The 71,631-nt window shown below is 49.6% G+C and overlaps 1 long non-coding RNA gene across 1 annotated transcript; it reads left to right on the top strand.

Moving 5' to 3' along the window:
- Positions 1–27,816: 27,816 nt before the first annotated feature.
- On the top strand, positions 27,817–44,687 carry LOC117202770 (uncharacterized). Its single transcript, XR_007472982.1, has 2 exons — positions 27,817–28,810; positions 31,747–44,687. It is a non-coding gene; the product is annotated as an uncharacterized LOC117202770 (long non-coding RNA).
- Positions 44,688–71,631: the final 26,944 nt, after the last annotated feature.

The following is a 71,631-nucleotide window of genomic DNA, read 5'->3' as shown; positions in this document are numbered from 1 at the left end:
GTATGATTGTCCCTTAGGCTTTAAAGTTGTCACCGCGTCTTCCTCCAGCTGCTGCTCCGAACCCTGAGGCTGTTCTGATGCTCCATCCTCCGTAAGGGGCTCCTTTTTATCCCCATCCCTAGCGGCGTGTGAAAACGATCTTCTTTTGACCTAAGTATGCTGGCTCCCAGAGTATGGTCCTTTAATTTACAGTATTTGTATGTGGGTGTTTGTCCGTCCCTTCTGTGACGGGTCATCCCAGCCCAAATACTCACGTTCTTCAGTCCTGGAAATTTTCTTTAATTCTCTTATAATTTCTTCCTCTACACTTTCTTCATTTGCTCTTTCTGGAATTGTACTAGTCGCATAGTCTATCTCCTGTACAGATCATTTAATTTTTCTTATTTTGGCTCTACTTTCCATCTTGTTGATTTTTCTAATTTCTGAATCATTTCATACTTTTCTGTTAACTTTTTAATTTTAATCATATTTTAATTCCTAAGAACTCTTAGTTTTTCTTGAGTGTGGCCCAGATCTCCTTGTTATGAGGATGCCATATCTTCTCTTTCCTCTGTGATATTATTATTATTTTTTAAGATTTTTATTTTATTTATTTACTTTTTGGCTGCGTTGGGTCTTTGTTGCTACACGCGGGCCTTCTCTAGTTGAGGTGCGTGGGCTTCTCATTGCGGTGGCTTCTCTTGTTGCGGAGCACGGGCTCTAGGGGCGCGGGCTCAATAGTTGTGGCTCTCGGTCTCTAGAGCGCAGGCTCAGTAGTTGTGGCGCACGGGCTTAGTTGCTCCGCGGTATGTGGGATCTTCCCGGACCAGGGCTTGAACCCATGTCCCCTGCATTGGCAGGCGGATTCTTAACCACTGTGCTGCCAGGGAAGCCCCCTCTGTGATATTATTAGTGATTAGCTGTTTTATTTTTAAGTTTTCTCCGATCCCTGCCAAGTTCCTCTTCACTGTTTGTTCATTTGTTTGTTTTGGCCTCTGTCTTTCTCACATGTCTGGTGACTCGTGGTTCCAGGCATGTTTAAGGAGAGGCAGTAACTAACAGCAGTGCAGAGCTGGCCCAGAATGGCTCAGGAGAACCAGCTGTTAACTTTCAGGAATTTTGTGAGCCCACTGGTATACACAGCCATTATTAAAAATTAAATTATATAAACTCACAATTATAAGTTATGTGAAAAAGCGAAGTAATAAATACTCCAAACATTGCTCTAATCCCAGTTAGTGTATTTTACTATTGTCCATACTCTTGTGGTTACTTACGTCTATTTCATGGTGGACATACCATACGGTGGCGTGTACTGCACTCCCGTTCCCAACTCTGCATTCAGTAACATCACAACGGCAGCCCGAAACCAGCTGAGGTCGTGGTGTTCACACCATGGAAATGGGCCAACCCTGTAAGGCAGGGCTGTCCCGACCCTCCACCCCTGGAGAGCCCGTTGTTACTCACCTACCAGCACACCACCGCAGGAACCCTGGTGTGTGTAGTAGAGCTGGGGCTAACCTACCCAGAAGATACCCATTTGGTTTCCCAATGTGGGCTTGGATTTCCACTGATGGATGCCACGACCCCAGCTTCAGCCCAGGGCTCCAGGACTCACAGACTTCCCTCCTCAGCAGGCAGAAATTCTTTTTCTCCTCAGTCAGTAATACTCGATTTCCTCCAGTGTTAGGTCTGAACAAAGACCAACGTTTGGCTAATAGTCTTTCTAAATTTCACAAAACCATTTTATAAAAATGTTCACATTGCAGTTTTGAAATGACTGCTTTCCAAAGAACAAGGCTGTTCCAATGCAGCTTTCACTTCTCAGTAGGATTTCAATTCCTTTGTATGTTTAAGAAACTGTAGTTTTTGTGGACTATGCATATTTTATTCTTTTATTTGAAAATATTTATAATAGTAATTAACACTATGTTCTGCAAAGAAGTGTTTAATGTTTGCTATGGATGGAGCTGTAGCTGTAAATGCTCATTGCACTGTGGTATTGTGAAGCATGGAAAGTGGAGAGTCCTATAGTTAAGACACAAGACATCTTTGGATTACAGTTTGATTTTCTTAAAAGTTAAAGTAAACATTAAATCATATACATATATCATTTATAACAAAGCTAATATTATCTAAGCTCAATATTTTAGTCTGAAAATGATGACATTGTGAATAGGAAAATATGTAAACAGCTAGAAGAAGACAATCATGAAGAAATGAGATAATAGTCTTCAGATGAAACAATTAAATATGAATTATGACATAATTACAGACCCCCCGATGGGTAAAGAAGAAAGCTACTGATGATATAATAGTGTTTTCTGTAATGTCTACTGCTATTTAGGCTAAAAAGATATTTATTCCATTGCAAATTCTTCTATTTTGTTGTCTTAAACTTTCTCAAATGTTCCTTTAGACCGGGGGTTTACATGCTTCGATTGAATCAAAAGTAATAATATTGAAAAAGTTTAGTCAAAGTCCTAGTGGATTTGTACGTAGAATGCTGTTCCCTAAATGCTCCATTGACAGACATGGAAACATGTAATCCTCCCATAGTAATTAATTTGGCCATCATTTCAAAATATCAATAGTATAAACTTCAAGGAACTCATTTTCTAAGCACTTAGGTATAAAATTTACTTAAGGGACTCCCCTGGTGGCGCAGTCATTAAGAATCCGCCTGCCAGTGCAGGGGACACAGGTTCGAGCCCTGGTCTGGGAAGATCCCACATGCCGCAGAGCAAATAAGCCCGTGAGCCACAACTACTGAGCCTGTGCTCTAGAGCCCTTGAGCCACAACTACTGAGCCCACGTGCCACAACTACTGAAGCCCACGTGCCTAGAGCCCGTGCTCCGCAACAAGAGAAGCCACTGCCGTGAGAAGCCCGCACACTGCGAGAAGAGTAGCCCCCGCTCGCCACTAGAGAAAGCCCACGTGCAGCAACGAAGACCCAGCGCAGCCAAAAATAAATAAATAAATTTATCTAAAAAAAATTTACTTAAAAGTTGAAAATAATTAAATAGACTATATCAAAGTCTACAGGACTAATATAATTATACTGGTCTTAAGGTTTAAAATATTTTTTGTCTTATACGCATTCATTCAATACAGACATTTCATTCAGATGATTGTCGTCATCCAATCAAAGTCCTCACTTTAAAATGAAAGCTTGGTGGGACTTCCCTGGTGGCACAGTGGTTAGGAATCCACCTGCCAATGCAGGGGACACGGGTTCGAGCCCTGGTCCGGGAAGATCCCATATGCCATGGAGCAGCTAAGCCCATGTGCCACAACTACTGAGCCTGCACTGTAGAGCCCGCAAGCCACAACTACTGAGCCCGTGTGCCACAACTACTGAAGCCTGTGCGCCTAGAGCCCGTGCTCTGCCACAAGAGAATCCACTGCAATGAGAAGCCCGCACGCCTCAATGAAGAGTAGCCCCCACTCGCCACAACCAGAGAAAGCCGCAGCAACGAAGACCCAATGCAGCAATAAATAAATAAATAAAGGAAAGCTTGGTTTCTGGAATTATGTAGCTGGAAGCTGAGGGGTGAATTCGTTATGTGTACATACATAAACATACACACACATGCACATTCACATTCATATACGTAAACACACGTGTATAAACAGATACACGTTCATGCACATATGCATATTTGCATATCTATTCAAGAAACATTGGTGTATATATAATCATAAACACAAATATGGTCTATTCATATATGTATTCATGTGCATGCACATATACCTATAAACATACACATAATCATTTACATATACATACATATTCATATACCTACCACATATGCAAATACATGTATAAATATTCACATAAAAAGCCATATGCATACAGACCTATCCATTAACATGTACATATTCATAAACATATGCACATTCATGGACATATTCATGAAAATAGATGATGGTTGGATGGACAAGTTGGTGTGTTTTATGACGTGCTATTAGACTCAGGTTATAGTGTGTTTGGAGAAATCAGATTCCACTGTAGCAGCTATTCAGATTTGTATTTCTTTTACTTTTTTTTTTTTTTTTTTTCTTTTGCGGTACGCGGGCCTCTCACTCTTGTGGCCTTTCCCCTTGCAGAGCACAGGCTCCGGACGCGCAGGCTCAGCGGCCACGGCTCACGGGCCCAGCCGCTCCGCGGCATGTGGGATCCTCCCGGACCAGGGCAGGAACCCACGTCCCCTGCATCGGCAGGCGGACTCTCAACCACTGCGCCACCAGGGAAGCCCTCTTCTACATTTAAGTTAGTGTTAGATTATAGTTATGACTTGCTGACACACCCTGGCACCTGTACCCAATTTGATTTGTCAGTGGCCTGTTAGTAAATTTATCTATGACTGTGTTCTGCTTTCCATTGACTTCAAAAGATCACGGGTAAAAGTAACCCATGATGGCTCATTCTGGAGCTTCCATTTGTAAAATTACATCATCCCTTTTAAAATAAAACTTATTTTCTTATATTTAATGTAATTCATGTTTATTATAAAAAATGTGGAAAATACGGCCGAGTATGGACCAGCAGGAGGTGTTCAGCTGCAACAGTGGTTACTGCAGCTGTAGTGTTCATCCGGAAGAACGGTGTGCTTCTCTTTCCGTGAGTGCTGTTTTACGGTGCTGAGGTCCTCATGTAATATGGTCTTGCATTCTGGCTTTCTTCTAGCTGCATTATAGCATAAGCGTTTTCCGATGTAATTAAAATTCTCTGCTGATACTTTTCAACAATTGTAAAACTTTCTAGATTTAGCTGTCGTCTAACTCACTCTTCCCTGGCTCTACTGTCTGGCATTTAGTCGCTTTCCCTGTTTTGTGGTATTGGGATTATCTCACAGTGAACATCTTTGAATTAAGAATTATTTTCTCAGAACAGACCTTCAGAAGTGAAGTTACTGTGACGAGAGATATGAGCCCATCTCAGGCTCCTGATTTGTTGCCAAATTGCTTTCCCCCCAAAAGGTCTTAATCTGCATGTCCGCTGTTGATGAGTGAGCCCGTGTCTCACGCCCGCTTCTGCTGAACTTGTTCAGTTTGGGGATTTTGTTCATCATTCAGGCTTTGTTCTGATCCATATTGACCCCAATGTGAAACCCAAGCCCTCTGTTGGCTTGCTAAAAACAAGCACACAAGAACCCAGTCCCTTCTTGGGAAGAGGAGACCGGCTGGAAGATCGGAGTGGCTCCAGGTCACAAGGGGCTGCCCTGAAGCCCGGCAAATTCCACTTGGATACGGACACAGCTCAGGGAAGACCACGGGGCCCAGCCCGGCCCTCTTCCCTGGTCCCGCTGCCCTTTCCCCTCCGCCCCTCTCCTGTGAGGCCCTCGACCTCCAAATCCCTCTCACTCTTATGCACCTCCTCCTCTCACCCAGTCCCCAAATGGTCTCAAGGTCAGGCCTTTCTGTCCAAAGTCAAGGTGCTCTACAGGACAAAGGCCCTTCTTCTAAACAAGCTCTACCCTCGAGAAGGGAGTTGAGACTGCACAGTAGTATGCCCCCGGTTACAGTAACGTTTGATGACTAGGACAGTGCCCCTTCTAGCCCGAGGGAGATGATTTTCAGATAATTATAGACAGAGGGCAGTGTTGGGCACTGGCCACTAAATGTTTGTTTTTCCTTCCATCCCTCTCCGTGTAGAATTTAAATCTCCCAGGGTAGCGCCCGCTTCACGGGGCTGTAAAATGTTCTGCTTTTGACTTCGTTGTTTCATAAGTAAATACAAAGTATAAATAAAAATTCTGCACGTGGAGATGGGGACGGAGGACTGAAGCTGCTGAAGGGACACATCCGCTGGCTTTCCTCCCCTCAGTTTGCAGTGAGGGTCACTGCTGAAGACCAGGGTCTTGGAAAAGGTGGAGGGAAGACGCTGCAAAATCATGGGGGATAAAACGAGAGCAGTGAGGAGACCCCACCCTCATGAGACACGAAGCAGGTCGTCCTAGGAGCTGTTTCCACTTTTGTCGGCTGCGGGTTAAAACGGTGGTTCTCACGGGGAACTTGTCAGAAATGTGCTGTGTCAGGCCCCAGGGGCAGGCCCAGGAATCTGAATTTTAACAAAAGTTCCCGGCGCTGCTGCTGACCCCTTGTCAGCACCACGGGGCTAACGGACAGCAGCCCTCCCCCTCCTGAAAGATGGGGCTTTGGGCTTTGCCTGGAGTCTGTGTTGGATCCTGGCTACAATGTGTGGATCGAGTGGGTTCCCCTGTCTTGCTGCCTTCCTGTGGTTTCCATGACGTTAGTTAAGATGTTCAGCGGGGTTAGGGTGCTGGGGACAGTGCACTCCAAGGGCGCGTCACTCATGATGGTTATGATAACAGAGCTGGCACCTTTTTATGTAATTACAGTCCGTACTTACTATTTTCTACTTAGCTAGATCTATACTCCAAGTCAGTGTAGGACATAATTTGGGAATACTGTGTTCGTATAATGCATATGTGTGTGTTCACCCACATTCAGTACCTATGCAGACAATACTTTATCATAATGTGGTGTACCAGATTTTTAATCAAAGCATCCCTTTGTCAGGGTGCAAAACTAATTGCGTTGTTGTGTGTTGGGGGTCAAAGTTGTTGTAATAAAACATCCATCTTGGAGCTTTTTAGAGGAACCTGTTTAAAAAGGTTAAAGTGGGTAATTATCACACCCTAATTTACAACTACTTGGCAATAAGAGTTGCTTTTCAATGAACCATTTATTCATGATCCGCTGCTCCACACTGCAGGATTCTTCTTGACTAGGTTAGGAAATGTAATTAATAAATGATAGGATTATTTATGGTTCATGGTGCCAGATTGGGAAATACAATGATATACAGAATGAGCTAAAAATGATTCTTGCAAGCAGCCAGCACACTTTAATCCATGGATTGAATTGTCATATCACTTGATATAATGAAGTGTATTCTGGATGGAATTCATGGGACGTTTCTGCGTGCTGACCTTCCTCCTTTGGCGGCTGAGGGAAAGCAGTCATGGTCCTTCCAAAACGGAGTTGAAGTACAACATGTCCATCTTGGTCTGGGTATGTCTAGATGGGTTTTGAGGGAGTGCGGTGGTAAGGGACGTTCATATGATTGCCTGTAACAGGAGTTCTCTCTACATGGTGGCTTCCAAACATACAGTAGGACTCAGAATCATCACAAGAAAATAAATCTGATGTCCTCAACAAATGTGACTTCATGTGATCAAATCAAAACACGTTCAGCCTGTGCTACTAGGTTTTTACAAAGGTGACTTGTTTTTGCATAAAGATAGACGTTTGTAATGTTTGTTTTCCAAGCCTGTCATGACTCTGGACAGAGGACGCATTTAGTAAACAGCACGTGCCTTTGAACACGGAGCCCAGGGCGCCCGCCCGTCTCATGCGGGCTCTGGAAGCGGGGTCTGCACACCCGCCAGCGGCCAGGGCCGATGCAGGGCCTGCCCGGGGGGGACCGTGACCACGGCTGTGACCTGACTTTAGGGGCTCTTGTCGGACCCCACGGTGCCCTGTGCTCGAGGATGTGCCGTCCGTGCTCCCCACGACGGGGCCACGGCTGCCCTTCCAGTCCCAGACGAGGACTTCCGGCCCCCAGTTAACGCGGAGTGTCTGGGGCGGCACAGTTTGTGTGGGTCAGACGCCGCCCTGGGATCCAGCTGGGGACACAGCACAACGTGCCTCATCCGGGAGCCGCTTGCAGCGCTAAGCGCTTCCTGCACTTCTGCTGTGCCACCCGCACGCTACCCCAGGGGAGAGGCCTGTGTTGTTTATGTTTATAGTTTGTCAGCAGTCGTAAGGTGGGGGGAAGGGCCGGGACTGCGAAGGAGAAGCAGCCGCAGCGCAAGTGGTGCCCCCGCAGACGCCGCCCGGGCGGGGCCCACGGGAGGGCGCCTTGGCCTGCGGAGGGGCTGATGGGAAGGTGCCCGAGTGCCGACGGGAGGGCGCCGCGGGGGCCGATGGGAAGGCACTGCGGGCCTCGGAGCGGCTGATGGAATGGCGCCTCAGGGACAGGTGGGAAGACGTCGCACCTGCCTTGGGAAGGGCTTCGTGCAGGTGGATGGTTCTCAGCCTTTTTGGACCAGCACTTCCCCGCTCCTTACAAAGGGCTTGGATGGCCCTCCTCCACCTGCATTGGGTAGAATAGTGCCTTCCCCGCACTCATGTCCATCAGGACCCTGTGTGACTGCTTGGAAACAGGCTTTGCACGTGCGGTGAGTTGAGTTGAAGTCATGCTGGTGGCCCTGACCCGATGACAGGTGTCCTTATCAGTAGAGGGACGTTTTCCTGACGTCCCGCCGAGTGTTGGAAAGTCACTCAAGGATGGGGCGGCACTGCCTCGGGCGGGACTCTGAGGATGCCCAGGACAGTCCGCATCCCTGTCTCTATCGCAGAGGCCACGGCAGGCTCACCGTGGCGGTCAGACCAGCGCGCTCGCCTCCCAGCGCTCCCGAGCTTCACCGGCTTCCCTGGGAACCACCGGCCTAGGTACCGTCGACGGCTCCTGGATGCACTCAGGCCCCGTCTGCTTGGGCAGAATGCGCGGGAGGGTGGCGGGCACGCCATGGCTTCCTTTTGTTTCGGGCACAACTTCACATTCCTTTGTCAGGTACAGGTGGTGGTAGGCGACTGTGCAGCCTAAACGTGGGAGCGTTTTCCTGGCTCCGAAAAGGCCTGCTCAGGCCGGGCAAGGGACTGCCCAGAGCGCCAGGCACGGCCTCTCCGTAGACGGGGCTCCTGAGATGCATCCGTGGAACTTGGGGTATTGGCCTGTGTAGGGTTAGGTTACTGCCTGAGTTTTAAATTGATTCTTGCAAAATCCTGTTCTGAGAGGAGAGTCTAGACACGTATACATTTTTCTCCAGTTGGTCTGGGTACGGTCTGGGTAGGAGGCCGAAGAGCAGGCGCATTGAACGGGGAGTCAGCTTCTCAGAGGCACCACCCGCCACGTGCTGAGGCTCCCCAGTGGGACACACGGTGCCTTTATGGGTTTTCTGATCTTTACAGTGAGCTAGAGTATGACTGTCATCTCCTTTTCCCAGTTGAAGCTGAGACACAGAAGTTAAATATTTACCAATTCAAGGCTCAAAATTTCTAAGTATTTAAGACAGTACCTGTGCTTGGCTACCATGCCATTTCCACGGTGCTGCAGAATTTTCTGGCTCCTTTCTTGTGCTTCACAAACAAAGCTATTCTGCTCTGACAGAGTTAAGAAGCACAGGTGCTTTTATGTCAGAAAAAGTTACACTTAATTTCAAATTGTTCAGGTATCAATTGTACAGTTTGTGAATCAGACATAGATTTCATTCCTTCCTGACTTGTCAGTATTTTCCCCAGTTTATTCATTAGCAACTTTACCCAAATAGGAACAGCAGCTGGAGAAATAAAATTAGAGTAGTTAATGACATTATCTTTTAAAGTTCTGGTGAAATGGTTGACGGATGATGAAGCATACATTTGATAAAAATGGATGACTGGGATTTGATTTAGCCGTGCCCTTCCTGTTCTTAGAGAATTGATGGTTTAGATGTCCTAAGTACTATTTTATGTAATGAAATAACTTGCAGCTTTTTTGTGAGAGCAAGATTTCTTTACCCCAAAGTCTATCATGGCGGCTTTTGAGCTTCACTTAATGTTTTGAAGAATGAAATAGAAGGATCTTTGTTTGGCAGCTTGAGAGTGGAACATCACAGAGATGAAAGTGCTGGAGTTAATCAGGCTGAATAGCACTGACGTTTGCAAGGAGCGATTGCCAGTGAATTAGGATAGGAAAGATGTTCATAAAGTTGAACAGATTCTTCTGTGAATTTAAAGGGAGAAAAAAACTTAAAAGCACAATTAAGTTTTCCTGGAAGTATTTTCCTCCATGGAATAGAATTTCTGCATCTGATTCCAAAATTAGTATATTACAACAGCGCTGTGCACAGAGCATCTCAGATGGGAGTGAGCAGAGGGAACCGTTTGGAAGTCTTTCGATACAGATTTTTTTTCACTGAATTCTTTTTTATAGGTGTAGAAGGGTTATTTGAGTTTCATTTCTGACCTGTCCAACATCCAGTTGTTACTTACGTTTAAAAAAATCTCAGAGAGAGGCGTCTGTCTGGTCACCCCCCAGAGAGCTTCAGTGCTGGGGCGGGAGACTCCATTTCCTCCCACGTTGGCCAGTGCTTTGGTGGAGCCTCTGTCTTGATTTTTTTTTTTTTTTTTTTTTGCGGAACGCGGGCCTCTCACTGCTGTGGCCTCTCCCGTTGCGAAGCGCAGGCTCAGCGGCCATGGCTCACGGGCCCAGCTGCCCCGCGGCGCGTGGGATTCTCCCGGACCGGGGCACGAACCCGCGCCCCCCGCATCGGCAGGCGGACCCCCAACCACTGCGCCACCAGGGAAGCCCCTCTGTCTTGATTTGAATGCTTGTTTTCAGGTAGGAGATTCAAATCTGCCAGTTAACGTAGAACACCTGCTTTTTCTCTGATTTTTCAGTAGATTTACATTTTGAAAAGCAAAGCAGGTGCTTGAATTTTGTGGCATTATAATGAAATGGAAAATTGTCAGTGTCACCAAAGTGACTGAAAAATTTCCAAAGCGAAGTTGAATTCATGAAATGTTATGAGGCTATGAGACCAAAGTTCCAAGATGGCTTTAAAGTTGAGATTCAGCCAGGGATCTAGGTGGAAGAATCTGGAGAGACTGAGTCTTATACATTATCACCCTAGGACTTCATGGATTCCCAGAAAGAGTTTGGGGAAAAAAAAGGTGTGTCGGGATGCAATTTTATGTAGTGTGTTTAATACGGCATTTTAAACATACTGTGAATAGCAAGTTGTCAGGAACTCTTAGGAGCGCTATTATATCTGTGCTTTCTGGAGCCAGGAAGAGAGATACATGGGAAATTGCAGCAATTACAGTCCCATCTCATTGATTAACGCCGATTGCAAAATAGTCACGAAAATATTGGCATTGCAGCTTCAGTCTGTTTTACCTAATAACGTTCATGCCAATCAAACCACATTTTTCAAAGGAAAGCATTAAAACCACAGAGGCAGCCCATTCACCATCTCAGCGCATGCACCTTAATGTATGTACGGCAAACACTGGCGCATCTCTCCTGAGCTAAGCTTTTCCCAGTTCCGATATTGAATTTGCAATCACTGTTTCTTAGCTCAATCACAGGACCCAGAGATAGTTAACTTTAAAATGCTGCATGTTTTGATATGTAAAAAGGCTGTCAAATTGGATAGTCCTATTACATGTCACATGGCAAATCACTGGAAAGACAAAACCAGAAACCAGATAATTTCTTCCTCAGAAAGAATTAGTTCAGGAATTACGTTTCTATTTATACGTCTTTTCACCGAAAGGGAGAGGTTGTACTTTGGATGAAGTTCCCGAGCGTATGAAAGTTGTTTACATTTCCCAGTTCCCCGTTTTATTTTTCTCAGTCATTTCTTTCACAGGAGATCGTCGCGTCCGTGTGTCATGTCGGAACGCTGGCTTCATCTCATCATGTTCTTCACCTTGTCCTATGTCTTGTTCCTTATTTGTTCTGTAACTTGTCCATGTCTTTAAGCAGGGACACCTTTCGTCAAAACAAAAACTGTAGATGTCAAATTCAAAGCATTTTGCAAAGGTTTCCTCATTTTTCTTGTTTTTCTGCCCCAGCCCTTGGCCTTGTATTAATGTAAATACAGATTTATGTTGAACGAAGAGTGACGTGTTTGGGAAGATATGAGACCCCTTTCTTCTGGACCTTTAAATGGTAATTGTAGGACCCCATTAGCTCTCTGGAAAGACTCCTCCTGAAGTTGCAAATCTCCTAGATGTGTTTGGTTGGGATGCAGGAAGAATGAACGTTCTTGAAAACATGGTGGTGTCCAGACCTAGAGAAAGCTCATTGAAACCCTCTTATTTACTTTGTTGTTGACTGAAAGCTAAGAAAAGAGTAATTGTGAACAGGATTAAGCCAGTCGTGTAACTGTGAATTCATAACTTGCCAGTGCCCCCCAAAGAGGTTGGATGTGAATGAAATCAGCAGCCTTCATTTCTTTCTCAGCAGTGACAGCACAAGGAATCCATCCACCAAGCTTTGCCACCAGGGGGGCTCGCAGAAATGCAGAAAGTAAACGACTGGGCTCCCTCCACCCTTCAGCCTACCCCTGGCCCCTTTCCAGCTTGGACAGGTGTTCCCTGCAGCACTGTTCAGGTTCACAGGTGCCAGGAACTGGTTCAGGTTCTTTGCACAGGCTAATCCGACGTTCACAGCAGCCCTGGGAGGGAGATGCTCTGATGCTTCTATTAGGGATGAGCACGCTGAGACTAAGAGAGGGTTAATAGCTCTTTAAGGTCCCACAGCAAGTAAGAGGCAGATCTGGGATTCAGAGCAAGGCAGTGTGGATCCAGCATCCACGGTATACAAGTGAACTGTTGACTGCCATATGTGACGTGTTCTAGGCTGTACATGTCGTCGTCAGTAGTGCTGGAGATACACAGCTTATTAGGATTCAGGGCAAAGTGCTTTCATCAGAGATGAAGTCAAGCAAGTTGAGCTGTTCTGAAAGATTTTGCTGGGTTATAATAAGGTTCGTTTGCAGAATGAGTCTGGTCCAGATAATGAAATAATGTATGTTAGCTGTTCTCAGATGTTTTGGTATCAAGATGCTGTTCACTCCTAAAACTTATTGGGGACTGCAAAAAAGCTTTTGTTTCTGTGGGTTCTATCCACTGATATTCACCATATGATAAATTAAAACAAATATTTAAAATATTTATTAAGTTATTTAAAAATTATAACGATAAACCTATTTCATCAAACAAGAAACATCAGTGAGTAGGGTGGCATTGTTTTACATTTTTGCAAATTTCTTTGATGTCTGGTTTAAGGAAGACAGCTGTATTTTCGTACTTCTTCTGCCTCCAATCTGTTACAGTATGTTGTTTTGGTTGAAATAGACGAAAAAAATCCAGCCTCACACAGCTAGGCATTTGGAAAAAGGAGTATTTTAATAGCCTTCTCAGATATTTTCAGATATTCTTCTTTGATACAACAGCAAAACTCAACAAGCTGAAGTGTTGTAAAGGGTAGTTGCATTGTGGAATCCGAAACCACATCATGAACTTTCCGTGCTCTGTTACGCTAACATCCGTTACTCTTTGAATGGAGTACTTTGAATGGAGTACTCTTCTGCTTTACCCAAGCATGATTTTATAACGTCATGCATTGGTCATTTGAAAAACAGTGGTTCCCTCAGTTATGTAGATCTTCCATATGTTCACACATTTCATCATCCAACGTCAAAAGGTCACATTCGTTAAAAGTATCATCAGCCATGTCTTCTGAGACATCTCTAAGTACCGCCGAGGTGGCAGACTCACCAAGGCCAAAACGAATTTTACAAAGTTTGAAGTTTCCTTTGAAAGCTTACATTTTATCCTTGGCAACAGATACCCTCATTGCTTTCCTTGAAGTAACAGGGTTTCTTCTTTGGGCATTTTCGAGACAACATCTGCTGAATACCCAAATCTGAAGAGACACCCTTGGTCTGGGAGTCGTTCCTTCCAGGAAAAAGAGCGGCCGGTGAGCTTACAGTTCCAGCTCTTCCTCAGACACTCCTCACACCTCCGGCGGGGCTGGGAGTGCCAGAAGGACCCGGGCTTCAGGGCTGAGCTCTCATTAGAGTCATACGCTTCACTGCTCAGTACCGTGTGGCTTGAACATGTCCCACCCAAATTCCTACGTTGAAGCCCTAACCCCCAGAACCTCAGAATGTGACCTTCTTTGGAAATAGGATGATTGCAGGTGGAATCAGTTGAGGTCATACTGGGGGAGGGAGGCCCTAATCCAGTGACTGGTGTCCTTATAATAAAGGGAGTTTGGACACAGAAGAGACCCCAGGAGATGCCGTGGGAAGATTGGACTTGTGCTCCCACAAGCCAGGAGCCACCAGAGGCCTCGGGGAGGGGCACCAGGAGGGACAGAGCCTCCCCACCCCTGCAGAGGGGGCGGCCCTGCCCACACCGCCATCCGGGACTCATGCCCCCAGGGTGTGAGAGAATGAAGTTGTGTGTTTAAGCGCTCAGCCTGGGGGTCTTCGTTACGGCAGCCCCAGGGCATTACTGCACATAATGTACTTATTCATATAGTGATACGTAATGTTTGACAATCCTGCAGATAGAGTCAACAAGTCTAATTTTTGGTTTCGCTTGTACACATTTTCACTTCCTTCACAAACTTTTCTTGATGGGATGTGCTTACTGGCATAACATGAAAAGTGCTTACCGAATTCACTAGCGATTCTCAACTTTTCCACCTTTGCCTTCTTTAAGAAGTTTTGTTAAAACTTTAAAAAAAATAAACTTTATCAAACTTTTGTATCTTGTCCTGGAGAGAATAAAGCCATCTGATTCCTGAGGTGACTGCCTTCAGGACACGGATTCTTTGAAGTTTAAGGCGGTTTATGGTCATCGTTGCTGGTACCGTCTTCGGTGCTTCCCAGCTTCTGGTTACATACAACTGTGTGGCTGCGTTCGTTCAGGAACAGAGAGAAAGGGGTTGGACGCAGAGCAGGTCTGGGCCTGTGCCCTTTGCGCTCCGCCAGCCCCTGCGAGGAGGGAGGAAAGGAGGGAGGAGAGGGCTCCGGCTTCCAGACTGGTTCCTTTGAAAGCTGCACGTGTCCCAAATACAGAAACAGAACCATACTCAGTCTGCAAACATCCTGCTAAGCTTTCTAATGACGTCCCACTGCAAACCCAGGAAAGCCAGAAGGGCCAGCGTAGCTTCGTCTTGGCATGTTGTTCAGGGTTTTTGAGTTTTTTTTTCCTGACTCTGCTTTGCTGCCTGGTATCATAGACAGTCTCTTAGAAGGATGAATCCTGAAAGCCGCTGGCTCACCTGCCAGCCTCCAGGTGCAGTTGCCGTTTTGATGCTTCGTCCCTTTCGAGTTGGTGTGGCTGCACTGGCCAGCATTTGGTGGGAGGAGCATTTGGAGGGATCATTAAAGTGATTCGATGCTACTGTACCTTCTGGAGCTACTCAGGGAAACTCTCTGTACAGGAGCTGGAGTGGTTAATTAAAATGTTAATAGGATTTATAGCAGGATTAAAGAGGAAATGCATGCGGGAATTTGGAGTGAAGGGAGAGTAAGAGACTGGGAGCTGTCAGCAGTCCTTGAAGAGGCCGCCCTGAGGAGGGGGACTCGGCCCCTCCCTACGCCCAGGCCTGTGGCTCAGTTTGGCCCACTGAGAAGCGGCTGTAGAAATACCCCGACAGCCTTCCCGCCAGCCCCGTGCACCAGCGGTGCTCCTGTCGGGTCCAGCTGCTAAGCTGCCTGCACGGTCTGCCTCCGTTTCCACCTGAGTTTGAAATGTAAAGCGCTCGCCCTCCATGCCCTGACATTTGTGCGATGCGTGATGTGCTCTCCCAAGAAATAAACATGACGCTCAGCAAACCTGCAGGTGCACGCTCCTGGCTGCAGCTCAAGATGCCTCAGAACTTACGTAAGTTTCTTTTTTTCTGGGAAACACTTGGTGCTGCTTTGACTTCTGGCATAACTGAGACGACATCTTGATGTGCCTCAACTCCAAGGCCATATTAGGTCACGTGGGTGAAAATGTCACTTGGACCTAATTCAACCACTGATTTAAAACAGTGCTCATCAGAAGGCAGGTCCAAAGCTGACGTGAGCCCTAAATGGAAGGGAGTCTGTCCCTGTGCTCTGTCTGGGGCTAAGGCCGGCCCCCACAGGGCTTCCCCCGCTCCCCAGGCACTTGAACGGCTGACCGTAAGGGTACCAACCTGTAGGAACTTGTCCCTCTTCATCAGAGAGCATGGCTCTGACCGTTGAGAATCCAGGATAAGGTGCATCAGAATGTGCTCGTCTGGGAGTTTGAAACGGCTCTTGGGGTTATGTTTGTTGGTGAAGTGAGTCGCCATCCCCCAAAGGCTGTGCTGCTCACCCCGATGGCCCAGGGGCCAGCTCTGAAGGCAGCAGGGAGAGGCGTTAAGTCGGGAGCGCCAGGACGCTCGCCTCTGAGCGACAGAAAAAGTGCAGCGCAGCGTCGGAGCTGGCGTCTGTCCGGTGCGGACACGTTGTAGCCGCGTGCTCCGGGAAGTCTTCTGTCCCAGCTCCCTCATTTTGAATATGGGGGTAACGGCACACGTTCCACCCCCGCCACCTTCACAGGGTCGTCGTACGAACAGTGAAGGATGAGTAGAAAGAGGCTGTGTGTTGTGTGGTTGGGTGGGTTTGGGGAGGTCCACCCTTGGACTTCACCCGCAGTGGGTGTTCATTGATATAGTGATCCGATCCATGCCCCACACACCCACCTCTCCGTGTGACTCCATCTCTCTGCCTGGGTCACCTGACAGCGGTGACGGGAGGCCACAGTCTACTCAAGTTCTCCATGGCTGTGGGACTTCCGTAGATGTTCCCCAGAACCACCACCCTCTTCTGTCCAGACCCACATGTGCAGTTGTCCCCAGCCTGAAATCCCTTTTCTGGTCGGAGAGTCAGGCGACGTCTTTAACGCTGAGAACTCTGTCTTCGTGTTGCTTAGAGATGCATTGGCTCAGTCAGCATGGACCTCCTCGGGCGCGTCACCTGCTTGTAGCCTCTTCCCCAGGGACCCTCCAAGAGAGCCTCCTCCCCGTTCCTTCCCTGCCCTCCCTTCGCTCCTCTGAGGTCTTCAGACTGGCCTTGACCTGGAGCCTCCCTTCTGCACTGGTGCCTTGGCCCCGTGCAGCTCACAGCTCACACGAGTCCATGAAAGAAATGCCATCCCACCAGGTTCCTCCCGAGGCAGTTCCTCCATCACAGTCTCTGCTAGTCAGGGCTCTTGTATTGCAAGTAACAAAACCAAATCCGGCTAGCTTAAGCAGAAAAGGATTTTTATCTTGGACTGAATCAAAGGGAAGAGTCAGGAACTGGCTTCTGGTAGAGACAGAAGCCGTAGCCGCTCTGGGGGCGTGAGAGGGCAGAAGCGGACGCTCCTGCAGCTGCTGCTGGAGGGATCCGTGGCCCCTCCTGGTTGCTGCCTGCTTCCAGTCGCCACACCCTGCCCAGAGCCCGGAGTCCTGCGGGAGAGGACTGGAATGACCCGGCCTTGACAGGTGTCCAACCCTGGCCAGCGGACAGGCGTCACCTTGATTTTCGGTGACTTGGTGACTTTCTGAGCCCATGGCAGGGGGAGGATCTGGAAAAGTCTGAGGTCTCAGTCTTAGATTGCTTTGGGTGTGGAGACGGAGGATGGAGAGAGAGCAGCTGGTGTAGTGGATGGGGCGGGGCGGGGGGACGATGAGAAAGTGTTGAGTTGGGGTGGAACGTCCAGGTGGGAAGACCAGGGAGCAGTCAGCCTGGAGACCGCGAGGGGTTCTGGGCACGTGGGCATCGTGTTCAAGGGTGGCTGACCTAGAGAAAATGGACAGGATTGTACAGGGAAAGGAGACAGGATGAGGTAGAACTCTGGGAGGGCGCTGACACTGCCCTGGACAGAGGAGAAGCAGAGTGGGTGAAGGTCGGAGAGAGTTACTAGGAGGAATGAGTGGTGGCAGCCGACCTACCAGTGCTCCCAGGAGGTCACGCGCACCGCCCTGCCTTGGCCCTTCATCGCCCCTACCCGTCCTCTCCCGCTATCCCATCAGGTTACAGGCATTTCTCAGGTCTTTGGCTGGAACCAGTTTAGGAGTAATTCAGTAGCAGACGTCTTTGATGGAAGCTCGTGGAAATAGCTACCGTTTTTGTAAAAATTAAATACTGACTTTGGAGAAAAGCAAAATTCTCCCCCCTTCCCTAGTGATTTTGGCACAGGTTTTTAGAGCTGCTTCTTGCCACCTTTGCTGTGGCGGAGCACACACATCACATTGTTTCACAAGCCGCGTTGCCTAAAGAAACTGTACAGTCTGTTCCACAGAGGGGAAGGGCTGAAAGGAGACTGATCATGACATACTCAAGGTTATCCTTGCCAGCGCCCCAGGTGCCACAGCCGTGGAAGTATAAAAAAATTGTCACTGATGTGTCTTCCCATCTCTGAAGAAATACGTAACTAACGTGACGAATCGCCTGCACTATCCTTTATCCCTTTTTTCTGTGCGTGATAAAAGGGTAACGATCGTGGCCACTGCACCCCTCGGTGGCTCTGTGCCTCCTCACTGGCTGTTCAGCCGGGTTTCTTCAGTTCTGCCCGTGTGGACCGGGGACTTCTGTGCCTAGTGAGTGAGCATAAAAGCCCTACGGTGCGTTCGGCCATCTTGGCATTGTCGTTTGAGATTTTTTTTAATTAAAAGTCTGCCTCGGAGTATGTCAAGTACTCCTGTATTTTTGCCATTCTTCTTATCTCTATGGCAACGGAAATATCTCAACATTTACATGGACATCATATTCTTTGCTAATGTACTATCTGAACTGTGTGTATGCTGGGAAAGGGGGCTGGCAGAGGCTGCTTCTGCTGGCTGGGATGCTGGAGTTGCCAAGACAACCGGGGGGCCCAAAGATGTCCTCACTGGGAGCATTAAATGGAAGCTTTAAATTAATTCACCCTCGTGTGTTTTTTGTAGCTTACGTTGTTAATTGAAATAATAGGAATGACGTTCCACGTACATTCAAAGCACCTGTCCTATGAAAATTGTCTGTGCTATTTACTTAAGTACACTCATCTTTCAGGTAAATCTAGCGTGAAATAGGGAAATGGAAGACACTTAGCAGCGCACTGCTGCGTATTGACTTGTAGGGGCGGGGGAAGTGGCTTTTCTTATGTCAGGCTTGAAATACTGGCGATAAATTTTTTATTTTAACTTCATTGGTTTCCGCTGTCTCCTCTGCCGGCTCCGAACCCGAGGAGTGCTGCAGGCTGTCCCATCTGGGCGCTTGGTTAAGGAGAGCCGCGTTTGCTGTCCCACTGGAGCGTCTGGGCAGACGAAGGCACGGCCGAGCCCGCTCTGTCTGCCCGGCTCTGGAAGCCGGGGCTGCCCCGTGCTGGGGACTTGATGACCTGTGCAGCCCGGCGTCGCCCATTGCCTCGCCGGCTCACCTCTTCTCAGGACTCTTCTAGTGGAGCAAAGCGTAACTTTGGGATCCTCGCTGATTTTCCCTCTGAAATGAAAGCTGTGGGGCTCAGTGCCGAGCACTTGAGGACGGAGAGTTTTCTCGTCCACGTAAACAAGGAAACCGAGGCCCAGGGTTGCTTGACATACTTTGCCTCAGAAGAATATTTTATTTGCAACTACGGATTAGATTTAGAAGCTGAGTATACACAGTTCGGAGTCGAGAGGGAGGAATAAAAGCGTACGTTTACGTGCTCCACGTTTTAAGATCACCACCAGCTGTAGAAACAGGGTTAACTGTCAGGCGTCGACCAAAAGCGAGCTGACACTGAGAGTCACCGGCAAGAACTCGGCCACCTTCCATGAAATTCCCTTTTCGTTTAATTCTCCTCCTTCAGGAATGGTGAATACATTTGCCATCATTGCCTAGTAATGGCTTTCAAGTGTCTGATCGCCAGAGTAGGAAGCCTCCCTTCCTGGGAGGAAGCCCAGGGCAGGCGCGCACCCACCCGACGGAGTGCCGGGGAGACAGGCCAGGCGAGCCCCCGGGGCACCTGCAGGCTCGCCAGGCCTCAGGCTTTGAGAGGAGCGGGGAGGGGAGATGAGACATTAGCAAGACCGTGAACTTCAAACGTTTCTACTTCCTATCTTTGTATGAGACCAGTTTGCACACACATGAGCGAACTTATATCTTTTCCTTTCTTTAATTCCTTGCTTCTAGTGTGATCAGATTTGGGAATATAATCCAGTTATCAACATCTCTAAGTATAGAACCAAACGCAAACAAGGGACAAAACAACTCATGGCGAGTGAGCAAGTGTGCAGAACTCTCTGCTTCATTTGGAGTGGAATTCCGCTTTTCCTGGATGTATTAGTAACACTATTTTAGAATGTAAAATATGTCAGGTAGTAGTCATACCCGGGGAGAGTGTCTCGGTCATCATTGTTAATTGTGATTACAGAGTAAGAGCCAGCAGGGCGGGAGGGAGGACGTAGACCTGGGGGCTTCGAGGTCGGCAGCCTGCAGACCCTCCCGCGGCCCTGCACCCCTGAGCTTGCGCCCCACTCTAAGTCAGCCTGGGTGGTGGGCTCCCTGTGAGATTCCACTGGCAAAGCTGAGCTCCCCCCTTGCGTCTGCCGGGTGCAGCTCAGCCCCAGCCGTAGAGCCCCTGGCTGCTGGTGGCAGGGGGCGGCAGGAGGGCAGCCGGGCTGCTGCAGAGGGTTCTGCTCCGAAGTGATTAAGCTCCAGGCTTCTGGGGGTCGGGAATTACTCTAATGGTTGTCTGACTGCTGATTTTAAAGGCATTACCAGGAGGGCTTTTCAAATGATGACTTCTACTTTATAGCGGCAATACCCACTGTCTTGTCCCGCTTTGGACTAGACAGGGAGCTGACCTAAGCATGGTTCAGGCAAACTCACCAATGAAAAGTCATGAGTGCTGCTGCTTTAAGTGGGGGCACATTTAATTTTACTGGGGGTATGACTTTCACTACTGGGGTCTAGCTTTTCTTCATAGTTCAGAAAATAATTGTAAAATATTACTTTGTTTGAGGAGATAAGATATTCTCCCCAATTTAAAACTTTTCTCCTTCCTTTTAAAAGAATTAATAAGTCATTGTGGCCATACTGAAAGTAATTAATTGACTTAATTTAATTAACTTCAATGAAATGGCAATTTTAGGCAGATTTGCCGCCAGAAATAATTAAATAATAAAAGAAAACCCCACCTTATATTATGGGTAACATACATGAGCGAGTCACTCACACTCATAGCATCATTATCGCTGCTAAGGACAGCACTCTTCAGCTCTCCTCCGAAAAATTTAAAAGTTTGAATGTCAACATGTGGCTGGTTTTAAAACAAGAATGCATTGCTAAGCATACCTTTGACTGCATCCACACCTGATAGTTCCTTGTTATACTGGTTTGTGCATTTTCAAAAAGAAAAAGTCCAGGAGATCAGGTGGAACTTCTCAGGAGGGTGATTCTTACTGTTTAAGAAAATATAATCATCGGACTGTAGGCTGCATGAATGATTCAAATCGGAAACGGGATTGTGAATTGAAAACTAATTTGGGGGGATATTTTAAAGTAAATAGTTGGGAACTAGGAATAATCAGAGAGGATGCATCCCGTACAGGTACGAAACTCCTCCTCCAGAAGCTCCGCTCCGCTCGGAGAGTTCACCCACATTTACACAGCTCCGTCTGCGTCCAGCAGGTGACCAGCCAGGGTCTGTGCGCGTGTGGGTGCAAGGAGGGCCCTCCAGCCACATTTCTGTGACAAGTGATGAATCATGAGAAACCGCAAGGGAATTAAGTGTAGGCTTCACACAAGTCATCTTTCATTTTCCTTCTTGAATGTGCTAAGTTCATTATTGCCTCACCGTGATTTTTCCCATACCCTTGTATATTTAATTTCCTCTTTAATAGACAGACTGTCATGGGAGGTTATGCAAGCATTATTATTCAAAGGAATGTTTATACCCCTCAGATAAATATCATAGAGAATTATGGATGGGGAGTATATTTATTACATACACAGCTGAGAAAAATGCCTGTGTGCTATCAACTAAATACATGCCATGTTTAAATGATACGATAACGATCACCAAGTTTTTCCTTGGTGTTCTGGAATTAGAATCCATAGAAAGGCAAATTAATATTTCAACCTGTGTATAACTTAGAGAATCCGTAATATGCATAACAAAGAGAGGTGGCTTTGGGCCATGCTGGGGGTAAGATGATATCGTAAATGGATTTACCTGGGGAGGCACCCAGGGCCCGAGGGGCAGGCGGTGATGCCTCCGCACTGAAGATAATTCCATTATTATTAGGACTTTGACCTCCCGTGGCTCCTGGTGGGCACCATATATAGAACGTGAAACAGAACTACTTAGGATCTTTGCGAGCTCAGAAATCAAGGCTGCAGACAGGGTGCAGGAGCTGAGACTAACTGGCTAATTGTCAAGCATGCATACGCGCGTACGTTGTTTCTTCTCAAGCCAAAGGTGGTAGCTGAGAAACGGAATAAGCCGATGGGGTTCCTGCAGGGCAGCAGGCGGTCCTGTCTCCGTGACTTGCAAGGCGTTAGAAGTGGCTTCAGGCGGGGTGGTCCTGTCAGAACAAGGTCCCAGCATCTGCACCGCTGCTCTCCTCTTCACTCGGCTTTCCGCCCTTGGTCTCATCCAGCACAATTTCCTATCTACCCTGGAGGAGTTCAAGGTGAGGCTCTAAGTTCAAATCCAGCACTTAAATCCTGCGAGCTGTAGTGAACTTAGTCCAGGACGCCCCACTATGAAGAATGCAGCGACGCAGCATTCGACATGACGCCCTTCAGCTGCCCAAAGAATGTATTTGTCCTTGTCTCTTCCTTTTCCTCAGCAGGAAAACAAGAATCGAGAAGCAGTTGGTACCAGCATGTGCCTCACAGGAGACCAAGTAATAGGGACTACCTCAGTGCGCCCACCTGTAGGAAAAGGACAAAGTTAGGGCTACTGAATGCAGGCAAGACGCCTCGCTGTGTTCTTTAAGAGCGGAGAGTCCAAGTCAGTTGTGGTGGTTTACCCCTGGGTTGCGTCGTCCTAGCAGCCAAGGTAGTCGTACTTCAGGCCAGCCACAATCCCAGTTCAGCCATTTTGGAATGGTGGGACTGGCCCAAACTTTAGAAACTACCAAGTGCATCCCTTTATTTCCTAAGTAACTGGAGTCCTACAAAGCTGGCGTTCCCTGCCCGGGATTCCCTGTGAGGTCACGGCGGGACAGGGGCCCTCTAATTTGGTGTCTACGTGGGCAGACCTCCTGGAAGCCACTTAACATCGCTAAACCAGTCCCTTCTGGATTAGCAGCCCTGCGTCCTTGAAAATTTCCCATGGTATCATCTCTTCCTTCTAATTTTTAATCAGTAACAATTTGAACATTATGTGTGGCATGTAAATATATAATATATGCTACAACGCAGTATGTGATATATAAAGATATAACATCTAGTCTTTAATAACTACCTGTAGGCTCCAGAAACTATGTGAGATTCTTTAAGACAGTGTCTTATATAATCCTCAGAAAAATCCTCCCAGGTAACTATTATTGCTTATATTTTAAAACGTGAGGAGAGGGGGCCTCACCAAGGTTAAACATCTGACCTTGACAAGGATAAGAAGTCGTAACAGAAACGTGCCCCATGCTTTGGTCTGTCAGTGTCTGATTCCAGGCTGCTGTTAATGACGTTGACCTTTCCTACTCCTGCCTTCTCTGAACTTGGATTGAAACTTAGGTGCCCTCCTAAGGCTTTGAGTAAGGAGAGGTCCCGGGGAACAGCGTCTCTCCTGTCTCACCCAGTGTTCACCTTCTGAGCCCTGACGCGTGAGCCCGGATCACTGACTGCCCCTCTCCCGGCCCTGATCCCCCCACTGATCTCACTGAACGCTTCCAGATCCACGCTCCGCGAGACGAAGGGCCACGCATAGAGGATCAGGGTTTGCACTGTAATCAAATAAAACTTACCCACCACACGTGAATGCCCCGGCGCAGCAGTCGTTTTGCATACGGGAGTTAGCATAAACGGGAAGCTAAATGTAAATGTAAGCTAAAGGTGGACGACAGTGATGAGTTTACTGCGACAGAGCCAGAGCCTTCTCCCATTTTCCTCTCCTTTATTCGCGTCCATAAGCAGCACCGACCTGACGGTTTCCCCTAAGTTCCCTATGACGTACTCCTCGCCGTCTGGGCGCCCCCGCCTCCCCGTCCCCTCCCTCCCTCCGTCTCCGTCGCCCACACCACAGCCTGGAAGGCAAGCTTCAGGATCCCTCTGTGTCCGCCCCCCCCCCCCCCGCCCGCAGCACCGAGACTTGCCCTTTTCTCAGCCCCTCACCTGGGGGGTCCTTCCAGGGGTCCCTTCGCCCCGTCCAGGTCCTGATGTCCTGGAGCAGAAGGAAGGAGAGAACACGGGCCAGCAGAGGGGCCGGGTCCTGGGTCTGTGCCTGACCCCTCCCTGGGGAGCCCTGGTCAGGCTGGGGGGCACCGTGGAGGGCAGGGCGGCCCAGGACCCACGAGTCTAAAGGGAGCAGTCGCGTCAGCTCACCTTGTAAATCGTGAGACACCGCTGAGCCCCTTGGAGGAGATAACCATCTTCGACTGTATTTATTCATTCAACCGCGGTTTACTGAGCATTGATGACTCGACACTGTTTTGTGTTCCTGAGAAGAAAAGTCTGAAGTGGCTCTTCAAAGAGCTGAAAGAGGGCTGAATCATTTGTTTGGCCTCAGAATATCCTTTGCTGGGGCTTAGACTCCACAGGAGATGGAAACTGAGTGAAAGGCCCCTGCGTGGTCAGGAGCCACAAAGCAAGAGAGCCCTCGTTTGGCGTGTGAGTCTAGGGTTTGCGGTTTGCGCTGAGCTGAGGCTCAGGGAATGACAGTGATGAGGGCCAGGCCAGGATGCTCACCTCGATACAGTCTGGTCCCGCGGGCTGCTGAGGGTCTTCTGTACCCTGTGCGTGTCCTTGGCGCGATCTTGTTGCCTCATGGTCTCTGGAGGGCAGGTCCGCTGTCAGCGTCGACTGCATTGCAGGCAGGAACAGAAACACATGAGGATGTGCTGACCGAGGTGCCCCTGAAAGCTTCCCTGGACGTACCCCCAGCAGCTGCCCTGCAGCCCACGGGCCAGAGCCCTGCTGTGTGGCAGCCCTGGGGAGACTGCGGGTGGAGCAACTGCCCTGCAGCCCACGGGCCAGAGCCCTCCTGTGTGACACCCTGGGGAGGCTGCGGGTGGAGCAGCTGCCCTGCAGCCCACGGGCCAGAGCCCTGCTGTGTGGCAGCCCTGGGGAGGCTGCGGGTGGAGCAACTGCCCTGCAGCCCACGGGCCAGAGCCCTGCTGTGTGGCAGCCCTGGGGAGGCTGCGGGTGGAGCAACTGCCCTGCAGCCCACGGGCCAGAGCCCTGCTGTGTGGCAGCCCTGGGGAGACTGCGGGTGGAGCAACTGCCCTGCAGCCCACGGGCCAGAGCCCTACTGTGTGGCAGCCCTGGGGAGACTGCGGGTGGAGCAACTGGCCTGCAGCCCACGGGCCAGAGCCCTACTGTGTGGCAGCCCTGGGGAGACTGCGGGTGGAGCAACTGGCCTGCAGCCCACGGGCCAGAGCCCTACTGTGTGGCAGCCCTGGGGAGACTGCGGGTGGAGCTTTTGCTGGGTACACGGCCACCAGATAAGCCGGTTTGGTTAGTGAGGGAAAGGGGAAGATGTTCTTCCACAGGTGACTCTGCACTGGGTGAGGAAGGGTCTTCGGAAGTTGACTCAGGAGAGAGAAGGATGGCAGAAGGCAGTGCGCTGATCCATCTGCATTGTAGGTGTCGATATTGTAGACGTCGGGTGGCCCGTGTGGGCTGGGGTGCAGGGCGAGGGCTTAGCTTGAGGCTGGGCTTGTTCACCAGGTGCCTGTTATGTTCTAGAAGCTGCATTTTATACACAATAACTATATCCATTTAATCACTGTAACTGGGAGGCAGTGTAGTATAGTGGTTATGGGTGTGGGTCCTTGACTTAGAAAGACCGGGATTAAAATTCTGCTCTGAGGTCCTCAGTGTTGGAATGGGAGGTTACAGACAAGCAGGCGAGGTGCTAGAATGGTCCATGTGATGAGGGACTAGAGTTGGAGATGTCAGTGTAAACTCACCTTGAACTTACGTAGATACGGGTGGTTACCTACAGAAATCTCGTAGCTGTGGCGCATACGCAGGTTAGTTTCCCTGTCGGCTCAGCGGGCCTAGGAGCAGTGCCGTGAAGCACGCTAGCGCCCAGGTCGTGGCTTGCAATTCCGGTCTCCAGGCACAGGAACTAGTTCTCCTAAGAGAGGGGCTGGTGCCGAGACTGGGAGCTTGCCTAAGAGACACACAAGATGAGCCAGCAGGTGAGGACTGCCCACAAACCCCACACGCGGACGCCGGGGTGCCACAGGGACGCAGGGCCACTGAAGAGCTTCCAGTGTCAAAGCTGGAACATTCTGAGCAACAGAATAAGTAGAGTCGCATTGGATTGTAGCTCAAAGCACAGAATACATATTCTCAAGTCCTTATGGATAGAGGCAAGTGGTCGACTGCATCAGTACACGAGTGCGGAGGAGAGGCAGGTCTCCCACGCAGACTTCCAAGTAATGTGTGTAGCTGCTACCCCCGCAAGGAGGTGGGGCATAGCGCCCACTTCTGAAGTGTGGGCTGCACGGAGCACGGTATGGGATTGTGGAGGGCTGAGTCACCGTGCCGTGCGAGACCCGACAGACACACCTCCCCCAGGGGATGGAGGCCAAGATCCAGAGTCACGGTGGACAGTGGGCACCCCAGGCTAACCGTGACATCCTGGGGCGTCCTGCAGATACCCGACCAGTCCCTCTCAAACTGTCCAGGTAGTTAAAACAGGGTGGGTGTGAGAGGCTGTCACAGCCGAGAGGACCCTGAGGAGACCTGGTGACTAAGTGTCATGTGGTGTCAGGATGGGACCCTCTAACAGAATAAGGATGTTAGGTAAAAACTAAGGCGATCTGAATAAAGTGTGGACTGTAGTTAATGATGTAGTGATATTGGTTTATTAATTGTAATAGATGTCCCATACAGTATAAGGTGTGAAGAGTAGGAGAGCCTCGGTGCAGGGCATGTGTTAATTCTGTGCTCTTTTCACATTTTTTTCTGTAAATCTAAGACCTGGTGCTGCCTCCTCCCTTGTGGTCTTGGGACGTGGTTTCCTTTGCTGCGCGGCACTTCCTTGTGTGTAGACGGCCTCATCACCACGCCCGTGTAGGCTTGAGAGAGACGGGAAAAGCTAGCACGGTGCCCGGCGGGTTGCAGTTATGCCCTGCCAGCCTGCAGAGTTGGAATTCCTAGCCCACTTCTACAGCTGGTGCGCCAGTGGGTGTGTCCAGTTCAACCCGTGGAGGGACCATGTGACTTGGGGAACAGAGGGGTCACCCGAACAGGCGTGACCTCGAAGAGGCCCTTCACCTCCTCTTCGTTGTGGTTTGAAGGTGTTGAGGAGTCTGACGTCAGCAGACCAAGAAAGTGCAGAGGGAGTTTGAGGAATCTGTCACCTCCCATTTCCTCACGTGAGCTGCCCTCCATCACGAGAATGGAAAGTCTACACAGGCTTCTCAGAAACCAACCCCCCGAACCCATCCCCTGTGCTCTCTTTACACGTCCAGGTGCGAGGCTACACCTCACTCCTTGCCACGTAAATGCACGGAGTGCCTTGTCGTGTTAGGGTCATGCCAGGATCTCGGCATTCGTGTGGCCCCAGCCTCCGTTCAGCCTCCCCTCACGAAGGGGGAACTGAGGCCCCGGAGGTTGGGTCATTTGCTCAGATTCGTACAGACACCTGGTGACAGCTCCTCCTAACTTACTGCTCTCGTCCTCAGAATATTATGCTGCCGTCTTGTGCTACTGTTTTCTTTCCTAAGAAGCATTCCACTTCTCTCCAGTTAGAGGAAGGGAAGTAGAAACCAGGGACAATCTCAGGAAGGTTTTGTGGAGCTGATGTCTGTAGAGATTGGGTTTGGGAGGGTATCTGGGAGGTTGCAGGAAATCCTACCGAAGAGAACGTTCTGGACTGAAGTGTTAGAATCGTGTGTACGGCACTGACCACTGTGAGTGGGCTTGGGGAAGTGGCTGGGAGGGGTGGGAGGGGCGGGAGCGCAGTGTGTGGTCTCCGTGGTCTGTGAAGGATGGGGCCTGCCGTTGCCTGCGGAGCTCTGCAGAGACGCTGCCGGGTGACAGAGCAGTTGTTCTCTTCTGCAGATGGTGCGTCTACTCGTGACGTCACGGCAGGACTTCTTCAGATGCGGGGCATGAATGGGCAGAGACACCCTGAGTAATATCCTCAGATGCAGGACAGACCCGGTGACTGTGGGCGCTCCTGCTACAAACTGCTGTCGCCCAGGCGTCACCGTCGTGCCGTCGCGTCAGTTCTCTTGGGAATGGAAGCTCCTTGGGGCTGGCTGCGGGCAGCCTTCGGTGGCCCCGGTCCTGAGGACATGAGGTGTCCTGGTGGCAGCACCTGGCCCCGCAGCTTGCCCTCCACACGGCAGCGTGTGGCTCTTCCTCTCTGTGTTGTGTCCTCCAGATCTGTGACCCCTCCTTTAGGGGTGCAAGGCTGCCGCAGATGGGAGAAGGGGCTCCTGAAGGATCAAATGAGGCGAAACTCTGGACATTGTGTGACTGCTTTTAGACGATGGATGGGTAGGTGGATGGACCGATGGCTAGGTGATAGATAGACAGACATGCATGTGAATTGTTCCCTGCCTCAGCCGTCTGATAGAAATCCACGTGGCTCTGTTGCCATGGCCCCTGCTGCCCTGCTGTGCGCTCATCTCAGAATGTAAGTTCTGGACGCGAGGGTCGTGGTCACTCTGACTGGCCTCTGCACCAAAGTTCCATTCCCAGCAGGAGGCCACAGGATTCTGCAGGAACCTGGAGCCTGTGCAGGAGGGACGGACTGACTTGCACAAACACGCACTTGCTCGCATTCTGGCTCAGACTCGCACACGCATCTCACGCTCGCGCTCCCACCTTACAGCCCGGGAGAACCCGGAAGAGCAGGGAGGCTTGTGCTCTCGGGACTCAGGTGAGGAAGCTGAGGCCCGGGTTGCCTTCGCTGAAGGAGTCAGGTCATGAGAGCCTGCTCTTTGGGGTGAGCTGAGGAAACTCCGTTCTTTGTCAATGCTCCCCAATTCCAGGGAACCTTGAGATCCCTCCTGCGTGGGCGAGGACCGCTGCGGGCTGGAAAGTCATCGACACCACTGAGCAGCGGCTCAGGAAGGCACAGGGTCAGGTAGGTGAGGGGCTCTTTGCTGAGCGGCCACCGCGGGGGGTCAGCCTGGGGTGCACGACCAGAGGTGGAGTGTGGATGCCTGTGGGACGGATGCTTATCTGAAGAGCTGACATCAGGGCCGCGGGCGCCTCCCATTGACTCGGCTTAATCCACCGGCGTCCAGGGGGAGCTGAAGGCCCGTTCGCTGCCGTGCTTTTTTGTGCATTAGTGTCCATTTTAAGGTAACGGGTGTCTATCGGTGTCAGCATGTCTGCAGCCAATTAATTCAGCCCGCTGCTTCTTCCCAGTAATCGGAATCGCTGGGCTGTCCAGTGCCACGTGCTATTAAGTGCCCTTTTGACCACCACGAACAGCGTTCACAGGAGGACATGAGGGAAAGTGACATGTAGTGTCTCATAGCTGCAAACTGACAGGCAGTATCGCTTATGAGAGAAAAAGATTTTTATAGGAGGACTTTTTAAAAAGAGCACTTATATTTAGTATTACATATATTTTAGGATTTATATTAAGTATTAATGTATTGTAGGTTATGTATTAAGGATTATATATTAAGTATTAGACACAGAATGTATTTTGTAAAAGACCTCATAAAAATAAAGGATGACTGTGCAGTAAATTTTTAGTTGTTTCTTTAAAGTTTTACAAGTAGTTAGAAGAAATCATATATGTGAAGTGATTGGTTGCATTTGGAAGAACATCCATCAGCCAACAGGGTAGAGAGATGCGGTCAAGATAGAGGCTGTACGCTTCCCCAGAGGATGGGAGGGCGGCGCATCTGAGCTGAGACGGACCAGATGAAGACGAAGCCACGGGCACCGCACGAGTCACCCCTGCCTTCACGATCCTTTGTAGAGAGGAAACCTTCTGCACCGGGACTTCAGGAGCTCACGGAGCCCTGGAGCCTCTGGACTTCCAGGTCCTGCCCGGCTGCCTAGTCCCACAGGCCATGTGGCTCAGTGCCTCCATAGATGCTCTGGGTGCAGGGACCACTAGCTGCTCAGAAACCCACGAGGATGTTCATAAATCTATGAAGAATTCTGAAAAAAAAAAAAAAAGCGATGAGTGACTCTAAAATAGGAAAAGAAAACTACAAAACTGAAATTTAAACTTTTTAATGAAATGTTTTAAAAACACGTCAAGTTCTTTAATGGTTAAATTTAGTTTTCATTAACACTGTATTACCTTTGGAAATAATTTAGAAGCTAGCTTTTCTTACACAAGAATCCCTGAGTGTGCACAATAACTGCCCAGACAGCAGAGCCAGTTGCTGATCAAGGGAGTTATTTGTTGCCCAGTGAAACAACAGTAGCACAAAGGAGCGTTTGCATCGGGCTCATTTCGTGTGAGGCACGTTTCTACCTCCAAAGGCATGTTAGTTAATTTACTCGTCATGATAACCGGTGATAAGAGCACGGTTGTTATTTCTGTTTTATAAATGAGACAGAGACATGTTAAGTAACTTCTTGTAGGTCACACAGAACTGGGGTTTTAGCATAGCCCTTAACCACCGTTCCATGCCTTCTCTTAGAGGAACAATTAGAAAATACTTCTAAAGACTTTATAACAAAACATTAGGTTAGATGTGGGATGTTCGGGCACGTGTGTCTTTGAGATTGCCTGGGGTGCGGTCTTTAAAAGTGAGGGTGTCCAGAGCCTGCAGACGTGTCCCCTGGCTTTAATGACGGTCAGGTGGGAAAGCGCCTTGGCTCCATGGGCCCCAGGCTTTGCTGGCTGGAAGGAGTTCCGGCCTGGGAGTGGTGGGCCCATTCCACCAGTGGAGCGACAGACGAGGGGTCCTCTTGGTCAGGGTGACCTTCCTTAGCTCCTCATGGAATTAGAATTGCATCTTCTCTGAATATGCAACCTGTGAATGAATTGGGGTTGTTCCTATTTGTCATTTTATTAGCAACTCATTATAGCCATTTCTTTGGGATTAAAAAGAGAAGAAAAAAGGAAGGTAAGAAAAGGAGCAAGCTAATGGTTTACCCTGAATGCTGCAGCAATTTACGGGGGGCTGAATGAAATGACAGAATTGCCATAATGTTAGATTTAACACATTTTATTTTAGCAATGTGATTATCTGATCATATCTCCAAGTGCAGCCAGCATTACAAAAGTAATTTTTATAATTGTGGAGTCATTCACTCTCAGATGGTTCAGAATGACTTTTAAGATCATATTACCAAATTTTCAGCTTTAAAACAACTTTATCCTGTCATGAACGTAACTACAGCAATATGAACAAAACTGGAATTTCTCATGCACATGGCGAGACAGAGAATTAAAGTCCTTTGTGCTTTGAGAGCATGACTTGTCACGTTGCCTTTTCCTATTAAATGTGTTTGCCAATATTTGTTTTTTTCCCTCCCGCCTTGAGCACCGAGGATTTCCCCATGTCACTCTGTCCTTCTCCCCCCACATTTCCACCAGAATTTAGACAGGGCGGGGGGAGGTGACCATAACATACCCTCTGGGGAGCAAGGGGTCACATCTGCGGAGTGCTGGGTGGTGTGGTAGGTCCCCGGGATGGGCTTCCCGCTGGGTCTTTGGCGTCAGCTGTAGGTGAGCACGTGTTTTCATGAACAGAGATCAAATATAATTCCCAGCTCCTAATACACTAGTTTCTTTCCTCAGTCACTCGTAGTAACCCTTAATTAGTAGCACTCGTTACAGACACACCCAGGGCACTCCTTTGCACTGAGAGGCCCTTAAGCTGAGAAGGACCATCGGTGCGGGAAGGGGGCCCCAGGTATGACTGCTGCCACCTGGTCCCTCTGCTTCAAAATCGTGCGCGAGTGTGTTCATATGTCTGTGAGCCTGTTTCTGTTTTGTAGAGAGGTTCATTTGTGTCATAGTTTAGATTCCACATAGAAGTGATGTCCTATGGTATTGTCTTTCCCTTTCTGACTTACTTCACTCAGTGTGATCATCTCTAGTTGCATCCATGCTGCTGCAAGTGGCGTTAGTACAGCAGAGACGGGCACGACGTCGTAAATCAACTATATCTCAATTAAGAAAAGAAAAGAAGATTTAAAAGTTGTGCACGGCCTGATGCAACTATTGGTCCTGGCTTTCAGGGCAGCTTCTTGAGAAAATAATGCAAAATTCTGGAGATTAAAAAAAGTTTTAGAAGACAAGGACAGGTTGCCAGTGAGCTTCATCTCGCTGCTCCTGCGGTGTTCCCTGTCTTGCCACCTGCCCAGGGGAGAAGCTGTGTCCTCTTCCTGACTCTCGCCAGCCACGTGTGCCCTCCAGGCCTCCGTTGCGTCAATGGCCCAGGGGTGTGACAGCCTCCTCCCACAGGGGCTGTCACAGAACTGTAGTCGACAGTTGGCGGGGTGCCCGGGATGATGACAATTTAATAAACGTTGGGCGCGTCCTGCTCTAGGTATTCCGGCACAGCTTGGTGATGGCAGGTGGCCTAAGGGGAAGAGTGAACCGTCTGTTTCGGACTTTGCTCTAGAAGATTCTGTTACTGGACAACCCTCTAGGTCCCCCACCAGATCCCGTGGTTCCTCCAGGCCAGCCCTTTCCTGACCTGGGGTTGAGATGCCAGAGGACAGACTCGGCGATGGGGGACCATGGACCTCCACTTGGGACTTGGGAAGCTGTCGCCGCCGACACAGCCTGTGGGACCCATCCCCCAGTGGAGAAGGCACGCGGACGCGGACAGAGCTCACGGCCTCGTCCCCTCGGACCTTGACCTGTTAGTTTTTACTACGGTCGTTTCTTGAGTGTCCGTTCATTGAACTCTCATCACAGACAGAGCGCCCACGTGCCCAGCCGAGGGCCCAGACGCCGTCACACGAAGGCATGGTCTCTGCCCTCATTTCAGTTGGCTGCTTCTTTCCAACTAAAAGTAAAACGTTTAAACCAAGTAACGATTTGTTTTCTAATCCAGATGTACACTTCTGGACTGGGTCTGTGCTTGCTGTTTCTGCCTCTGGTTTTCCAAATCTGTAAAGCTGGGGCGTGTTCAGCATGACAGTGAGGGATGTTGGCTAAGAGGGGGGAGACAACACACGTGCCGTGCTGGTCTCGGTGCTTGGGTGGGCGCCGGTAAGCACAGAGTGACCGGAGATAGAGCGTGCTGGGCGTGACTAAGTGAAAAGCACACGGGCTTTTGACCATCTCTTCCCTTTAGAGGAACATCATGATTGCCAATTCTTTTTTTTTTTTTTTAATTTATTGAAGTATAGTTGATTTATGATGTTACGTTCATTTTTGCTGTATAGTAAAGTGATTCAGTTATACATATATATTCTTTTTCATATTCTTTTCCATTATGGTTGATCACAAGATTTTGAATAGAGTTCCCTGTGCTCTACAGTAGGACCTTGTTGTTTATCCATTCTTTATATAATAGTTTGCATCTGCTCATCCCAAACTCCCAATCCATCCCTCCCCCACCTCCTCCCACTTTTTATTGCCATTTCTTGAGGCTGTATTTTTAGTGAGCTCCTTAGGATTTCAACTTGTAGAAATGCTTCCATAAATCAAATTTAATGATACCTTTTAACCAGCCCCCCAAGTGCCAGGTGGTCTCCATAAGATGACAAATAACATAAAAGAATAAAATAATCAGCTGGAGAAAACTTGCAGAGCATCAGGTAAAAAAATTTTGTTGTCAACCCTATTTTATTGTGTTTCTGAACGCACTAGAGAGTTGTTTTGCTTCATTGCCAATTTATCTTTGGTCTTAGAGATGAAGACACCCAGGTTTTATTCCTCATCTGAAGTTAGTGTTACAGACGTCGTAGTGATCTTAGTGATACTAAGAGCAGCCGTCCTCTGTGAGTCTCTACTGTAGACGGAGAACTTCTGATACGGGATTTTATAAGCAGTCATTTTTAGCCCCATCAACAGAGGAAGGAGACGAGGTGCTGAGAGCTTAAGTAAGAACTGGTGCCAGGCCCACAGCTCACGACAGAGGAGCCGGACACCGTGGACCTGGGAAAAGCGCCTCCACCTCCAGGGGCCTCCATGCTCTGAGAGTTCTAGACCCAGGTGTACGCCAGAGAGTTTCCAGTCTCTAAGTGCTGGGTCTGTGTAGGCAGGACAATCTGCATAACAATAACCCAGAGCCAGAAAGAGGCCTGTGGTAAAGCGACTGAGAAAAACTCACAGATTAAAGTCAACACAGCAAAGTAATAAAACTATGACTTTTGATTGTTATATTGTTTTATTATTACAAGATGCTTGATTATAACAATTCAAAAGAACATGCTCGTACTATATTAAAAATATTAAAATGTGTGAGAGTAAAAACTATGGTGTAAAGTAAATCTTGTGTAATTCTCCTAAATGGAACGTGGTGCCAAGGATCAGGTTTCGTTAGTGTTGTTTTTTATAAATTTATTTATTTATTTATGTTTGTCTTCTTTGGGTCTTTGTTGCTGTGCGCGACTTTCTGTAGCTGCGGCGAGCGGGGGCTACTCTTCGTTGTGGTGCACGTGCTTCTCCTGTTGTGGAGCGTGGACTCTAGGCGTGCAGGCTTCAGTATTTGTGGCACGCGGGCTCAGTAGTTGTGGTGCATGGGCTCAGTAGTTGTGGCTCGCGGGCTCTAGAGCGCAGGCTCAGTAGTTGCGGCGCACGGGCTTAGTTGCTCCGCGGCATGTGGAATCTTCCTGGACCAGGGCTTGAACCCGTGTCCCCTGCATTGGCAGGCGGATTCTTAACCACTGCACCACCAGGGAAGCCCTCCGTTAGTGTTTTTATTGTTCTTTTTTTTTTTTTTTAATGAAATAACTAAAGGAAAAAATGGCTTCCTTCAGATTTATAAAAGAAATTGAATTCAAGCCTGATAGCAAAGTCATTGTTTCTTGGTAATCTTTAGTGTCAATATACTGTAAGACAAAAGGACATGAATTGGTTAAATGGGCACCCCCCGCATTCCCCCAGCCCCTGCATATGGCGCCCATGTGACATTTTTGCACATCCTGAAACGTGGAGGTGGAAGCATCATTTCATTCCTCTCTCTGGGTGTCCAGCAGTGACTGATATAAATATTTTATCAGGCAAACCTGCAGGTTTCTGAAGATTGTATGTCTTATCAAGTTAACCCTTATAATTACGTTGTCTTCGGCAGCTATGGGATCTCTTTTACTTTTGCCGTTCTTTGGTAAATATCGAACCGTAAGAAAGATGTACAGCCGTAAGCTGAGACGTGCAAACCACTCCTGGCGTGACGTGGGGGTGAAGGGGCCCCCGCTCCAGGGCTCTGCACACGCCACCTCTCCGAGGAGAGGCCCAATTAGGCCAGAAAGTAATCTTCATCCTTCCTGCCCCCCTGACCAGTCTTCTCTCTCTCTGCTCGGGTTTGGACCCGCCTCCCTCCTCCGTTTTGCAAGGGAACTTTCCTGCTGCAATCACACCCCCCCCAGGAGGGGCCGGGGCGTTGGGGCAGGGAAGCTCGGGCTTGGCTGGGCTCCCGTCCTGCGCGCCCCTCCCCCGCCGGGGCACTGGTTTCTTCCTGTCATCGTTTTGTGTTCTGCTCCGTGGCCCCGTGGGCACAGCCATCAGAGCACCGGATGCTTGACCCTTTGGTGCAAACGCTCGGCTGTCCTGCATGGGGCAGGAGGGAGCCCCTTATGGCCCCCGAGTGTGCACGGGGAGCGGCAGTCAGAGGTCAGCCCGCGTCCTTGATGTGCCCCACCGCCCGCGCCGGCCTGTCTCTCCTCTCCACCCGTGCCCGCGGAGCCCAGCCCCGTACACGGCGCCTTTGAAGCTAATGGAGGCTGCTCCTTGGATGTGCCTGGCGGGGACCCTTCCTTCTCCACCGTGGGCACTTCTCTGTCTCTCTCTCCCTGCCTGCCTATCTCATCCTGATCACTCGTGCTCAAAGGTAATTACATCTCTCACACCCCCTGTACACATGGCCCCGAACGGGTCTCTGGAGAAATGTTATGAGCCGAACAACATGGCAGGCAGTGAGCTCGAAAGCCACCATCCGTGTTGAATTCTGAGCGGTAGGAGATATAAAACAGGACATGTCCATGGAATTGTGCAGCAGTGGGAGGGAGGCTCTCTCCTGCCTGACTTTCATGAGGGTGCTTTCTGCCAGCCCTGTCTTGAGCCATGTCCTGTGAATGGTGATGATGGGACTTTGGTCCTGGGGTCCCCTGGGCAAGCCAGCTGTGTTCAGTCTTGCAGTGTAGGACCCCCTGGACCTGAGGGGGACTGGTGGTCAGTCCAGCTGGAGTCGGTCGGCTCTGAGCACTCACCAGCATCCCGACCAAGGGCTCACCCCAAGGGAGGTACAATCAAGGGCTGCAGAGGGTCGAGGACAAGGCCACCGACAGAGGTGGGAACTTCTGAGCGGGTGTGGTGACCATCAAATGGACTGCCTCATAGCCCCATACACTTGAAAGCAATCTCTTCGGAAAGGAGGCAGCAGGTAAACGAAAATGAGCTGGGGACACAGGAAGCACTGTGTCACCTCTAGAGAGAGTGCTGGTCTGGGGGTCGGAGGGCTCCTCTCCCCTGTGGGGTTACCCTCAGGACAGGGTGCAGGGCGGAGTGTGGGCTGCGCTAGTGCACATCCTGATGAAGGAGCAGGGAGATGCCAGCAGGCTGGGGTGGCAGCACCCTGTGTTCCCTTGGGCCACGTCAGCAGCACCCTTGTGGCACTGGCCCCCAGGTGGACCCCAGCCTCAGTGGCTTCATGGGGTCTTGAGTCCATCTGGTAGTTCTGGTGTTGGCAGCAACAGGTGAATGGCTGCTAAAGAAGATAAAAATGGCAAACGTCGGGGGCAGGTGAGGAAAAAGCCACAAGGACGCCTGGGACAGACCGCCTCCCTAGAGATCCCCCCGCCCAGACTCTCTTTGTCTCCGACTTTCTCTCTCTCTCTCTTTTTTTGTTACTAGAATTTAGGACTTTTACCTTGTCCCAAAGTGCCTGAAGCAGAGAGCGTGATAAAACATCTTGCTTTCTTTTATAGTCCCCCCCCAAGCAAAAGCAAAAACAAAAACTATGTGTTGGAAAAAAATTAGTTTTGCACATGGGATTTTGTACAATATAAATTCAAAGCCTACACATGAGGGTTAGCTCTGTTGCACGTTCTGGGACATTTCCCTTCCCATACGCATCTTAGAATAAGCCTATATATGTCCACAAAAAAACTTTCCTGTGACTTACACAGCAATCACATTAAACCTATAGGTTTGTTTGGGGAGAACTGACATCTTTACTATGTTGAGTATTCTAATCCGTGAACACAGTGTGTGTCTCCAATTATTTTGGTCTTTTTTATTCCTTTCATCAGTCATCATTTTGTAATCCTCAGCATACAAGTACGTGTTTGTTTCTTTGGAGCAGTTATAAATGGTATTACATTTCTGGTTTTGATTTTTCCTTGTGTAGCGTTTGTTTATAGAAATCAAGTTGATTCTTGTATGTTTATATTATATCCTGTGATCTTGCTGAACTCATTTATTAATTCTAGAAGTTTCTGCAGATTACTTAGGATTTCTACATGGACAATCATATTATCTGTGAATATAGGCTATATTTTCTTTTTTTTTTTCAAATCTGTATTCCTTTTTATTTCTCTTTCTTGCCATATTGCACTGGCTGGAACTTCTAGCACTAGGCTTAGTTAGAGTGGTGAGAGCAGACATACTTGCCTTTTCCCCAGACTTAAGGAGAAAATGTTCAGTCTTTCACCATTAAGTGTGATGTTAGCTGTAAGTGTTTTTTGTAGCTGATCTTTACTAGGCTTAGGAAGTTCCCTTTTATTCCTAGTTTGCTAAGAATCATAATTATTAATGGGTATTAGATTTTTTCAGATGCTTTTTCAATACCAATTAATATAAGCTTATGATTTTTCTTCCTTAGTCTGTTGATGTATGGATTACATTGATTTATCTTTGAATATCGAGTCATCTTTGCATACTTGGAATAAACCCAACTTGGTCATGGTGTATTATGCTTTTTGTACATTACTAGATTCAGTTTGCTAAATCTTTTGAGTATTTTACGTTTAAGTTCATGGAAAATATTGGTCTGTAGTTTTCTTTTGTCTTTGGCTGTTTTGGGTGTCACAATAATACTGGCTTCATAAAATGAGTTGGGAAGTATTGTGTCCTCTGCTATTTTCCAGAGGAGATTTTGTAAATGTGATGTTAATTCTCTAAATGTTTGTAAATTCTCCAGTGAAATCATCTGGGCATGGAGATTTCTTTTTCTGGAGCTTTTAAATTACAAATTCAACTTTTTATGGGTTGTGTGAGGCTACATATTTTTTCATTTTTGAAAAGCAGGAGGCCGGTACTATGACAGCTTCTCGGGTAAGAAGTACAGGGCTGGAGGGGAGGGAAAGGAATAAGTGGAGATAATTCAGGTCAGTATCGTCACGATCCTGAGATTTCCCGCTTATAAAATGGTCCATTTGTTGGCTATGGCGCGTAATGCAAAAGTTCATCTTTATTTTTATACCTAATATTCCTGAGACATTTCTGGCATGATTTTGATAAACTTTACCATTTCCTATTTCTCTTTCTCTTTTTTAAAATTTATGACCTTTACAATATAGAAATACTTCTGGTCTTAACCTAGTTTTCACTCTCCTTTTCTCTCTATTATATTTAGAATGTGTTTCCAAAGTCAGTTTATTTTCTTGAGTTTGTTACAGAAGAAGCAAGCACCTGCCCAGGTAACTAATGGAAGCTGAGAATCTGTTCCCGGGATGGCTCTCCCTTTGCAAAGTACAGTTTTTAAAAGATTTCATGCTCCGCGGGCTCCTCTGTCAGTGTCAGTGGAGAAAGTGTCACCGGGCTGAGAATGTAACATATGTTGCTGTTTCAAACACACCTGTGGGAAATATAAGCACATACGGATACTTTCTGCATCTGTATCTGCGACAACTGCAGTGTGGCCTTTGGCAAACTGGTTTTCCCTTTGGGACCTAGAAGAATACTTGCTACCAGGTAATGTTTATAAAGGGCTGGCAAATGCATTATTTTAAAAATACAGTTTTTGGGGCTTCCCCGGTGGCGCAGTGGTTGGGAGTCCGCCTGCCGATGCAGGGGACACGGGCTCATGCCCCGGTCCGGGAAGATCCCACATGCCACGGAGCGGCTGGGCCCGTGAGCCATGGCCGCTGAGCCTGCGCGTCTGGAGCCATGGCTCCGCAACAGGAGAGGCCACAACAGTGAGAGGCCCACATACCGCAAAAATAAATAAATAAAAATACAGTTGTTTTTTTTTTCATTAAGCTGGGAACGAGATGTAAATCATGTCAGCAAGACCTTTTGAAACAATAATTTGTCTTTAGGAAAAATGTCTTGCAAATGTTCCCAATGTATCTTTTAAAATGAAAAATAAATGCCCAAAAGACCACTTGTCTGATGGCCCATGATGATGAAATGGGAGAGTGATTTCCACTTGGAGCGTGTGATGCACACACAGAAGATTGTAGAGCGAGGGGCCCTCTTGGCTTGGTTTTTGTCTGTAGGGACAGGAAGGTAACCTACTTCCTGTCTGGTAACCCATCCACCCAGCACAGCCAAGGCTGGGACTGCTGGTCCCCCCATCTGGAATCATCCCACAAAAACCCTCCTGTTGTTTAGAAGTGCATTATTGTCAGTAAATAAACGCTGTCATCTCAGGGTTTAGGATGTTAAGCGAGAGGGATATTGCATTAATCACTTGCATCCCAAAGCAGGTCTTGCTTCCCGGAAAGCAGGATAAATAGCATATTTGCTATTGCTGTATAACTCGCTGTATAAATAGCAAATTCATATTCTATTGATGTATAGCTTTGGACCGCTATTTATTTTACCTTCAAAAAGTGTGAAACACTCCTGATCTTTTTATTTCTTCGGGGATGAACAATTACAGCATCAAGAGACGTTTAAATAATGCTTAATTTTTAATGCAAGAGAACGAGACAGATGGAAGTGTTCTGCCCAGACTTCAGATCAGGTTTCTGGTTTTTAAGCTTAACGTGCAGTATCGGCCTATTAAGTGGCATTCTTTTATTTGCTATGTTCTCCATCCCCATCAGACGTCATTTCCATTGATGTTTTGTATTGTTTGCATGTTAGCACATCTCCTATTAAAATACAGGGGCTGAAGGGGAAAATAATTAGATTTATGGCTTTGTACTCTGAGTTTCCAATTTAAAGGTCTGTTAAAAACTAACTCACGCTGTGGTACGTACATGGCCATTATCTGTTTAAATTAGCTTATCAGCACAAAGTTTCTCCTTTCTCGATTTTCCTGGAGAGGAGGAAAGCTGACGACTGACCTCTCCACTCAGTTCAGACACAACTTTGGATTAATCGTCACAGCAAAACCCTCTTGACCCAGTGGTCACATCACTAGCCAATTCATGATGATAATTTCTACATAACTTTTTAATACTCAAACTTCTTTAGGACAGCTGGACAGCAGTGACATCCTGAGCCTTCAGGCAAGCAGGAGGAATTTTTGAGCGACTGGTCCCGAGGCTCTGGTGGGCCTGCTCTTACAGCCGTCCACCTGGAGGATCCACAGGACAGATGCTCAGAGCAGCCTGTGGGGAGATCAGACCAGGGGCTGAAACCCCGGGTCAGTCCTGAAGATGGTGGGAAAAGGAGGCCAGTATTTTGGGGTGTCACAGCTCTAAATACACATTCTATCTACTGGCTGAGTCTAGGCTCATGAGATGAAAGATAAAGAGTTTAAAACGACGGACTTGCAGATATACCAATGTGAGATTCAACCCTGGTTCTCCTGCTTTAGAAGTTTTACTTGGGATGATTTCCTGTCACTTTTTGAGTCCATTTCCTCAGTTTTAAAATGTGGGAACTACTAGTTTTGTTTAAATAACTTCACACCTTTTCTGTCTGGGAAAACTTTTTTCCCATAAATGGAACAGACTAAGTCTGAGGTAACCCACGATGCCTTCCTGTTGCTCTAAATTCTCTCTGACCCTTCCACTCGTATGTAATACCTTGTGGTTTAAGCATGATGTAGAAAGGAAACCATGGAAAAAATGTGGACAGTAACGTCAACTTCTCATGATTAGAGAGAGTATGTGTAACCCCGGTTTGCTGGTTTATTGGTGACGCTAATGACATAATAGGCTTCATGTCCCCTGTAACATAGTGGGTTCAGACAGCAACCTTCTGGACGTGTCTGGGGCCAGGTGGATTTAGAGTCCTGAATCCATCATCTTGGGCTGGTCCTTGTGCCTCAGAGTTTTTATTTGTCAAACAGGGATAAAAATACCTACCCTGAGAGTTTTGTTAAGAATTCTAGGTGTTTTCTGTAACAAGCCAGCCAGCGTTAGGAGCCTGCCTCCTGCCTGAGATATTGAGGAATTTGCTACGTGATGCTGTCTTCATAGCACCCCTAGGAGGTACAGTTGTTGTTACTGGCTTTCCCTGGACACCCAGGAAGATGGGGCTCCCCTGCCACTGCCATGTAAATGGCTCTTGTTGAGTTGACCCAGCCAGCGTTTTCCCTCAGGAACTTCCTTTAAAGCCGGGTCCCCATCCCTGGCCTTGTGTCCGAAGCGTTCAGTAGTGATAATTTCTAGAAACCTTCGTCACTGATGACAAGATGGATTCAGTCGGGACCCAGGTATCAGCAGTGACCCAAATCCTTCCTAATTAATTGCAGCTTCTTTACGGTTGATCTACTGTAGTGTAGGAAGTGGCTGGATTCAAAACAACTGAAAACCTCTTGCAAACCAAAAATAATTGTAAAAAATTTTAAAAAATCAGTGTCTTCAAGGAAGGCCATCACTTTAAATATACACCTCTCAGAAAGTTTATCTGATGATACAGTTTTAAGCTCTATAGAGGAAGCAGTATTCAGTATGCGTTAGGAGGAGGAAGATACGCGCACAAATGCCTTCACTTTCCTCCAGAGACGTTAATACCTTCAGAAGCCACATGCCCAGCCTGAGGAGCAGCATAAAAGAGGTCAGCGGGGGAGACAGCCCGACTCAACCTTTTTTCTGGCTGTGCAACCCAGGACAGCGCAACCTGCGATCTGGTCTTTCAAAGCTTAAGGCTCCATATCTGTAAAGTGGGATAGTGCCACCGACACCTCGGATTTCGAGAATTAAGTGAAACAACATATATAAATACACGTAAATCACGTGGGTCCAACCTTGACACAGCGTGGGTGTTTAAGAACTGCTCCCTTCTGGTCCTGTGATTGTGGGGAGAAAGCAAAAGCATTTCGTTTGTTAAATGTTCTATTACCACATTTCTGACTTGGGGTTTTGCAATCCTGTATGCGTACCCTCCAAGGCGTCTTTCATCTCCAGAATCCCCATGCGCTACAAACCTAGCACATGAAGATAACCCACCATGATTCACAGGGACCCCTAATCCACTCCTGGAGCACGACCACCCCTGGGTAAAAAGATCAACAAATATTTATCAGCTACATAACGCCGCGACTAAATTCAATGGAGTCCTTTTATAGGATTTCCCAAAGGACGGAGATAAGAAAGCTGTGGGTGATGGCGCTGTTACACCTGTGTGTGTTTATCCAGGTCTTTAGAAGATCAATACTGTAATCAGGGAGTCAAATATTAGGCAATTATAAGACTTCAGAGACTAGATGATGAATTCAGTCCCTTTTTCTCCAGTTGGGTGATGCATTTAAATCAGAAACAATCATCTTGCCCCCAAAGGGAGTGGTGCTCCCTTGTGGACCGTGAAAGCACAGGCTGAGGATCCTCTGCCTTCTGTTTGTTTGTGTATTTTTCAAAATAAGCGATGCATCTTCTCCAGTAAACCCCGGGTGTTAATCAAAAGACAGGAACGGCTCATCAGCTCCGCGCTTGCACTCGGCTAATTGCATTAAAATTCCTGCGTGCGCAGCGGACGGCACAGCCGCCTGGAGCGTACAGTCAGTCCCGGCTCCTCTCCCTCTCATATCCTGCTGTCTGTTTGCCTGAGGTTCTGAGCCGTGTTCAACTCTGAGAGATCTCCAGACCTCGGAGCGTGCATAGTCCTGTCCGAGAGTCATCAGACTTCCAGGAAATCCACTTGGCTAGATGTGTGTGACCTTCACTTTGTCTTCATTGAGCTGCCCAGTCGGCAGAGCCTTGATTTCTCAATATTTGAAATAGGATTGACAGCTGATCCCCTCTATGCCTGGAGAGTCTCGGTGAGGCGCACCTGAGCGTAGCGGCCAGGAGCCAGTCGATTGCCAAGAGAGGCGTCTGGCCCTTCAGAGACCGGCCCCGAGGGTCTGCACACGGAAGAGCCGCAGCAGAGCCGCTGCTGTTTCACATTTGGGGTTCTCTGGATCCACCATTTCCCAGAGGGGAGGCTTTTAAAGGGAAGGCTGATAAGGAGGAGAGCAGACCTTCAAAGACGAAGGCACTGAATCCCCAGCAGCAAGGCCCTGCGAAGCACATAGTAGGTCCTCACAGTGAATGGCTGGACGGTTAAAGAGACGGGGCGGGAAGGGCAGGCAGGTGATGGCAGGGAGAAGGGAAGGGCCCCCGAGACAGGGTGTGAGGGACAGGAGGTGTGTGCCTGGGAAGCTACGCTTCGGAGAGACGGGGAGCATCAGAGTCAGAAAAATATGGGATGTGGTTTATCGTCACTGAGGACGTATATTATGTGTCAGGAGCTGTGCTGAGCAATTGGCATGCAGGTCTCAGGACCTTCCCAAGAAGCCTGTGCACAGATTGTCCAGACGTCACAGGGGCAGAAGTCCCAGCCAGGCGGGTCGGCGCCGCCCTTGTGCTCCTCACGGCTCTGGTTTTGTCGACATCCGGGTTGGCAAGCTTCTCCTGTAAAGAGCTAGGCAGTAGATATTTTAACTCTGTGGGTCCTACAGTCTCTGTCACAGCTACCCTTGCAGCTCAAAAGCGTCCACAGACAATATGTAAATGAATGGCCAGGGCGAGGTACCAGAAAACTTTATTTACAAAACAGACAGTGGGCCAGATGTGGCTCAGCAGCCTAGCTTGCTGAGGCCCCGTTTACATCAAAGTGGGCGGCTTCACTGGGGGACGAAGGCCAGTAAGTGTGGAGGGGGGGTAGACGGAAGGGGTGTAGGAGACGCCAGAGCATGTTTGGGAGGCACGGGAGAAGGGAGTGACGCTGGTCGCTGCAGCTGGTCGTGATGGTGGTGGTTCTTACCGTGGTTTAATTGTATAATCGTTTCTGCTTCTAACAAATGTTCACACATTTTAAAAATATAAGTTAGATCAGTCGGTGTCCTCGACTGGAATCTCTTCCTTCCTAAGTGCCACTGCCCCGCACCTCCTTGTCAGTGACCCCTCCCTTCCTGTGGACATGCTCAGCTGAGTTCCAGGAGGCGCTGGACCCTGCATGAGAGGCAGTCTGAGTAGCTGAGTTTATAAAGCATGTATTTCTCATCTCAGTCCTTTCATTAGCGCCAATCGGTTTTGGAAGGGAGTTGATGTCTTTTTATGTGTCCTACAAAAAATATCAAATGCAAGCATGGATGAATTTTCAGCTAGTGAAAGTCACCTTGATTTAATAATTTGTACATGTATTTTCTGTTTGTTACAAGTGCTCTGCTACAAGTAGATCATTTTATCAATTCATTTTTGTTGACAGTAAAATACCTTGGAACTAAAACACGGAGGTGGCGCATTAGAACAAACTTGAACTTTCAGTTGCAAAGCACTGATCTGCGTTAACAGTTCAAAGAAAAATGCAGAAAATGCTGCCTCTTGTCCAACAAGAAAACAATCCAAGGACACAGCTGTTGATGTGCCCGAGAGTGAGACGGGCTCGTCGTGTTTTGTGCCCAGCGAGGGGCACTCCAGAAGCATCACCCTCATTTGCTTTGTCTTCCCTCTTCTGCTTCGTCAACAGCTTGCCTCACTGCGCATTAGCCATACCAAGGAAAATGTCTGCTTGTCCTGATTAAAGTACCCCTTTGACAAAGCCTCCTGCTTCCTAATTGTTTCACCTCTGCCCACGTGACACATCAGGAAAAATTCGTCCTGTTCATCGTTTAAGTATTTCTCTTGAATCTTAGGATATTAGCATCATCAGGACCTGTGGGGCTGGCCATCTGGCTCGTCTCTAAGCCATATTACAGCCACAAGAGAGCTTTAGTGAGGTCTGGGGGCATCCTCAGAAACGGGTGTGCTTAAACCCCAAATGCCTGGGTATGCTCTTGGAATGCACATACAAAAGCAGAATGTTGTAATTACCAGAGAGACACCAGGGTGTTTATCCCGGAAACAAGATCTTCCCCAAAGTTTAGCAACCTGTTTATTCTCATTTCTGCTTTCACTGTCTGCCTGAGTTGCATGAAATCGGTGGTGGTCCCTTCAAGTACTAGAAAACATTATTTTAAAATGGTCAACCAGGAAGCCAGATACCCTGGAACACGCGAGTCCCAGTTTTCATCAGTGATGAAAATACTTCGGGTTAAGTCAGTCTTTGGGGAGAAGAAAACCCACATCAGTTTTTTTCTAAGCACAGGGCACCAGGTTGAGGTCATCAGACCTAGCATCCTTGTGTTGTATAACAGTGAAGCCACTGCCTGCGTTAAGGCCCTTCTCAGTAGTGGAGCAGGGGTTGGCCAACGACAGCCTGGGGCCAGAGCTGGCTCACGCCCATTTTTGATTGGTGGTTTTTACATTTGTAAATGGATGGAAAGCAAATTAAAAGAAGAATGGTGCTTCATGGCACATGAAAATTATATGAGATTCAAATCTCAATGTCCCTAAATAAAATGTGACTGGCACACGGCCACACGTCATTTCCATATGGTTGCTCTGGGGCTGCAGGGGCAGAGTTGAGTAATGGCCTGCAAAGCCCAAAATATTTACTGTCCGTCCCTTTAGAGAAGAAGTTTCTGACGCCTTCACTGGAGGTCACTCCTGGTGCCTTGCTTGCCTTCGCTCGCTTACGTTATCTGCTCTGAGTATCTCCTAAGTTCTGTTTAGGTACCCGGCACTGTGGTTCTGAAACATTTCCAATAGGCTCTCAACCCATAGTGTGGGGAGCTTCAAAATGCAACAAAGACATAAACACCGATGGATGAATAAAAATACACAGTGGTTGACTGCTTGACGTTAAAAGACCCGAGCCCAGCAGGCAAACCAGTCCCAGTTTCAAATCACAGGTCATTCTCCTGAACACAATGCATTTCATCAAAGATTTAGGAACCCTGCTTGCTCCAGGCTCAGCGGCCACAGGGCCCAGGCTCAGGCCCTGGACAAACAATGCATTCTGCGTCCCTTCTCGGGCCTCTGTGTCGGGGGGGGGGGGGGGATCTGAGCTTTCAGGGAGCGCCTCCCTCTGTGCAGGCAGGTTTTCAGCGTGTGGGTGGGTGTGGGCAGGGCCAGTGCTAATCGGAAACCCAACGCACACTTGTTTTTCTACTGTTCGGCCCTAAGTTTCCGGAATCTATCATTTATACGGGTTATGTAATAAGAGCCAATCGGCTCTGTGAAAACAAGCTCTTGAAAGGCAGAAAGTGTAGTTTTTTAAAAGGGAGCGAGTGCATGTCAGGTTGTAAAATTGAGATTTCTCTCCTTTCCCACCAGCTGGCTGGCTCTCCGGTAATTGAGTCTGAAGGTTGGGTGCTGGTGCTCGGAATTGCCCTTGGAGCTTGTCGTCCTTTTCCGGTCTCCTCAGAGCCTCAGGACTGGGTTATTGACATGTAATGAGATCAGCCTGTCACTACATCAGTGCGGGTGTAAACATTGCGGAGCAGGCAGCTGATCCTAACACGGTCTCCGCTGGGATGCCAGTGGCTTTGTCAACACGCCAGGTGAAGGCTGGATCTCTCGTCCGACGCCTGCGGCCAACAGTTGCGGGAGCTGTGACGTCGCTGGTGGAAATCTGACATCTCAAGCTTCCTTTTTGACATTTTGACTATTGTATAACTGTCAGCACCGAAGGGCACCAGTGACAGTAAAATAAATAAGGCAGGGACAAGTACAAGCATCGTGCTTTTCCCCGCCCCGGGCATCCCCCTCTCCCCCGCCTCCTGGGTCGTTTCCAGAAAGAAGTAAAGCCGAGCGTAAAGCGCCTGAAACTCCCGTTGGCGTTTTGGCTTTTCCACTCCCTGACTTTTAATTAACGTGAATTAGTTCGGGGGAAAGAAGCTTAGTTTCTTATTCTGAGACAACAGTCTCATTCTGCGATGCTGGCCGATAACAGTGTAACTGGCCAGCCGACAGGTGGGCAGGTATTGCTGGTAGTGCTGGTAGGTGAAGCTTTGGCAGAGGTAGAGACTCGCTTACAGATCGTCCCCACCTGTTGTTTGTGAGCGTGGGCGTTTGTGGAGTGCTGGACACTGAGCTTTGCGTCTGCGTCCACCGCCTCATTTATTCCCGAATGCCTCTTTGAAGTAAGGGCTTTAACCAGCCCCAGTGTATCCGTGAAGAAGCTGTGCTGAGAGGTTTGTTGTCTTGCTAAACGTGACACAGTTTGGAATCCAGGTGGGGTTCACATCTGTCTGTCGTATCACCTATGCTCATAGCCCTTGATTTAAATGGTGATGCAGGGGTTTTCATCCTTTGTGTTGATAATCCTCTGCATTAGGAATTATAGCAATGGCGGCAGCTCAGGAGAGGATGGTCCTAGGAGGTCCGGCAGGTGGTCCAGGCTCAAAGCAAGAACACCCAGGTCCCAGCGCGTTGCCTTCCAGGTGGCTCTGTTTACTGTGGGACAGAGTGCAGGGCCCTGGGCTCTGGGGGCTGAGGATGGAGGGGAGGGCTGGTGTCCCTCTGCCCCAGTGACTCTCCGTGTGCTCAGGGAGGACTCGGTCACCAGAGGGAGGCTAGCGGAATGGAGAGGCCAGTCTTCCGTGGCCCCACTCTTCCCGTCAGACGCATCTGGCTCTGTTCTGCCTAGTCTAAGGAGTTGGTCTTGAGCTGTCTAAAGCCTTCCCCGCCGAAGCCATAACAGAACAGGGTAGTGTAGCAGGTAGAAGAGGAGGTCCACTCGGGAAAATCAGTATTTTTAATGGTGTTGGCCAGCGTGGCCAGGGGAGGCCGAGGGCTTCTGGCCGTCTCCGACGAGCCTCAGAGCCACGCGAACTTCAGTTTCCCTGGCTGCGAAATGGCGAGGGCTCCTGCCTCGTGCATGCCCTCCCTTGAGATAACTGCTCACTGATGTGTTCCATTTCATTACTGAGGGGCCTTTGAAGGCGACGGAAATGCTTTAAAATGTCACATCCGTCAATAAGGCACATGACATTTGGTGGACGGAACAAATAGTGCATCTTCTCCTGCTTATGGTGAAGGTGCATTATATTTTATTTCATTTTCGGCAACTAAAAAAACGCTGGAAAAAAGGAGTATGTGTTTGCAGTTCAAAAATAAGCGACAAAAAGCAGGCCATGGAAAGCAGCTCTGCTGCCTAAAGGCAACTGCTGGGACCAGCTTCTGTAAATACTTCCAGGAATGATCTCTGCATCCATAAGCGTATACTGTATGTATACCCAGCCGTCTACAATTGTGCACATATAATATATATACGGTGTTATAGATGTATAATTTATATATTCAATTCTTTATGACTACATCTAAGCGTGTCTCTTAAAGATGAATTATAAATACTGTTTTTCACCTTACACGAGCTCTCTTAGAGGTGATTTCTTACCAGCACGCATGGTTACCTGACGTTGTCTTACCTCGCCCACAGCTAAGGTTAGTCTGGTCTGCACCGTAGGCCCACACCTTTGTACCGTTTTCCAATGCTCTCGTACAGTGCTGAGTGACCACTGCCCAGGTCCCCAGGTGACCTGCCACCCCCAGCTGGCTGCCTGGCCCTGGGCGGCTCTGGCTGTGCCACCCGGGAGGTCTGTACTGGCACCGCCTCTGGCGGCCCTGCTCTTACAGCCTGTCCCCTTCCCGTGCCTCCCCAGGCCAATGTGGGAGGCCACTCCAGGCCACAGAGCTGCCACAAAACGAGCAGATGCATGGGGCCTGCCCCACGCCCAGGTTCTCCCAGGGTCACCTTGTGTGGTCGTTTGTGGGAAGGGCAGCCTCTGTAGGACCACCTTAAATCTATGTAGCATCACCCTGGGGACGCCTCCTTCTTTTTACTGGCTGTCATGTATCTCACACTGTGGCTCTCCCCTGAATGCATTTAAGCTGCACGTGCTTACGGCATTTTACTACTACGTAGAGCACTGCAGTAAACCTCTTTGCAGCATGTACTCGTGTAGAGTGAATTGCTAGAAGCGGATCAAAGGTGTGAGCATCTTCATTTTGGAGAGAGAGTTACTCCCTCCCTCCACCCCTATTTGTTTTCATCAGTGTTTGACGACTGAGTCTCTGTGGGCCTAGACTTTGTAATGCAGTCTCTGTGGGCCTAGACTTTGTAATGCAGTGCCGCCCAGAGTGAGAGCTCGGAGCCGCTGCGGCTCGAGACACAGGCAGGTGGACAGGCCAAGGGCCACTGCTCCGGGGGGAGCCCTCGGAGGGGGTTTTCGGTGATGGAATGGATGTCTAGGATCCCAAGCCCCGACTTCCCAGGGTCCAGGCTGCTTCCCCTGCCCCTGCCGGACACGGGAGCATCCCCTCAAACAAGCCTGGGCAGTGGAGGACGACCCTCCTGAGAATCGGGAGCTGGAGGCCGTGGCCGGACAGTGGAGCGGCCGAGAAGCTTGTCCCACCCCGTCCCCGCCACTGCCGCTGTTTCTGCTGTGAGCTGGTCTCAGGGTCAGGATATTAATGAAGAGAAAGCTTCAACTGGGCATCGGCGTTCTTATCCAGACCTTCAGAGAAAGCAAAGAGAAGAAGGTAAAGAAGCTGCCTTCCAATCAGGAAAGCAGCCTGACGGGGGTAGAACTTGTGGTAACAAGTAAAAGGCGATTAGTTACAGTTAATAGTTACCAGTGGTGAGCAGTTACGGTGTTTCTGTGACATAGAATATATGCTTAGGCTCCTCAAAAGCTTATGCGTAGATTTATCATAGAACCCAGCAATCCTGCTTCTAGGTATGTACCCCCAAGTAATAGGGATTAAGTGCTTGAACACTTGTGCGCAATTCAGGTCCACGCACGTTCACAGCAGTGCTCTGTACAGGGGCCCCAGCCACCAACGGATGATGGGTAAGCGACATGTGGTCCATCCATCCGTCCAGTGGGATGTTACTCAGCCTCAAAGAGGAAGAAGCACTGACACCTGCCACCATGTGGGTGAACCTGGAGGACATGTCGCAGCACGAAAGCAGCCAGACACGCAAGTCCACGTCATCTGTGATTCCACGCCTGTGAAATGTCCAGAAAAGGCAAATCCATAGAGACAGAAAGTAGACTGGTGGTCGTGTGGGTCAGGAGGGCTGGGGAGTGGAGGAATGGGGAGCAGCTGCTCCACGGGTGCGGGGTTTCCTTTCGGGGCTTTGGAATTGGATGGAAGAGGCGGTCGCACAGCGTTGGAAATGTGCTAAATGCCGTCAAATCGTTCACTTTAAAGTGGTTCGGGTTACGTCATATAGATTTCACTTCAGGAAAAATTTTTAAGCGGTGCTTAAAAGGCACAGTACAAGGAAAGATAGTTTCCTGTTTCCTGTTCTGTTAGCAGAGACGTGCAAATGACATCTTTGACTGTGGCTTTCCTGGCTTCTAGTGCTCGAGTTACAGCTGGCTGTGCTCAGACCTTAGGCCCTGTGCTGACCTTGACTTTGGGTCAAAGCCGCCCTTGCTCTGCTTTTGTGTAGGTTTTCTCCTCACCGAGATTTAGATCAGATGCTCCCTGGTGGAGGCGGTATGTGATTTTGGTTTAAGTGGCAATACTGATCCTTTAGGAGAGGTTAGTATCTTACATATTGATAATTTATTTTATGAGAAAAAATACGAAGCTTTCTCTAGGTTTAAAAGAAGTCGATCACTAGGTTTTTTGGTGTCTCCGAAGTCCGAAATCTAGGCACGACTCTGTCCCAGGCCGGTTCGGTCAGCTCCAGCCCCTCCCCACATGAAGGGAACGGTGATATTTCATGCACTGAGGTGTCTGCTGAATTTCCATCTCAGAGAGATTCTGGGCAGGTCCTGGGTCCCTGTGATGGATTTCTAAGCGCTTCCTGCTTCACAGAAGCTTCTGTGTTCCCTCCACGGGTTCTCCCTCTGGCTGCACCCAAACCGGACCCTCTGCTGTTCCTCACCGTGACTCCTGCACCTGCCTCAGCCCCCTGGCAAATCCCGGTGGGAGTCGGTGACTGGTTTCCAAGAGGACAGGCTGCATGCAGCCCTGAGGGCCCAGTAAGATGAACGCAGTCCTTGCTCCCGAGGAGTCCCTGGCCTTGGACGGACGCAGCAAACGCTCAGACGGTACACAAATGCTCGTAATCTGGCGCTCAGTGGAATTCATCCCACAGGGACATACAGGGAAGGCACAGCAGGCTGCAGGAATTGGAGACCGTTTTCACAAGAGGGATTTTTTTTTTTTGAGTCCATTTCAGTTTTTTTTTTTTTTACATCTTTATTGGAGTATAATTGCTTTACAATGGTGTGTTAGTTTCTGCTTTATAACAAAGTGAATCAGTTATACATACACATATGTTCCCATATCTCTTCCCTCTTGCATCTCCCTCCCTCCCACCCTCCCTATCCCACCCCTCTAGGTGGTCACAAAGCACCGAGCTGATCTCCCTGTGCTATGCGGCTGCTTCCCACTAGCTATCTGTTTTACATTTGGTAGTGTATATATGTCCATGCCACTCTCTCACTTTGTCACAGCTTACCCTTCCCCCTCCCCATATCCTCAAGTCCATTCTCTAGTAGGTCTGTGTCTTTATTCCCGTCTTACCCCTAGGTTCTTCATGACCGTTTTTTCTTAGATTCCATATATGTGCGTTAGCATACAGTATTTGTCTTTCTCTTTCTGACTTACTTCACTCTGTACGACAGACTCTAGGTCCATCCACCTCACTACAAATAACTCAATTTCGTTTCTTTTTATGGCTGAGTAATATTCCATTGTATATATGTGCCACATCTTTTTTATCCATTCATCTGTTGATGGACACTTAGGTTGCTTCCATGTCCTGGCTATTGTAAATAGAGCTGCAGTGAACATTTTGGTACATGACTCTTTTTGAATTATGGTTTTCTCAGGGTATATGCCCAGGAGTGGGATTGCTGGGTCGTATGGTAGTTCTATTTTTAGTTTTTTAAGGAACCTCCATACTGTTCTCCACAGTGGCTGTATCAATTTACATTCCCACCAACAGTGCAAGAGGGTTCCCTTTTCTCCACACCCTCTCCAGCATTTATTGTTTCTAGATTTTTTGATGATGGCCATTCTGACCGGTGTGAGATGACATCTCATTGTAGTTTTGATTTGCATTTCTCTAATGATTAGGGATTTAAATTGTAGGTGGTTTGGAAGGTTGGGTAGAATTTACTTTGTATTTTAATGTAGTACCTGTTATTATTTTATATAACAAAACTAGACATAGCTATTACCCCAAATCAGGCAATACAGACAAGTAAAAAAAAAAATAGACTAAAAACAGTTGTACCTGACTAACCAAGACAAAACTGGTGGCACGGTGGCATGCATCTTTCCAGAAAGCCTCCTCCCTGCGATGCACACTGACTTAGTCATGCATATTGTCTAGTCATGAGCTGCTTAGTGTGTGTCAGGCACTATACTCAGGGTGTGTGTGTATATAGAGAGAGACAGAGAAAGAGAGAGAAACAGAACCATAACATTCATGAAGTTGTATAATCCGCTCTTCTCTCCTAATAGCATATTGATTTTTTCCCATGTAAACAAATGTGTTTCTACAGCATCATGTTAAATGACCATGAACTATTCCATTAAGCAGCTGTATAACAGTTACTGACACAGGCCCTCCTGGAGGGTTTTCCGTTTTTGCTACGAACTCAGACTGGTTCCTAACACCCTGGTTCTAACCATTTTGCACATTCTTCGTGATTTCCTCTGAATCAGTTCTCAGAACCTTTCCGTCAGTGGCCTGTACGTGTTAGAGGTCTTTTCCACCTGCCTCTGGATGGCCTCCTGCAATGCACGGATTTATGCTCTGACCAGCAGGGTGGTCTGGTGGCGTGGTGTCTGTTGCCCTGTGAGCTCCTTAAGAATGTTTGTTTTTGTTAGTTTTATAGGTGAAAATTCACCACCTGTTTATATTTAGTTGATTATTACATTTCATGTGCTACCTAGCTATTTTGCCCCTCCTTCCCCCCACCACCTCCTTTCCTGCCTCCTTCCCCCCCGCCTCCTTCCCCCCCCGCCTCCTTCCCCCCACCTCCTTCCCCCACACCTCCTCCCCCCTGCCTCCTTCCCCCCCACCTCCTTCCCCCACACCTCCTCCCCCCCGCCTCCTTTCCCCCCCGCCTCCTTCCCCCCCGCCTCCTTCCCCGCCCCCCCGCCTCCTTCTCCCCCTGCCTCCTTCCCCGCTCCCCCGCCTCCTTCCCCCCCTCCTTCCCCACCTCTCCCTCCCTGTTCCTCCCCACCCACCCCCTTCTCTCTTTCTTCCTCCTCTTCTTCTTTGAATTGCCTTTTCACACTTTTGGCCATTTCTTCTGTTGTTTTTATCATTCATTTATAGAAACTCTTTATTTATTAAGGATATTAGTCTTTGTCTTAAATGCTGAAAACATGTTTGCAGATGGATGTCCCTGGGACTGGCAGAGAGAAAGGGAGGCATCTTCTAAGCAAAATGCACGGGAGGAGCAGAGGTTCAGAAGTGGAGGTGCTGAGGCTGGTGGTGGCTGCAGGAGAGGCCCTGGGGATGGGCACCGGGGGGTCAGAGGACCTGTGGATGGAGGACGTCTGAACAGAGGCTGAGGCTGGAGCACAGAGGCCTCAGAGGGCAGGCTCAGAACTCTGAGCGGAAACTCTGAAATGCCCCTGAACAAGTTAAAGGGGCGTGTGTCTGGTTGACTAGAGGCCAGAAAGCTGTTATATCCTTAATATAATCCTGATGTCTTTCGTCTGTGGGAGTGGAGGGGCTTCTGGTGCGAGACTGGCAGAAGTGCGAACCAGCTTAGAAACTAGGCTTCTGGCTTCTCTCAGCTGTGGGGACGTGAGTTACTTGAGACTGACCTTGACTGTAAGTGACTTTCACTGGGTTAGGACAGCACTTGGTCAGCAGTAACTTTCTAGATTTCACCGTGCTTGGTACTGCGGGGAAATCCTAAGTTCGGGAGATGTTTCCAGCCTCTGGGGAGAAAGGGTGGGGATAGATCAAGCCCATCAGACGACGATATCCCGTAAGATGTGATGGCTCCAAAGGAGAAGAGTCACGTTTGGTTGGAAGCAAAACAGACTAAAAAGGCTTCAGTCTGCGGGCTGACGCTGGAGCTGCAGAATCCCTTCCCACCTTTGCCCCCAGCCTTTGCCTGCAGGTCAGTGTTCTTCTGCTCCCAGCTCATATCTGGCCCCGGCACCTGTGACGCTGCCACAGCAGGTGAGACCCCGAGGCCGCAGGCATTTGTCTTTCTGGATGATGTCCTGTGAGGCAAAGCTTAGGGTGTGGGAATAGTAAAGGGTTTCAGAAAGGGTCACCCTTTCAGGTGAGTGCAGTGTGTTTCGCAAGCTGACTGCAGCCCTGATGGGCTCCAGGAGATCGATGTATCACTCGACCTCACTGACTCTAATCACCTCACCTGTCATGTCGCCCTCAGTACCGTGTGGCTTGAAAATGTCCCACCAAAATTCCCACGTTGAAGCCCGAACCCCCAGAACCTCAGAACGTGACCTTCTTTGGAAATAGGATGATTGCAGGTGGAATCAGTTGAGGTCATAGTGGGGGAGGGAGGCCCTAATCCAGTGACTGGTGTCCTCATAAAAGGGGAGTTTGGACACAGAAGAGACCCCAGGAGACGTCGTGGGAAGACTGGACTCGTGCTGCCCCAAGCCAGGAGCCACCAGAGGCCTCGGGGAGGCCGGGACAGACCCTCCCCACCCTGCCCACACCGCCATCCGGGACTCGTGCCCCCAGGGCTGTGTCTGTTGTGGTGTCACTTTGTCACGGTGCCCACGAGACACTGACCCTCACACGTACCTGGGAAGGTGTGGGGAGGGGGGCTGGGTGGCTGCACGTGCGTCTGGAAGGCCCCGGCTCCCTGCAGCCCGCCCCCTTCATCTCCCGCGTCCCCGTCTGGTGGTGTGGGCTGACAAGAGCATTGTTCCGTTTCGCCTTCTCAGCTGTTACAAGAGGAAAAGCTATGCCCATGAAGAATACGTCATTTCAGTTTTTTCCCCTTTCTGTGAAGTTACAAGGCAAACAGGTCATTGTCTATTCTCGACACTTCTTTCTGCACTTGCACTATGCAAATCCCCCGAACCCAAAGAAGACCTCTTGGAAAACACGCCACGATTTGTGGCAGGGAGGGTCAGACTGTTTGAACATGACTCATGGTTGGTTTACGGTGCTTCTAACGGAGGCTCCGTCTGTAGCAATGCTTTAGTCTCTAGAGGGAAGAGTTAGAGGGGAGTTTGCTCCCCTGGAGCTGTGGGGCTTGCACATTAGCCTGATGAGTGCTTGTCGGGACGACAGCAGAACCCCGGGACGCCTCATTGTTTAATCAGTGTGTAATTGCAAGTTGATGAAGCGCTTCCACCCTGCAGAGGGCTGGCTGCACGCGGGCTGTGGCCTTTCCATGGCACCGCAGGAAGGCCGGGCGCCCAGGGCACGTCCCTGTGCTTTGGGACACCACCGCTGTCCTTGGGAGGTTGCAAACACTAACCTGAAGGGGGCCGACCTGGACGCCCCCGCCGGTGGGGACAGGGCTTTTCTTCCTCCCCAGGCCGGCGGAGGGATCCCTGACTTCCATGCCCGAGACCGCGGCCTATGGGCGAGCAGCAGGTGGTCCCGACAGTGTGCGTGGACGCTGCCGAGTTGGACATCTCCGGGGCCCCTGCATGTGCCGCCGTCCCACTGAGTCCATGTCATGGTCACTGCGAGGGAAGAAGCAAGAGAGGGCTCCGTGGAGCCCAGGTGGACGGTCCACCTCCATGGTCCCAACGTGGGAGTGCCCAACGGCCCGGCTACGAGCCTGAACTTGGGGGAGGGTGGCTAAGATAAGACAAGCGTGCACTGCTCTTGTCACTCCACCCAGTGTCCCGGGCCCCAGCAGGACCACTCCTTTCCCGTTTGAAGAAAATTATTTAAAAGTAAGAACTATATCTACAGGCACCTTGGAGGTACTGCAGGTTCGGTTCCAGACCACCACAATAAAGCAAATATTGCAATTAGAGTCACGTGGACTTTTGGATTCCCAGCAAATATAAAAGTTATGCTTATGTTACCCTGTAGTTTATTAAGTGTGCAATAACATTATGTCTAGAAAAACAATGTATGTGCCTTCATTACAAAATACTTCATTGCTGAAAAATGCTGGCCATCATCGGACCCTTCAGTAGTAACATCAAAGATCACTGATCACAGATGACCTTACAAATACAATAATGATGAAAAGTCTGAAATGTTGCGAGAATTACCAAAATGTGATGTAGAGACACGAAGTGAGCAAGTGCTGTTAGAAAAAAATGGGCCAATAGACTTGCTCGACGTAGGGTTGCGCCATACCGTCAGTTTGTGAAAAATGCAGTATCTGCAAACACAGTAAAACGAGGTGTGCTGGTATTTGGCTTGGCACAGCTTGTTCTAAGAGGGTGAACATGCTCAGTTCTCCATCTCGTGTGCGTCCGAGGACGCCATCACGTGGCAGCGGGGACTGCAGGGTGCGAGGGGTTCCATCGCAGCACCACCTGATACAGCCCCTGAGGTCCTGCACGTGCCCCGCACTCTGTTCAGTGTGACCGTGGATTCACGCAGATGCTCGACCGACAGGAAAGGGGGGTGTGCGTGTGTGGTGTAAATCAGTGAGGTTGGGGGATAAACCTGACCCAGAGGGGCAGAAATAAGTGCATGAATGAATAATGTCCTTATTTTATATCCTGATACCCTTGGCAGTTATAAAGAAGAATTGATAGAAGAACGCTGTGCTTTGTTTGATGAAACTTTCTGGCATTTCCAAATTCAGAGACTTGGAATTGTGCAGGACGTTTGTGTCCTTGGTCTCCACGTGCATAGTGTAACACTTCACTGAATCTCCTAATTTTAGAATCTTGGAATAGTTCTAAAGTGGTAGCTTTGGCAACTTCAAAGTCTTATTATAAGGGCAACAAAGAAAATTAGCATGTATATATTAGCATGATTTTTTAATCAGCCTTGAAGAGAAACCAATCTTGCTATTTTGAAAACTCAGCAGCAAACAAGGAGCATTTATCAGTATTATTGAAGAGAAGAATTATCTGTCATTTTACCTTGTAGCACAATTAAATAAAGAATCTTGGTGAGTATACTATTACAGCTGTGTAGTAAGATTTATATTAAGAATTTTACTATTTATAAAATATACTGTCTTGTAAAATGTTTCTTGTTTCATTTTATGGAAAACACAAAAACCTCTTACAGCAATAAAGCATCTCTTAGTATCTTATAAAAACGTATTAAAACCATACCTGCGGCTATGCCAGCGGGGTGGGTTTCCTCTGAATTTCTGGATATTAGCATATTAGTGATTGAAAAAGCTATTATTTTCCCTCAAGGGAAAATCTCTTGGCTGCAAATCATCTTACGAGCAAAATTTGAAAAGATATGTATTTAAAATAAATCTTCACTGTACTTTTGGAAGCAAGTGTAAGTGTGACAACAGTTGAAAATCTGCCGGGATTTGCCCCCTTGGAAGCAAAGGGGACTCGAGCCCCAGGGGCAGAAGCATCTCCGGCTGCTCCTGGGCCGTGCTGAGCTTGGGTTTTCATTTCCTCCTCAAGCTGGAAGCATTTGTATGTTATATTTTCCACAGTTTTGTTTAAATGTTATTTCATAGGATCTCACTTCTGTTGCTACGGTTTGATTAACTTTCACTAGAAAAAAAAAAGCAAAATGGCCTAATGTTGGTTAAGTGCCAACTGGGTGCTGACGTTCGGCGCCGTGTATTAAGGGGTCGGTGGGGAGGGTGGATTTGGGCGCTGGTCACGTCCTGATCGCCACGAGCGCCGCACGTCTTCCTAAACCCAAACGCCGGAGAATCTTGCCGACATCGTCTTATGCTTTGCTGGTATTTGACTAACAGCCGCCATATTGCAAACTGGGCTTTGCTTGTGGCGAAAATGTGAAGAAAAGACGTCGTGACAGAGTCCACTGTAAACACACGAGCAGGGTCCCAGCTGTGGTCTCACAGGAGGCCTCTGCCCCCAGCGCCTCCTCTGCCGTCTCCGATCACCGGCTCTGGACCAGCTCGGATGGCCGGGTGGCCGGTCCTGCAGCCAAAGTGCGTGCGTGGCTGAGCCAGTGGGGTCCCTGCCCGCGTCTGGGGCTCTGAGCTGGGACTCACCCAACACACCTCCGGCCTTGCACTTCCTCCCCCGGCTGCGTGGGAAAGGCACCCAGAGGGTGCGCGAAGGAAGCAGACAGACCCGCGGGGACGGGACCGACCGTCTTCCTGGCGGTCTGATGGGGCCGTGCGCGTCGCTGGGCGAGGCCGAGGATGGAGTGCAGGAGCCCCGCTCAGGGGTCCGCGCCTCCTGAGAGTTGCACGGGCCATTTGTTGAGCACCTGCTGTGTGCCGGGACCACATGGGCGTTCTGTGATTCTGTGTGCGCCGCTCGCTGGGGATCCACAGCTGCCCCGCCGGCGCTGAAGCTGCCACTGTGGGTGAGGAGAGCGACAGCCATGCGGCTCATTGGGCATCACAGCCCGTCCCAGGCCTGAGCCACTGTAGACCCCATGCTGCAGCCTGTGGGTGTCGGGGCAGATCTGAGGGCGTCTGTTCTTTCATCCCAGAGGACCGTCTGCCAGGGAGGGTTGTAACAGAGCCACCTGCCTCCAACTGGAGAGAGACAGAGGGAGAGACACAGAGACAGACAGAGACACAGAGACACAGAAAGAGACAGCGAGAGACAGTGACACAGAGAGAGAGAGACAGAGACGCAGAGACAGAGACACAGAGAGACAGAGACACAGAAAGAGACAGCTAGAGACAGTGACACAGAGAGAGAGAGACAGCGACGCAGAGACAGACACAGAGAGACAGAGACACAGAAAGAGACAGACACACAGAGAGAGAGACAGAGACACAGAAAGACAGAGACAGAGAGACAGAGACAGACAGGGACACAGAGACACAGAGAGACAGAGACACAGAAAGAGACAGCTAGAGACAGTGACACAGAGAGAGAGAGACAGAGACGCAGAGACAGACACAGAGAGACAGAGACACAGAAAGAGACAGACACACAGAGAGAGAGACAGAGACACAGAAAGAGACAGAGAGAGAGACAGAGACAGACAGGGACACAGAGACAGAGAGACAGAGACACACAGAGAGAGATGAGAGAGACAGAGAGAGACACAGAGACAGAGACCAGAGAGCGAGACACACAGAGACAGATAGAGATACAGAGAGATACAGAGACAGAGAGACAGAGACACAGAGAGAGACGGAGACAGACAGAGACAAGCATTTTCCACGGCTGCTGAATTTCCTCACAGCGAAGGCACTAATCCTTGGCAGACGACTGTGACTTTTCTTCTATAAATAAGAGTCAGGCTCTTGCATCTGGAAAGGTTTTTGTGGCCCTGCCTTGAGGTTGGGCACAGGGTCCCAAACGGCCATTCTGGGGCTGAGATTCTGAGGGCCTGCAGATAACTAGAGAACATAATTCCTGTTTATTTCCACCTGTGGATATTAGCGTGAGTCTATTTAAAATGCATACATTTGGTTACATAAAATCAAGTTACAGAAAATCACCTCTCTTTTCCTCGGCCAAGTCAGCATCTTTCTTTCTCGACTTCTCTGCAGGACAGCATTGGATGAGGCCAGGGCTGTGGGATGGAGTAGGGGTGGGGGGAGCTCCAGAGACAGGCGCCCACGGGGCGGGCGGTCAGGGAATCACAGGAGTGCAGGCAGAGTCTCCGGCTTCCTTCACGGGAGCTGCTCTGAGACACCGCACAGCCTCCGTGTGGCCCTAGGGCTGCACACAGGGTCAGGTGAGATGTCGGCGTGGTGCCCCTTCCCTCTTAGGAGAAAGGCCGTCGGGTCGAGTTTTAGGGTGTCTATAATAGTTCAAGCTTAAGGAATCTGAAAGTCTTCCTAAGGAGGAAGAAAGATACTTTTTCGTTTGTTTCTCACGTTCTAAAATTCTACTGAGAAAATGTGCCGATTTTAACCTTGAAAAATACTTTCGATGATGCCCTGGACTTTTTTGGGGCAAATATATTAAATCTCTGCTGCGTATAAGGGGGCCTTGAAGCAGCACCACCTGCCATCACTGTTGTGCGATAATGGGGGTGGGTGTGCAGAGCTTTGGGGGTCGCAGGTGTCATCTGAGTGCATGACCGTGACAAACGTTTCGGGTGGCGTGAAGAACCAACCTTCCTGTGGCGACAGGCTTTCGTGGAAGTCCAGGCTCTGTGGCACCAGGAATGCCCCTGGCAGGGACCTTGGCACAGAACACAGTGGGAGGGATGCCCCAAGGGCCAGCAGAAATCCGGGGGTCACACAGGACATCTCAGCCCTGGGACCTCAGCTCCGCATGAGACACTGTCAACATCCAGCCTCGTTCCTCAGCCCATGGCTAGACCAGTGTCTTCTCACCTAAATTTTGAACCTGTCTTTTAACTGTAAGTTGTAAAAGATTTGGAAGACCCGCTGGGAACCAGCTGTTAACCATAAACCTGGATTTCTACCTGTTCCAGCCCCAGAGGACGAGGTGGAGGGAAGATCCCTTCCCCGACTCACGGGCGAGTCCTGTCTGACGGTGGAGGCAGGGGCGTGTGGGGAGGATGGTACACGGCTCGTGGGTCGCTATCTGGGTGCAGCAGGGCTTCTCCCCGCACCCGTCTCCCCGTGAAACGCCACCGCCCCTCAGGCCCATGGGACAGGCTGAGTTTGAGGCCAGGGAGGTGTAAACCTTCACAAACACATTTCACACCACGATGTGTGTGGCCTGGGTGTTGACCATCCCGCGTAACGTCCCTGGTACTGAAGATAATTGGGATGATTCCTGCGAACACTCGGTCGAGCTTTGAAAGGGCTTCCACGTCTCAGCCCACGTGGGACCTAATGCAGCAGAGGAGCCAGGGCTCCCGGCAGCCGAGAGTGGCCCAGGGTCCTGAGTGTCGGGCACTGTGACCCCTGGCAGTCTCGCCTGCGTCAGGCCCAGGGAGGTCGGCCTCCGAGCACTAGCTGGACACAGGCCTCCCCGGGCCTGATCCAGGGGCACAGTTCCGTAACGGGGGCAAAACGTGGGTTTGGGGCGGTTGTGGGGCTGGAGACGCAGTGTCTGTCATCCGTTCCTCCCTTCCTTCCTTGGCCAGTGTGGTTGGTAAGACCTTTCCTCTTTTTAGACCTTGCCTTGTGGCTTCAGATGCCACAGTGGACACAGGAAAGGGAGCAGTGTGCAGTTAGCAGAGGAGACAGAAAGCGTACAAAGAAGAATGCCTGGCCAGTGAGGACAGACGCATCGGGTGCCCGGAGCTCGCAGCCGCCCTCCAGGGAGGGGTGGTGAGGCAGGGTCCGGAGGCAGGGGTGGCGCGCAGCCTGGCCGGGGCGCAGCGGGTGTGAGTCCGATCCCGCCCGGACCCCTGTCCCGAACGGCCCCGGGGTTCCGTGCGGAAGCTGCTTTGGGGGGGTTGGCAGGTGACATCTTAATCAAACATGCATCCCTGTACGTTAAGGGGGCAGACAGGGTCCCCCGGGGGCCAGGCAAGGGCTCAGTGGGCCAGACCAGGGAGAAAGACAGGTGGGATTTGGGAGCGAAGGCAGGAGAGGCAGGGCCAGGGGCCGGGGGTCAAGGGTGAGGACTCGTCACCGGCTTCCGAGCGCGCAAAAGGTAACGGCCCCTCTGCGGGCAGAGACGACGGAGCAAGGACAGATTGGGGTTCACTGGGGAGACAAGTTTGTCCTGAGGTTCTGGTGGAACATTCCAGACGGGTGTCCAGCGTGCAAGGGAAGGTCAGGGGAGAGCGCAGGTGTGGGCTGCGGCGAGCAGGCGTGGCTGCTGGGCGGACCGACCCAGGTCTCAGAGGGTCATTTCCCACCTGCACTTGTCTGCTGGGGGCCTTCCCGACGGGCACCTCTCCTGGGCATCCTTCTCCAAACGGAGGCCCGGGCACCGACCTGGATCCTTCCCTCTGTGCTGCTGCCATCTCTTCTGGACTCCCGGGGTCCTTCCAGCCACAGTGCAGGTAGAACGGCCGTCTGGAGAGGCCTCCGGGAGACCTCTTGGGCCCAGTGGTCCCGCGTCCCAGCCCAGCTGCGGGGAGGCGAGGGACGTAGCTCAGCTGCCTGTTTGGAGGAGGACGGGCTTGGTGAGCCTCCGGTCTCTTCGCCACACGTGGGAATGGTTACGAACCGAAGGGGATTCGGCACAACCACCAACGTGTACGGCACAGACAGAGGAGGAAGACGCGGAAGTTCCGGAAAGGCCCTAAATGGGACCAAGTTCATGAGGAAGGGCACCGAAGGGCAGCCATGGAGGCCAGAGGCAATGCCGCGCTGAGGTCAAGGTCACACCCACCAGGGAAAAAGGAAAGCTTTCACAAAAGGGAAGGCTCCTGCGGCGTTTGACCTGGCTCGTGAGGTGAAGCTACCCATTCATTTGCTTCTTTTGTTTACCTTCGCCGTCCGTGTGGACTAAATAGAGCAAGTTAGAAAAGTGTTCTTACGTACCCCCAGCTTTCAAGCTCTCAGCTTGCCTAATTACAAGGGACAGAAGCTGAAATTTCATCTGCGCTTTGTCAACTTAAAGGGGCCAGGATTGGAAGTAACTGGAGCTGTGATTTGCACTTCGATAACTGAAGTGAAGTAAATTGATGGTTCCGAACGGGAAAAATGACCAGGTCTGTTCCTACAGACCTTGAATGTTATCCAGGGGGGACCTCACAGCAAATGGAACAAAAACAGAATCAGCTGTTCTTCAATGTATATTTTAACACCTGTAAGAGATGGTAAAAATTGGCCTTACTATATCGGCAGCTTGCTCTAAATTTGTGCCACTAACATTTGTCCATTTTGAGCAAAGATCTGGGCTTACCATCTTAAGAAACAGAATTCTGTACGAGGGCATTTCTAATAAGGACAGGCGGATAGGAGGGCATCTGAAGCGCTGGCCCAAGGGTCCAGTCCATCTGCACAAAGTTCTGGGCAGACGGCGGCATGTTCCTTAAAATCTACCAGCTCCCGGGCGTATTTCTATCATCACTCACAGCACATTGCGTAGCAGTTCCTGGTTCATTTCTCTCTCTGTCCCCCCGCGGTGCTGCATCCTCAGTACACACGTGGCACATAGTAGGTACACAGTAAATGGCGGATCACTGGAAGAATGTATTTGAACTGTTTTATTGGGGTCTCTCACCACCCTGCCGTGGTGAAGTAGGACAGTGGTGTCCCCATCTCCACCTGGGGGTGATAGGAATGCAGGGTGACTTGCCATAGTGGGATGAACCAAAGCTGTGACTTGGACTTGGGACTCTCTGACTCTGCTAGTGTCCTTCCACCTGCTCAGAAGCATCAGTCGCTCCGAGCACAACAGGCTCTTTAGACCTGCTTGTTCCAGCCTATTGGAATCATCTCGTTATTATACCTCAATTTTAGTTTGACCACAAATATTATACGACTTGGTGTGGATTTTACGAAGTCAGAGGTTAAATGGTGAGTTTTGTAAGATGAGTGTTTGGTCTTAATCTTTCCTCACCCTGTGGAGGGGTGTGCTGATAAATGAGCACATTAAAAATAACCAAGGGGTCTTAATTTGCTTTACTGTTGCGGAGTTTGAAAACCTTACGTCAGTCTCGGCTGTCACCAGCCCCCCAGCCTCATACTCCGGGGTGCAGGTTAAGGGGATGCTGTAAGGAAGCTGGAATCCTTCTCCCCTCAGGTCACCTTCCAGAGAGAAACGCCACTGTGGGGGACATTCATGGTCTCTACACAGAGTGTAGAGTTTCCTGTCCTCAGGAGTTGACGGTCCCGGCTTCCGCCCGCGGTCCCAGTGAACTTACTAACAGCGCTTCCTTGTGCTCCCCGAATGACGTGTGGCGTCACTGGGGTAGCCCTACTGGGAGCTGACACCTCTGAGCCCTAACGAGCACTCAGGACCTAACTGTACCTTCACCATGTCGCCAAGAGGAGCTCCAGTTTTGTGCCTTCTGAAGGCACAGATTCTGGGGCTGCTGCCGGGGTTCGGATAGGGTGCTGTCACGCACGGCTGTGGACCTTGGGGGAGCCATTTATGCCCTTAAGCCCCAGTCCTTTCCTCTGTGCCCGAGGACACAGGATAGAAACAGCCCCTGGAGGTTGTAAGAAGGAAGAAGGGCTTAGGGTTTGTAGAGCGCTTAGAACTGTTTGAGGTACAGAGAATAACATTTGGGAGATGAATTGTTCGTGTTCCATTCTGCAGATGAGGAAACTGAGGCTCAGAGGAGTGATTTCCACAGCCTATAAGTGGCAGAACCATAATCCCACATGTATGTATTAAGTTTGACATTTGTGTTGCATTCAGATAAGGAATAAATGTATTTGGTGGGATACTAAAGGAAAAAGAGCAAACCCTTTTGAATGGCGAGTTAATTACTTGAAATTATGTCACTGAAAATATAAGGAAATTGAGGCCCAAAGAAATAAAATAACTTGATGAATTTCTGATGACTGATTAGTTGAAAAGCCAGCACTGGAACCCAAATGTCTTGTTTCCTACTCTAGTTTTAATTTGACTATAATTCTTCCAATTCACTAAAGGAGAAAGCTTAATTTTAACACTAGCAATACCAGGTGATAATACTCAGAGACAGGTAGGAAAGCCCTAGAATTCCCCGTTATCACCACCCTGCCCCCACCCCCATCAAAGATTGAAGAGCAAGTGAACACTCTGAGCTATTAAGTAGGGCATAGGCTTGGGTTCCGAATAGCTTAGTCTCTGATCATTTATATCTTCATTTGTACAAAAAATTAATATCAATACAGATCCTATTAGGCTGGGTGGTATATTGAAAGTGATGTATAAGCTCTGTTACCTTTCTTTTTATCTTCTTATTTTTCTTCAGTAAATATTTTGAAGTCATTCCACATGCAAAATAATGCATGAGGACTAGAGATGTAAGGAATTATTACATAGAATCCCCATCTTTGAGGCATCTACTATTTTGGGGGGAGATACAGAAAAATAAACAGGAGAAAATTAACCAAAAGGCAGACTCTTAATATGGTTTAGAAGATGGCGTTACTGATGGTAAGGGGGAAGTGCAATCGGAGGGGGAGGAGGCCATCTGAGACCACGAGTCATTCCACATCATAAGCCTGGGCTGCACACTGAGTCTGTAAAAGTCTTTTCTTGCCCACTTAGGACAAGTCTGGGGTTTTCTTTCACATGTGAGAAGAAGCCTTGCCTTTGAAATGGCTGCCAGAGAACTGCAAAACTGCTTTGAACAGTGATAGCACAAAATTAAATATGTTTTTTAAAAACAGAAAAAAATAACATTTTATTTGAACAAATCTCATTACGTTGGGATATAATAAATAAGACTCACTGAGCATTTGCTATATACTAGGTGCTATTTGTTATAGGGGTTAAAACTAATTTCAGCCTTACAGGAAATTTATAGGTTAGGTGGTATGATTATCTTCGTTTCATAGACAAAGGACCTGAAGTTCAGAGAAGTTAAGTAACTTCTCCAGGGGGGCACAGGTGCCAAGTGACAGAGCTGAGGTTTGGACTGAGGCTGACTGGGTCCAGCCTCTTCTCCATCACAGATCGGCTGCTGCTCTTCTGTAAAGACTGAGTAGAAGCCAGGCTGTCGGCTTCAGGGCCTCGAGCTCAGTGTTTCTCTGCGTTCCTCGGAACCTGGGTCCAGCAGCTTTTTCAATGAGACGTGGAGTTTTACAAACCTAGAAAACAGCCCTTGTGTAAAGGGCCCCTGCATTGGTGCCCTGGGGCTGCCATAACCAAGTACCACAGAAGGGGCGGCTAAGCCACAGAGTTTCGTCCTCCCACCGTCTGGCAGTCAAGCCTCTGGCCAGAAGCCGGAGTTCAAGGTGCTGGCAGGGCCGTACTCACTCAGAGGCTCCGGGAGAGGAGGCTTCCTGTCTCTTGCAGTTTCTGGGGCCCCGAGTGTCCCCTGGCCTGCAGACGCGTCCCTCCCGTCCATGCCTCGGTTCTCATGTGGCCTCCTTCTCTCGCGGTCCCCTCTCTTGTGTCCACATTCCCCTCTCCTATAAGGGCACCGGTCGTATTGGATTCGGGGACTGTCCTGCTCCAGTGTGATCTCATCTTTACTGATGACATCTTCAATGACCCTGATCCTAAATAAGGTCACAGTCTGAGGTCCTAGGGGAGGGGCTTCCACCTGTCTTTTGGGGACACGACTCGACCCATTAGAGCATCCATGAAGGAAAAGCATAAGCTCAGAGAAAGTGATACTCGGAAGAATCTAGAAACACAAGGCTCGGGCTGTGACCACTCAGCACAGGCGCCTGGCAGACGAGACTGGACGCCGGCCAAAAGGAATGGGCACCGTCCGTGGGCTCCTGACCAGGGCCCCCGGTCAGGCCGGGCAGTGTCCTCAGCCCCTGGCCAGGCTGAGCCTGCCTGAGGGTGACCCTGGCCAGCTCCGCCGATGCCTTGCAGTTGGATTTCGCTTGACCAGAGGCTGGACACATCCAGTGTTGACCGAGGGACCGGGGGCTTGGGTGGAGTGCCAAGACCTCCTGTGACATAGACACAGCTCGTGTCTGTCACATGGGTAGGAGTGTCCGAGGCCCGGGACAGGGAAGGTCTGCCTGCACAAGGGTGGGAAGGCCCCTCCTCCATCAGGGATCCCCTGGTGATTCCGGGTTGTGGCCTTAAGGAGCTCCCGTCTCTCCAGCTGAACCTGTAAATGCCGGGCAGACCGCTGCTGTCCTCAGGGATGGAGAGGAAAGTCGTGGGGGCTGCAGCCGTGTCCCGCGTCCTGGAACCAGTGGGTAGGGTCACGCACCGGGGTTCCAGGCTCTGGCGTTGAGAAGGAAGGACGCGTAATTAGTGCAAACCCGAGGCTGTGAAGTCCTCTGCGTTCTTAAGCTGTAGCATCCCGGTCACGGAACATGTGTTCTTCGTGATTATTTAAATCTCCCGCCGAGATCTCCTCAGTGGTGGAAGGTGCCTCCTTAATGCCTCTTGTGGTGGGGAAGGGCCGACAGCCCCTCGCACCCAGTTGACCCCTCTGGACCCGGCGCTCTCTGGCTTTCTCCACTTTGTCTGAGCTGAGAGCCTCGCTTTCTCTTTGTAGAGAAGTTTTCTTGGGGCTTTCCTCGTGGCGCAGTGGGTAAGAATCCACCTGCCAATGCAGGGGACACAGGTTCGAGCCCTGGTCCGGGAAAATCCCACATGCCGCGGAGCAACTGAGCCCATGAGCCACAACTACTGAGCCTGCGCTCTAGAGCCGTGAGCCACAACTGCTGAGCCTGTGTGCCACAACTACTGAAGCCCGTGCACCTGGAGCCCATGCTCCACACAAGAGAAGCCACGGCAATGAGAAGCCCGCATATCGCATTGAGGAGTAGCCCCCACTCGCCGGAACTAGAGAGAGTCCATGCACAGCAGTGAAGACCCAATGCAGCCCAGAAAAAAAAAAAAAAAGTTTTCTTTTCCCTCGATGTCTTTAACTTAAAAACAAAAATCAAAGAGTTGCAGGATTCCCATCGGGACACGTTATGCAGGAGGAAATTATTCCCATTAGAACCCAGTGAATTTCACACGTATCTAGAAGTGCTTTTATAATAAAAAATAAATGTTCTATAAGTGATGGTACCGGGGGAATATCACAACCCTGACATGTCTAGTCGATTTGGGCTCAGAAGTCAGTTTCCCTGCCTCCGCTTTATTTTTCGTCTTCCTAAGTCACCACCTCTTACAGCACAGCTTCGTTTCACAGCATCTAATACCTGATGGGTGTTGTTGAAAATAGCAACATATTTGTGCCTTAAATATGGCTTCATTTAGATTCCTGGTAGGTCCAGGGTGGTTGCATGTGTTACTGTGAGGGGCTCTGCCCTTCCTCGGGCACCCAGGGTGTGGGACAGAGAGGGTGTGGACGGGTCCCCAGAGACGTTGGCACAGGGCTCGCCTCTCGCCCTGCTGCGGGCGGCCGTGGTCTCTACCCCGAGAGGTGACAGCTGAGAGACGATGGAAAAAATCATCGCTGCACGAAGAGGGTAAGGCCCAGGGTCTCGAGCACACTTAGTGTGAAGAGTAGGATGAAACATTCAGACCAGGGGCACTGAACGTTAGAGAAGAGGGGCAGCCAGTCCAGGGGGGACCAGGTCTCAGGTGCCAGCACGTGGGGTCTGCTCTATTTTGGAACTCATGGTGGGATCCACACAAGAATACAGCTGGATGTGTCATCCCCTGGGAGTTAAAATACCCCAAACACAGAGAGGAGACCTGAGAGTCAGGCTGTCTCCGTTGTGTGCAGATGGAGCTATGAAATAAAATCCAAGCCTCCCCCCCACCCCCGCCCCAATTTTGGCGTTCCTCTTTTGTGCGTACACACACTGACACACAGACACACACACTGACACGCACAGACACGACACACACTGACACACAGATGCACACACACACTGACACACACACTGACACACACATGCACAGACACACACAACACACACACCGACACACGCACTGACACACACACACACTGACACACACAGACACACACAGTAAACAATACTTTATTTGTGTGTCTTTGCAAAGTTCACAGCGTTCAGGTGGGAAAAGACTTTACACACAAACATTTGGAGTCTTTGTCTCTAGGTTTATTTTGTCTTGGGGCAGGTAAGAATTCCAGGGGAGAAGGGCCGGGAGGCTTGTGGCTCCAGGAACTGTCCCAGCCTCTTAAAAGTGAAGCACTCTTCATCTTAATTAGAGAAAAAAAAATGTTTGGTTTCTATTTTTTTATTGGGATCAAGCAATTTCTTTTCGATTGCTCGAACTCTCCCTGCTGGATTTAATGGGAGAAATTATTTATAGACTTAAGCATCGTTCCGTGCTCGTGGCTGTGAGCCGTGCAGGATCCAGCATTCTAAAGGCAGACGCCCCCCAGGCCCGCGGGGACTTCCGCTGTTCCCTCTCCTTTCTCTCCGTGCCGCGAGGGCCAGAGCGGATTTCGGTTCACATGACAGTGTAGTGTTAACTAGGTGACATATGGGTGGGGGACATTCCTGCCTGTCCACTGCCGCCAGGCGTCGGTGGGGGGGGGGCGTTTCCATAGAGATAAGAAGCGAGAGTGCTGGTGCCACCTCATTGGTATGCATCCCCAGTTCAGGTTCATTGTGCTTGTGCTAATGACAGGGTTGTCTCAGTAATAAGGATGGTGCACTGGAGAAATTTGCTGCCTTGGTATATTTTTCCCTGGCAGCAAACTACTTAGAGACTGTAGTCAGTAAGAAGAGTGACTGGCAGGCTGAAGAGGCTGCCGCGCAGCATATGGGGGAAGGCTGGTGCTCTGTGCCACGTGCATATGCTGCCATTAAACTCCAGCTTTGCGCTTTGTGTGTTCCTGGGCTCGTGCCAGGGAGCCCACCTGCTGCAAGAATACTTGTAAAGCCCAACTCAAAAGTGATTGAAAAGCTACTAGAATAAACTGTAATAACACAGTGCTTCACAGATGGGACATAATTGCAAGCTAAAGTGTACAGCCTCTGCAGTAATGAAAACACGAGCCATTAAATTAAAATCATAAGGGAAAAAACGATAAAAGTCTGTTGATTTTTTTCTAGTTTTATTGCAAAAACTTCAATTTCCCTGCCCTCATTAATCAAATACCATAAAACTATAGCGTGGCTTTGTTCTGGTGGAGGTTCAGGCAGTTAGAATCATGAATGTTGATGAAAATGATGTAACTTTTGTTATTTACTTTCTCGGGTAACTTAAGCCCTCTGTAAGGAGAGCCGCCCGATTCTGACACACATCCATCAATTTGCAGGTTGAAGGGGGCTTCGGGCTTTGCCCTGAGAGTTACGGGGTGGTTTGTCGAAGTTTATCCAAGGCCAGGGCAGCATGAAAGCGGAACTTTGGGCTTTTTGCTCAGTACTGGTACGTGTGCAAAGTGAATCCTTTCTCCCTAGCCAGCCCGCTCTTTTTTCTTAAATATGAGTTATTTCCCATTTTTTTGTGGGGTGGGGGGGCAGGTGGAATGTAATCACAGGCACTGCTTGAGTGCCGTGCCCGAGGCTGGGATTGGCGGTGGCCGGCGGGATGGAGCCGCTAGGCTGACATGTAATTAGCGGGCGGGCGGCATGAGGGAGGCCGGAGCTGAATGGGCCGGGGCTGGGCCGGAGGCCTCTCCAGGGCTGTCTGTGCCGAGGGGGCCCCCGGCGCCATTGTCTGTCCTTTCTGTGGGTGGGCCCAGTGAGGAGAAAGAAACATTTGTGTCACCGTCATCACCCAAGTAAACAGCCTTTAAAAGACTTTCTTTTTTTCATTTTTAATTATGCATTTCTTTGGCATTCCTCATGGTGAAGGGGAAGAATTCCCATCTATTTAAAAAAAAAAAACAGCAACAGTGGGATAAATATGTTTTCAATATACAGACAGAGACAGGTGTACGGTCTCGTGGCATCTTCAGCGAGTTTACAGAGGGACAGGACCGAAGTTTGGAAATGCGTGTCTTCCCTCCCTTCCCCACCCCTGGAAGGAGGTGGGCTTTTCCCCGGGTCTGCGTTTCCCTCGCTCCAGGGTCTCCTGGTCACTAGGGGTGCTGCTGAGTCACTCTCGAGCGCGGCCCCTTGCTGAGCAAGCGTGGCCTCAGCTACTGGGCTCCGGAGAGGCGCCGCGGCCACGGGAAGCCTCACGGCCATTTGGTGGCAGGTTCGGAAACTAATCAAGAGAAAGTGCGTCACTGCTGGGCCCCTGGCTGAGGCCGGCACGGGGGAGGAACGGGGTGGACAGAACGTGACCGTTTCACTGCTCCTCGCAGGTTGTTTGCTGTGGGCGAGGCTGTCGCAGACGTGGGCTGGGCGCGGGTCTGTTTCAGGATGCGTCCGCGGCTGCCGGATGGGTAGCTCTGCTGGGAGGGGCCTCCGGCTGCCCTGGGATGGGCTGTCCCTTTCGGAGGGACCTGTGATCTGCGGCCAGTAGCCTGTACTCACAGTACGGGCGGCTCGCAGCCCTGCAGACGTTCTTACTGCTGTCACCCTGTTACCCCTGCGTGTCTGCCACTTCTGCCCTGCCGGGACCCTTCCAGACCCACCTGCGGTATTCGTGTCCTGGGCGCTGAAGTGCCTCTCACCCTGCCGGTTCCCTGACTTTTACCAAATTTCCTCGAGAACGGCCTGTTAAAGAGAGGGGTGCCCCCAGATGGCTGCCGGGCCCGATGTCCCACGGGGCTGGCCCATCCCCTGTGAGTGGCCCTGGGAGGCATCCGGAAGGCAGGGGTGGCCTGGAGAAGGACAAATTGGATGAAACGCGAGGAAGGAGCTTTGGTCTAACCTGAACTTAGGAGGAGACGTTAGCCTCCCTGGGCCGTATTGCCTGTGAACAGAGCTGCTGTGAGCCACGCAGCCGCGATCAGCCGGGGGCGGGGGGGCGGGGCAGGTGCATCCTTCTGCCTCCCTCGTGGGGCTGGGCTCTAGCCCCTGACCCCTGCCCTCTGCTCCAGACGGAAATGTGGCCAAATCGGCCCCTTGAGATGCTGAAGGCAGGTGCCCTGTGCAGGCATGAAGGGAGAACGGTGTTCATGTTGATGCTGTCTTCTCCCTGAGCTAAACCACCCATCATGACAAGAGCACGGAGGTGTCTGCTCCGGCCTGGATACCGTGGCTGGACGACACGTGTTCCTCTCTGGAATTCGGGAGAACTCCTTGAAAGCCGGTGCGCGGCTTCTGAATCAACACACTTGTAATCATAATT

Source organism: Orcinus orca, chromosome 18, assembly GCF_937001465.1.
Source record: "Orcinus orca chromosome 18, mOrcOrc1.1, whole genome shotgun sequence".
Lineage (NCBI taxonomy): Eukaryota > Metazoa > Chordata > Mammalia > Artiodactyla > Delphinidae > Orcinus > Orcinus orca.
The sequence above is the reverse complement of the archived record's forward strand: the minus strand, read 5'-3'. Positions and strand labels throughout refer to the sequence as shown.